The following is a 71570-nucleotide window of genomic DNA, read 5'->3' as shown; positions in this document are numbered from 1 at the left end:
TTCTGAACCCAATTCTTGGCTCCAATGGCCCCATGGGAGTTTCTACAAGTTGTTCTAGATGGGTCTTAACCTCCTCATAGATTTTCGTGCACAGTCTTAGACATAGGAATTGGAAGAGCTGGGGAGGGGCTCCCCTTGGGGGTATTGCATGAGTTCTTAGACATAATAAATTCAAAGAGCTTGGGGACTTGGGGTGTCATGGTCATCTTTTTAGTTAACCAGTAAAGGGTCATTTTGCTTATATTTTATATATATATGGTTGAAATAGTTTACTGTCAAATATTTCAACCATTCTATGATCTGCTCCTCACAAACTGAGGGCACCGTGGCGGATGTTAGCAGATTGCTGGCCAACCACAAGCGTTACCTGGTAGGTAACCACCCATACAATCAGATTGTGACACAGACTACGAATGCCGTGAATATATATATATATATTATATATATTGTGACCACCAGAGGGCACCATTGAGCCCCGACACAACTTGAGCTCAGAGCGTTTCAAGTTCAACTAAACGGTGATTTATTAACAAGAGTACCTTTCAGGCTTTAATACAGTAAACACTGTTCAAACAGCCCACCCGTCTCCTTCCCCTCATCCTCCATGAGTGTCCCCTCACTTGCCAACTCTGGCTCTACAGTGCATTTAACTTGAACCCAGCACTAGAGGGCCATAGGGACGTCACACTGAACTTGTGAGGTTCTTCTTGATAAGGGGCACCCCAACATGGTTTCCCCTCCAATCTCCAACTCTCAAGCATCCCTGCAGGTGTCCGAGTGAGAAGCCAGCCTGAGGCGTGCTGCCACCTCTCGTGCCAGGGACAGACTGCCCACAAAAACCCATCTTCTGTATGAAAACCAAATGATCAACAAAGACCTCAACGTTAACTTTTGTGGCGCTCCAAGCAATTCATTATGTCTCTGTTGTATGCCATTGAGCATGGGATTCGTAAAAGCAGTGTTACAGTTTGTGATGTGCCACCTGTTGAAATGACAAATGCAATGCATTTCATTATTAAAAATGTTTGTGATCCACCACCTGTTCAGCCACAACATTAAAACTGCCTACCTGATGTTGTGTAGGTGACAAAAGAGCTCTGACCCGTGAAGACATGAAGTCCACAAGAAGGTGTCCTGTTGTATTTGGCACCTGGCATACCAGCAGTCTGTAAGCTGCGAGGTCCTTCATCGATCTGACTCTAATTTTTCCAGCACATCCCACAGATGCTCAATTTAACAGGGCGTTTGGCAAAACGATTTCCTTATCTTAGTGCACCAATGTGCATTAAATTAGTTTGATGCAGGGCGTTTGGCAAAACGATTTCCTTATCTTAGTGCACCAATGTGCATTAAATTAGTTTGATGTATAATTTTACAGGTTTCAGACTGAAGCTGTTTTGTGGCTTTCTGCCCCCTTGCGTCTTATAAAGTGTGCTATTTTCTTGTTATTTGTAAACAGTGTGAATGAATTGAAATGAACACTAACGTGAATGGGTAGTACGGTGGCACAGTGGCAGTGCTGGCTGTAAGGAGACCAGCGTTCAGGTCCCGGTGGCTTCCCCACCGGGTGCATCAGTTTCCCCCCACTCTCCAAAGTCATCCCTGACAACTCTAAATTAGCCCTCGTGTGTGTTTGTCCTTCAAAGGATTGGCACCCTGTCTCGGGTCTGTTCCTACCTTGCGCCCTATGCTAGCTGGGATAGGCTCCAGTGGACCCCCCATTCCAAACCACACCACCAACCAGGTCTGAATTCAACAGGTTAGAAAGTGACATGACACGACTGTACTGTAACACACTCAACACTTGTAAAGCCATTCACAGCTTACGTCCAAGAAATAAAAAGAAGCCATTTGGGGATTTGGAGAGAAGTTGTTATGGTGACGTTGTGCCCCCTTTTTTATTTTTTATAAGGAGAATACATTTTTGTTCAGCTTCTGTGTGCCTCCTAATTGCTGATATCTTGGCCCAGCACAGACAGAGAAACACATGGCAGTCAGTTACATTCACACATACCCAGGAGTCAACCAGTGCCGATGAAGTGAGTGCCAAACAGACTGGCGGCACCCAGCATGAGGACATTTTCAAAAACAAACAAACAGCAAACTGAAATTTCACTGAGCATAGGAATGGAAATTGGGAAAACAAAATGGAAGGCTGCAATAAACATCTTACATATAAACGTTGTAAAAGAAGCCCGGCCACAGACAGACACCAAGGACACACGACGCTCCAATGCACACTCTTTTTATTTACAGCTCTTTTAGCACACAACACACAGTGGGCACCAACCCTCAATTGTGCTCAGTCCTTCACTTTCCTCTTTCATTTTAATTTTCTTCTGCCGCCTCCACTTCTCCTCTCCCATAAGCTCCGTCCTCTTCCACCCGACTCCGGCTCCCTGAATGGAGTGAGGCGGCCCCTTTTCTAAGGCACCTGGATGTGATCCCTGATGACCGTCCTGCAGCACTTCCTGGTGTCCATTGCTTCTGAACCATCCAGGTGCCCCCTGGCGGAGGCCACAACACCCACCAGGCCGGCTGCCATCTCGTATTCCCGGGGAGGTACCGCTCCTCTCCTGGCCCTTCCATCCTCCAGGAGTACCAACTGGGCATAAGCCCCAGCCGTCCGCCGCAACGTCTACGCGTGGAAGTGTGTCTGTGTGTCGGTTTGTCTGTCTGTCTGTCCAGCCCGGAAGTGAGAGGTGAAGTCGGGGATAGGGCTCTGCCTCCGAGGAAACACAAACTCCCTTAGCCGCTAATAAATAAGCGAGGCCAACACATCGGCAAAACAAAACCTCCGAAGAAACACAAAGTCGCTTAGTCGCTAATGCACAAATCAGGAGAGAGATGCCCAGAGTCGTTCCTTTCAGACCTCAGTATGTGCGTCTTGGGAACTGCAGGTCTGACATTGTGGTCAGCAACACAGGAGCGCCGCAGGGGACTGTACTTTCTCCGGTCCTGTTCAGCCTATATACATCTGACTTCCAACCCAACTAGGAGTCCTGCCACGTGCAAAAGTTCGCTGATGACACTGCTATCGTGGGCTGCATCAGGAGTGGGCAGGAGGAGGAGTATAGGAACCTCATCAAGGACTTTGTTAAATGGTGCGACTCAAACCACCTACAACTGAACACCAGCAAAACCAAGGAGCTGGTGGTGGATTTTAGGAGGCCCAGACCCCTCCTGGACCCAGTGATCATCAGAGGTGACTGTGTGAAGAGGGTGCAGACCTATAAATACCTGGGAGTGCAGCTGGATGATAAATTAGACTGGACTGCCAATACTGATGATCTGTGTAAGAGAGGACAGAGCCGACTATACTTCCTTAGAAGACTGGCGTCCTTCAACATCTGCAATAAGATGCTGCAGATGTTCTATCAGACGGTTGTGGCGAGCGCCCTCTTCTACGCGGTGGTGTGCTGGGGAGGCAGCATTAAGAAGAAAGACGCCTCACGCCTGGACAAACTGGTGAGGAAGGCAGGCTCTATTGTTGGCATGGAGCTGGACAGTTTGACATCTGTGGCAGAGCGACGGGCACTGAGCAGACTCCTATCAATTATGGAGAATCCACTGCATCCACTGGACAGGATCATCTCCAGAAAGAGGAGCAGCTTCAGTGACAGACTGCTGTCACCGTCCTGCTCCACTGACAGACTGAGGAGATCGTTCCTCTGCCACACTATGAGACTCTTCGATTCCACCCGGGGGGGTAAACATTAACATTATATAAAGTTATTGTCTGTTTTTACCTGCATTGTTATCAATCTTTAATTTAATATTGTTTTTTGTATCAGTAAGGTGCTGCTGGAGTAAGTGAATTTCCCCTTGGGATTAATAAAGTATCTATCTATCTATTAATTACCTGACATCTCTACATTTCAATTTTTTTTTCGGACGAGTTCAATAGTTTCTAGGACCTTGGGCTTTTGACAGCAGGGGCTTACACAGCTAGTTTGATTGATAAATGACAGGGGGACATTTATTAGGGTCTGTGTCCTCTTTGTCATTTAATGCAGCAATGCCTATAAGGTCACATTGTAATTATAGGTCACTTGGTGTAGACCGCTCACTTACTGTACCCCAGGAACGTCTGCCATTCAGGATACGGATAATATCTGCATTTTCATTGGCATTCCTTCCACAAGTAGACTGGACATCAGCATGAATCAGTGTAGCATGGCATGGCATTGAAGCAAAACTGAAATGATAAAAGAGACTTGTGTGAGACTGTAATCAATCAAAGATAAGCTACAAACGTCACCTAGCAAATGGCGACACAAGGCAGCATGGCCCCACAATAGATGTCATAAAGAAGTAACTGGTTGAGGTATTGGGACAGCTTAGCCAAACAGACGATCAACAAACGGACTGAATGGTCGGCTCTCATTGGTCACATTTCTTATGTTCTTATTATAGCTGAAAGATCAGCACGGCCATCTGTGTGAACAGAGCAGCAGACGCTTTGAACTCTTCTCATTTTACTCAGGTTTCGAACTCTGAACTGCAATCAACAACAACCATCCACATTCATTAGCTGCTCTGCCTTCTATTTAATTTCCCTTCTAAACAGAACTCCAATGGGGCTGTTTTATTTTTTTATCATTATCTTACTAATGGTTTCCTTTCCCAGCTATCAAGGCAGCATATTTGTGAAACGTGCAACGGACCTCGGAATTACAGGGAGAATGTGGTGCAGTGGAGAATCGTGGAAGGAGATGCTTTTGGTCTTCTTCCTTCCTTTCAGATCCCGCCTTTCATTCCCACTTGCACTCCGACTGAGGATGGTGGTACGGATAGATAAACAGACAAGGCTCTTCGTTTTGGATTTGGGACATTTTGTTGATCTGTACGATCGGTGTCAGAGCTTGGTCCACATTGCCAGCAGTAAGTTGAACCCGTTTCCAGTGAGAGTTGGACTCCGCCAGGGCTGCCCTTTGTCACCGATTCTGTTCATAACTTTTATGGACAGAATTTCTAGGCGCAGCCAGGTTGTTGAGCGGGTCCGGTTTGGTGGACTCAGGATTGGGTCACTGCCTTTTGCAGATGATGTTGTCCTGTTTGCTTCATCAGGCTGTGATCTTCAGCTCTCTCTGGATCGGTTCGCAGCTGAGTGTAAAGCATCTGGGATGGGAATCAGCACCTCCAAATCTGAGACCATGGTCCTCAGCCGGAAAAGGATGGAGTGCCCTCTCAGGGCTGGGAGCGAGATCCTGCCCCAAGTGGAGGAGTTCAAGTATCTCAGGATCTTGTTCACGAGTGAGGGAAGAATGGAGCATGAGATTGACAGGCAGATCGGTGCGGCGTCCACAGTGATGAGGGCTCTGCATCGGTCTGTCGTGGTGAAAAAGGAGCTGAGCCGCAAGGCAAAGCTCTCAATTTACCAGTTGATATATGTTCCTACCCTTACCTATGGTCATGAGCTATGGGTAGTGACCGAAAGAACGAGATACAAGCAGCTGAAATGAGTTTCCTCTGTAGGTTGTCTGGGCTCTCCCTTAAAGATAGGATGAGAAGCTCAGAGTAGAGCCGCTGCTCATCCGCATCGAGAGGAGTCAGATGAGGTGGCTCGGGTATCTGATCAGGATGCCTCCTGGATGCCTCCCTGGTGAGGCGTCCAACCGGGAGGAGGCCCCGGGGAAGACCCAGGACACGCTGGAGGGACTATGTCTCCCGGCTGGCCTGGGAACGCCTCGGGATTCTCCCGGAAGAGCTAGAAGAAGTGGCCGGGGAGAAGGAAGTCTGGGCATCTCTGCTCAAGCTGCTGCCCCCGCGACCCGACCTCGGATAAGCGGAAGAGGATGGATGGATGGATGGATGGATGGATGGATGGACATTTTGTTGAGGACATGCATTAGGGGTCCACAATCATGGTCCTGGAGTGCAACAGCAGCTTGCAGTTTTTCACTTATTTCTCACAAATTTCTTAATTAGTGGTGGCTTCTGAGGCCACCGAATCCCATAAACGCCAAGTCTACTCCATTGGGCCCTTAACCTGCAATTGCTCTGCCCTGGGTATGACGTTCACCTGCTTCCAGCCCTGCAAGCAGGTCCTCCAACTTACAGGGAAAACTTGGGGGCACTCCAGCCACCGTCAAAAACCTCACAATGTCCCTGTGTGGTGCTGAGGTGTCACCCGCGGTGCTTGGGTTCCAAATCCAGGTGGTCTGTCGTGTGGTGGGTGCAGTGATGTCCTGTCAGCGCCTGCTCCTAACCTATTTGCTGCTGAAGCAATGTGTGTTTTGGGCCTAATTTTAGTTAGGTCACTTGTTACGACTCAGAACCTTTAATTGCCTGGCTTATTTTTAAAATGCTGCTCTTAGGTTTTAATTGTTTCCCGATTTCTTATCGGACACCAGTTAATAACGAAACGCAAATCACCAAGAAATCACCAGGTAAGCTGGTTACATTTCCAATGGTGAGTACGCATCACAAAGGATCTGTGTTCATAAAATAAATGAGACAGGAAAGGGAAGGACCATCCAAAAAAAAACAAATCACAGTCATACGCTTACAAATTGTTTTAATTATTTTATGATTTTTATATTTCTGTAGGCACTGAATTAAGAAATGAACACTTTTTTTTTCCTATCACGTAAAATATTTTTCACAACACACATTTCTGTGTCTCTTACTGGCTCAGCAGCAAACAAAATCCCCTGGTTTTCACTGTGAGCGGAACAGGTGGTGGCTCTGGCTGATCTACTGCGCCTACTCCACAATCTTTTTCGGCCATCATATAAATGGTCTGTTTTGGGATGTCTGTGATTGTTTTCTCCATCATGTGTTATCTAGCACCTGATCAAATTATCTTACAACATTTCAATGACCATGACACACCAAGTCCCCAAGCTCTTTGAATTTATTATGTCTAAGAACTCATGCAATACCCCCAAAGGGAGACCCTCCCCAGCTCTTCCAATTCCTATGTCTAAGACTGTGCATGAAAACATATGAGGAGGCTGAGACCCTTCTAGAACAACTTCTAAAAACTCCCATGAGGCCATTGGAGCCAAGAATTGGGTTCAGAAGGAATGGCCATCTAGGAAAAGGCTACAGCTTGGTGCCAAGAACCTTGTTAGACTTCTCTTGGTGGACCCCGATAAAGTGCTGCTACCACCGCCTCAAATTAAGATTGGTTTCATGAAATGATGTGTCAAAGCTCTGCCATTTACTTTGGCCAGAAGTTTCCGGATTTGTCTGAGGCTAAATAGAATGATGGCATTTTTGCCATACTTGACATCAGCAAACCGATGGCTGATAGAGAATTTGATGGTGCGATGAACCCCCTGGAGTGAGAGGCTTGGGTATCACTCAAAAGTGCAATCTCTGAGTTTCTAGGTAACAATAAAAGATACAAATTATGATAAAGAAACTTTACAAAGATGTATTGTTTAAGTTTAGGAAACTGGGTTTCAACAGGAGTCTAAGAATTCACTTTTTGGATTCACATTTAATGACCCGTTTTATTGGTGAACTAAAAAGATTACAACATGCAAGATTATGAGGCTACGCAGGCCCTGACTTCAGGCAAAATGTTCTTGATGAAGATAAATACGATCAAGATACCAATAATTTGATTTAAATACAGTGGAACCTCGGGTCACGAACGTCTCGGACCACGTACAAATCGGGTTATGACCAAAAAGTTTGCCAAACTTTTGCATCTGTTCACGACCACACACTCGGGTGACGAACAAGCCAGTTTCCCTTCCCTTCCGGTTCGTACGCGCCGATGATTTCCGCACGTGCTCAGTCTCTCCCTGTGCATTCCCTGTGCAGCGAGCGAGAGAGAGAGAGAGAGAAAGAGAGAGAGCGAGCGCATATATATTTACATACAGCTCGTACGGTCTGGAACGGATTAATTGTATTTACATACAATCCTATGGGGGAAATTATTGGTGAACTGAAAAGATTACAACATGCAAGCTTTTGAGGCAACGCAGGCCCCGACTTCAGGGAGTTTGGATTACTTACCTGAAGAAGGGGCCCTCAAAAGCTTGCATATTGTAATTTTTTTTAATTGGCCGATAAATGGGGTCATTGTGCTTGACTTCTCATTGCATCCACTAAGACCAACATCCTACTACTACTGGATTCACGTTTGAAATGTTTCCCTGAAAATCTTGGACCAGTGAGTGAAGTGCTGGGTGAAAGGTCCCGTCAGGATAAGAAGAAGGTACCAGGGATGCTGGGAGGACGGTGGACCACTCTTGGATGATTCCTGGGGACGCACCAGAAAACGTGGAGAAAGGAATAAGCGACCAAAACTCGAGAACTTACATGTAAGTCAATGAACGTCTATTGTTGTTTTCCTTTACACAGGTTTCAAAATATGGTGTAATTTGTTGAATTTTAATGACATTTCTTTTCAATTCTGTCCTTGAATCTGACAAGATGGGGAAGATTCTAAGTATGTTTTTCTTGTCTTTCATGAATGCAAATTAAAATAACTTCTCACAATTAAATCAATTTTGAGGAGATGAAATTTGCAGGAAGCTCTACGGTGTAATTGGATGATTGAAAGCAGGGATGTCCAAGTCTAGTCCTGGTGGGCTGCAGTGGCTGCAGGTTTTCATTCTAACCATCTTCTTCATTAGTGACCATCCATCCATCCATTATCCAACCCGCTATATCCTAACTACAGGGTCACGGGGGTCTGCTGGAGTCAATCCCAGCCAACACAGGGTGCAAGGCAGGAAACAAACCCCGGGCAGGGTGCCAGCCCACCACAGGGCACACACACACACCCACACACCAAGCACACACTAGGGACAATTTAGGATCGCCAATCCACCTAACCTGCATGTCTTTGGACTGTGGGAGGAAACCCACGCAGACACGGGGAGAATATGCAAACTCCACGCAGAGAGGACCCAAGAAGTGAACCCAGACAGGTCTCCTAACTGCGAGGCAGCAGCACTAACACTGTGCCACCATGATGCCCGTGACCAGTTTCTGCTGCTAATTAAATTCTTTTGCTTTAGTTTGACTGAAGCCCCTTAGTTGTCTCTTTTTCCTTAATGAGACACAAAACGAGCCGCCACATGAGCAGCTCACCTGTGCCCATCACACAATAACTCTCTATATATAAAACCCAACATCTGTCTGTACTGTAAGTCTGCCCGCTTTTCACGAGAGAACTACTTAACAGATTTAGATCGGGTATTTTTCTAGAACTTGCTTGAACATTCCGGTTGATTTTGCGACTTCTATCATTGCGCTAAGCATCACGGTTCGTTTGCGGCGGTGATTTATTCACGAAAATCCGAGAGAGACGCAGTGGGCCGAGGACCTCCTCACTTACCCACCAGCCTTGGAGCATATCTTACCTCCACTTAGCTAGCGAATGAGAGAACTACTTAACGGATTTAGATCGGGTTTTTTTCTAGAATTTGCTTGAACGTTCCGGTTGATTTTGCGATGTCTCTCATAGTTTGCTTGCAGGAGCGATATATTCACGCTAATCCGAGATGGAGGCTGCGGACAGAGGGGAGGGGGAAGCGGAATGTCAGGAGCACTTAGCTAGCAATATCTTTTTGTTTAATGATTTTTAAAGGTTGTTCTGTTTCACTACCACGTGGGCAGAGCAACTGGGGGATTGCTAGTTGGAAAATAAAGAAAGGTGAAGGTGGTCTCAGTAAGGCTGATCTCTTAGGTCCCCAAAACATTTTGACTGTGTTCTTAGAAAAAACTGAACATCAACAGGTTTGGAAATGTCTGTTATGGCAGAATGAGAGCAGCAACAGGCCATGGAATTCAATGACAGGTTTAATTATGTGACGGGTGGCCGGGTCCCATGCCCGGCTGGGACGCCCCTGCTGCATATGTTCCGGTGGAGCAACCATGGGCAGCTCAATACCTCCCCCGGGACGCTTGGTGGCAGCCTCCCTGGCTGACGGTGATTCCCCAACCTCCTGCAGGGCTCCATGGGAGATGGAGTCCTCCACAGCCTGGTTGGAAGCTGAGGTGGCCACTAGGGGGTTCTGCCTGGTTTCCACAGCCCGGCTGGACTTATCTTCAGCCTCACCCGGAAGTGCAATCGAGACCAGGTGGTCAAGCACCTGGAACACTTCCGGAAGGGCTATAGAAGGGGCCAGCCAGCACCACTCAGTGGCCAGAGTTGGGAGGAAGAGGACGAAGCTTCAAGGGAGGAGTGGTCGTGCCAGAAGGGCGTGTTTTGGTTTTGCTTGTGTTTATTGTGGGACTGTGTTGTGGCTGGAGGGTTCACAGGGAAGACATGCCCTCCTGCTGAAGAAAGAAATTAGAACATTAGAACACTCTAGACGAGAACAGGCCATTCAGCCCAACAAAGCTCGCCAGTACTATCCACTTATTTCTTCCAAGAAAACATCAAGTCGAGTTTTGTAAGACCCTAACGTCTTACTGTCTACCACACTACTTGGTAGTTTATTCCAAGTTTCTATTGTTCTTTGTGTAAAGAAAAACTTCTTAATAAAAGTCTTGTGTTTATTTTATACTCGTGCCTCCATGTCAGTCTGTGTTGGGTCGGCGCCAGTATAGTGCCTTTGTTGCAATGAATTAACAGCAGGAATTGGTGTCTCATTAAGAAAGCGGTTGGAGTTTGAAGCCCCAGATTAGCTGGTGGTCTGTGGGCTCATTTCACGTCTCATTTCTGTTTGGCTGCCATTAATGAAGAAAAGAATCAATTCAGAGGACTGAATCCTTCAAAACAGGGCTATTAAAATGAAGGGGAAAGGAGTGAATTAGCAGTGAAAACGGATCACTGATTAGGAAAACCTGCTGCCCTCCAGGCCTGGAGTTTGACACCCCTGGCATTGAGTTAAATACCAAGTCTCACAATCAGCAAAGACTTAGGAAAGTGATTGGAACAGTGGGCATTTGGCTTGTCTGGGGGGGCAAAAAAAATCCATCCATCCCCATTTTTGTAGGGGGGTCAAATAATAACAACATAGTTTTATATAACATATAAAAGCAGAAATTGTGGCATAAATCATAACCTATTGTTCTATAAAATTAACAGAGGCAATGGAACTTGTATTATTGTTTTTTGTGAACACATATAGAACTACATCTACAAGGTAAATATCCATCCATCCATCCATCCTTTTTCCAACCCGCTGAATCCAAACACAGGGTCACGGGGGTCTGCTGGAGCCAATCCCAGCCAACATAGGGCACAAGGCAGGAACCAATCCCGGGCAGAGTGCCAACCCACCGCAGGACACACACAAACACACCAAGCACACACACTAGGGCCAATTTAGAATCGCCAATCCACCTAACCTGCATGTCTTTGGACTGTGGGAGGAAACCCACGCAGACATGGGGAGAACATGCAAACTTCACGCAGGGAGGACCCGGGAAGCGAACCCAGGTCTCCTAACTGCGAGGCAGCAGTGCTACCCACTGCGCCACCCAAGGTAAATATCAATAAAGTCAAATGTATACAACATGTGAGACCAAGAACAAAAACGTGGCTCATGGTAGTCATGGGAGGCTATAGGACATCAGTTTCCAGTGTTTAACCTGGATGTTATCTACAGGACCAGTCTGCGGTTACTCTTGGCAAATTCTGAAATCAATTCATTCATGTCTAGATTTTCTGTGATGTTTTTCTCGTGTGCCAGAATGACTACATTTCTCTTCCTTGAATGCAGCATTGTTTGTCGGAGTGGAGTGAGAATGCGGTTCAAAGTAGAGAAAGAGCTGAAGACACACCGATGATGAGTGCTGTGATGCAGACATGGCTCTGACGTGTGGGATACTAGATGCGTGTTTGTGGAAGCCGCCACCTTCTTTTTCTAGAGCTCTTTTTCCAATTAGTGTAGCCGTGTTTGGTGATTATGTCCTCGCGGTCCGAATTGGAAACACTAAATTTGCAGCAGGCAAAGCAAAAGCTGCCATCACGGACAACAGAATATTCAAGCCATGGTTGAGACTGATACCAGCTTGCACTAAAACATCTGAGTGTCTTTCTGAATGCACGCTTGGGATAATTAATTAAAATGGGCCGGGGTGGGCTATCCATATTTAAGTCAGGCAGACTGGACTGTGTATTTTGTTGAAGGCACAGGTTTGGATACCCGACACGGGCGCAGAGCTGGAGGATTGTGTAGGCTTTTCTACATCTTTTGGAGTTTCAGTTCCCGACGTGGGTGTGCTGTGCTAGCAGCGGTGTTGGGCTCAACCGTGGAGCCAGCAGCTTGCGGAGGGCCAGAGGTTGAAGATGTCTGCTTTTTAATAAGCCGCCTATGCATAGCCTTTGGTGTTACCAACCAGAAAATAAAAGAAGAATGGAATGTATACGCTGTTTTAATTAAAGAATGCGGTCAACAAGTTCAGAACGTGCGGCGAGGTGAACTGTGAGCAGCACGGTGCCTGTCTGGTGGAGGAGACACTGACGGATACGCCGCAAATTCAAACGGAAAGCAACTCAGTTTTGAACATCAAATGTTATTCTTCTCCAGAGTTTTCATTGGACAGAGCATTTCGCAGGGGGGGGGCACGGCTTGTCTCTGGGGGGCAGTGCCCACCCCCGCCCGTGGTCACGCCTCTGGATTGGAATGAACTGCCACGACCATGACTGAGGACCCCTGGTCTTCACTGTATGTAAAGAGTCAGGAAGGAAAAACCAGCTGACCCTGGGAGCCTACCATAACAATACAAAAGGCAAATCCTAATTTCCCTAAATTCAAACTAAGAAAAGGAAAAGTGCAGCTAATAGTTTATTTAATGAGAAGCGTGGCTGATCCATTGGTTAGTTAAACTGTTTGAAATGAAACCTGACCTGACACCCCGGACTGACCTCGAGAATCCGAAAAGCCAGAAAGAAGGGCCCGTCAGAGCCTCTGTCCATCTTTGTCTTTTTGTCAGCAGTTGTCATCAAGCTGAAGAGAGGTGTCGCCCTCCCGGCGTCTTCGTTGCTCTCGGGGGCGCCTCTAGCGCGAAGCGACGACCCTGCTTGGCCGGTAGCCCGCCTTCCTCGCTCGCTCGCTCGCGCCCTTTGACACACTTCACTCGAGTGGGCGGGGCCAGCAGCGCGCGCCCGCCCGCCCTCCTGCCTGCCTGCCTGCCGCTGTCTTCGTGTCGCTTTGACAGACTCACTCGCTCGCTCGCTCGCTCGCTCAGCTGCTGAAATGGCTCGCCAGCTTTCGAGGTTGTGTCCGCTGCTTCTGAGACGAGTGGTGCCGGTAGCGCCGGTCACGCATATCCGTAGCTTCCACGGCACTTTGGGTAGGTGTACTTTTTTCTTTTGCGGTAATCAGTCGAGCTGCACGTTGAACTGCTGGCGACGACGGAAATTTCCAGCTGCTGCCGTTTTGCTCTGGGGGGCTACGCGCAGTTCGAGTGCAGAGCCAGTGAGACGCGCCTGCCTGATCGTGCTAGAAAGAGACGGGTGGGGGGTGTTAGGGGGGACAGGTGTCGGAGTGCATGTGAGCCTCGATTAGGTGAAAGGGACCGCCGAGGATCGCTTAGTGCCAGTGCGTGTCTGTCTATCTGTCCCTCTGTCCGGCAGCCTCAGTGTCCAGCTGTCAATATGCCTTCGAAGATGGCGTCACGTGCGCGCTTGTCTGTCCGCTAAGCTTTCCCGTTTTTGCGAATGCGTTCATCAATCTCTGGGTCAGTGGACCCTTCACCGTGGTGCTCATCTTAAAGGCCATCGGGTTCTCAGCTGTCCGTCATTCGACATGTCTGTGGGGTCCTCTCAGTCAGTCCTGGATTCAAGTCTGGGATGGCAGCAGTGGGTCAGGAGGATCCTGTCGGCTCACATTTACGGGCACAGGGCTGCTGCTGTTTAGCTCCGTGATGTGCTGTTGCGCTCATTTCGTTAGTTTGTCGTGTTGAGATGTGAAACTCAGGAGATGAGATGAGTGTTCCGATAGATGGATGGAATTTTATTCGTTCTCTGGGGAAACTTGGCTTTTTTACAGATGTTCAATAATAAATATTATTATGTTATGAAAAGGTGGCACGGTGGCGCAGTGGGTAGCGCTGCTGCCTCGCAGTTGGGGGACCTGGGTTCGCTTCCCGGGTCCCCCCTGCGTGGAGTTTGCATGTTCTCCCCGTGTCTGCGTGGGTCTCCTCCGGGCGCTCCGGTTTCCTCCCACAGTCCAAAGACATGCTGGTTAGGTGGACTGGCGATTCTAAATTGGCCCTAGTGTGTGCTTGGTGTGTGTCCTGTGGTGGGTTGGCACCCTGCCCAGGATTGGTTCCTGCCTTGTGCCCTGTGTTGGCTGGGATTGGCTCCAGCAGACCCCCGTGACCCTGTGTTTGGATTCAGCGGGTTGGAAAATGGATGGATGGATGTTATGAAAAACAGCAAACCCTTCTCAAATATACACCAGAATGAAAGAAAACTAAAAAAGAAAACTTTTGGACTTGTCAGTTACACAGTCACAGTGAGGCATTTTACAGGCGTTTACACTCTTGGTCTGAATTTGTCAGTAGATGTGCAACAAGAACTGCCTTAATACACAATGTCTGTCCCACTTTTAATAATGACAAGCGCAACATGTCCCCTCACATCACAAAGATATCAGACAGTGGGATATGGGCACCCAGTCTGCATCAATTGGCATTACGTCATTGTCATTAATATTGATTTAAATTCTATTAAAAAAAAAAATAACACACACCTGCTGCCTTTCAAGAACTGGTAAGGAGTGACGTCAGGGGTGCACCAGCCAAGCACGAGGGAGCCCCCAAGGACCAGTGCTGGGTTCTCTGCTCTTCTCCATACTGTATACTCCTCCTTACTAGACCCTATCATCTTGTCCCATGGTTTCTCCTATCATTGCCGTGCCAATGATACCCAGTCGTACCTGTAGCTCCCTCCACAGGACAGTGTGGTATCGGCTAGAATCTCAGCATGTCTCGCTGATACTGCAAGCTGGATGAAGGAACACCATTTCCAGCTCTACCTGGCCTAGACGGTCCTTTTCTCGTCTGTCTGTTCAGCACCCTATCTCTATTCAGTTCAGCTCATTATTGCTTACCCAGTGGAATTTTATTAAAATTTCTCAAATAAATTAGCTCCACTATTATAGAAGATAAAGACACAAAAATTCTACCTCAAACTTTCCGCCAAGCATTAATTACTGCCTTTCCTAAGAAGAACAAGGACCTACTACAGTGTGCATCATACAGACCAATCTCTCCTCTGAATAACCATGTTAAGATACTCTCCAAAGTCCTAGCTAGAAGGATTGAGAAAGTGCTTCCTTCTGTAATATCACAAGACCAAACTGGATTTATTAAAGGCAGCTCATTAGCGCTTAAACCTGCCAAGTCAGTGTGCAACCTTGGGGTGGTGATTGATGACCGGCTGTCTTTAACTGACCCGGTCACAAAGATCTTTCAGATACCATTAAACAACATCTACAAGATCAGACCACATTTCACCGAGTATGCAACACAACTCCTGGTCCAGGATTTAGGTCTTGTCATGTCTGGATTACTGCAACTCTCTGCTGTCAGGATCACTGGTATGTGTCACCACACCACTGCACATGTCACCCCTCTATTCAGATCACTACATTGGCCCCCTGTAGTGACACATATTAAGTTCAAGAAGTCCTTGATGCTTGCCTTCAGAGTAATCGACAGGTCAGCACCTTTACAGTATACATGGAGACACCTATTAGGTCCTATGCTCCTCCTGGACCACACAGGTCTTCTGATGAATGCCGTTTGGCGATGCCACGTCTGCGTGGCCCAAATCTCAGTCCAGGCTCTTTTCATGTCATTGGTAGCTCCTAGCTGGTGGAATGAGCTGCCCATCTCCTTTTGAAATTCTGACTTCCTCAATGTGTCTTAAGAAGCGTCCAAAGTGTGAATTAATGCCTAATTAAAAGTGGTTTTGGTACGTTCTTAACATTATGAGCTCGTCACCTTTGTGAACTTGTCCTGTAACAGTTGTTCCCAAACTGTCACCCAGATTGACATTTACTCGATTATTCTAACCTATGCTGTAAGCTGCTTTGGATAAATGCGTCTGCTAAGCAAATCTAACTGCCTGACCTGACACGGCCTCCTCAAGTTTACAACAACAACAACATTTATTTATATAGCACATTTTCATACAAAAAGTAGCTCAAAGTGCTTTACATAACGGAGAGAAGAAAAATAAAAGACAAAATAAGAAATTAAAGTAAGACAACATTAATTAACATAGAAAGGAGTAAGGTCCGATGGCCAGGGTGGACAGAAAAAACAAAAAAAAACTCCAGAAGGCTGGAGAAAAAAATAAAATCTGTAGGGGTTCCAGGCCACGAGACCGCCCAGTCCCCTCTGGGCATTCTACCTAACATAAATGAAATAGTCCTCTTTGTAGTTCGGGTTTTTCACGGAGTCACTTGATGCTGATGGTCATACAGACTTCTGGCTTTTAATCCATCCATCATTGCTGGAACATCATGGTGCTTTGGGTAGATGGTGGTGACGCACGCCACCACCAACAGGACACCGGAAAAGGAAACAGAAGAGAGAGTAGGGGTTAGTACAGATTTTGAATGAATAGTTATTATAATGAATTGGATATACAGAGTATCAAGATTAAATTACAGTGAAGTTATGAGCAGGCCATGTTACAGTAATGTGTTTTCAGCAGTTTTTTAAAGTGCTCCACTGTATTAGCCTGGCGAATTCCTACTGGCAGGCTATTCCAGATTTTAGGTGCATAACAGCAGAAAGCCGCCTCACCACTTCTTTTAAGTTTTGCTCTTGGAATTCTAAGGAGACACTCAGTTGAGGATCTGAGGTTACGATTCGGAATATAAGGTGTCAGACATTCCGATATATAAGCCGGGGCGAGATTATTTAAAGCTTTATAAACCATAAGCAGAATTTTAAAGTCAATTCTGAATGACACAGGTAACCAGTGTAGTGACATCAAAACTGGAGAGATGTGTTCGGATTTTCTTTTCCTGGTAAGGATTCTAGCAGCTGCATTCTGCACTAGTTGCAAACGATTGATGTCTTTTTTGGGTAGACCTGAGAGGAGTGCGTTACAGTAATCTAGTCGACTAAAAACGAACGCATGAACTAATTTCTCTGCATCTTTCGATGATATAAGAGGTCTAACTTTTGCTATATTTCTTAGGTGAAAAAATGCTGTCCTAGTGATCTGATTAATATGCGATTTAAAATTCAGATAACAATCAACGGTTACCCCTAAGCTTTTTACCGCCGATTTGACTTTTAATCCTAATGCATCCAGTTTATTTCTAATAGCCTCATTGTATCCATTATTGCCAATCACTAAGATTTCGTTTTTTTCTTTATTTAATTTGAGAAAATTACTATTCATCCATTCTGAGATACAAGTTAGACATTGTGTTAGCGAATCAAGAGATTTGGGGTCATCAGGTGCTATTGATAAATACAGCTGTGTGTCATCAGCATAGCTGTGGTAGCTCACGTTGTGCCCTGAGATAATCTGACCTAATGGAAGCATGTAGATTGAGAAGAGCAGTGGACCCAGGATAGAGCCTTGTGGAACACCATATAGAATATCATGTGTCTTTGAGTTATAATTACCACAACTAACAAAGAATTTTCTCCCTGCCAGGTAGGATGCAAACCAATTTAAGACACTGCCAGAGAGGCCCACCCATTGACTAAGGCGATTCTTAAGAATATTATGATCAATGGTGTCAAATGCGGCACTCAGATCTAAGAGGATGAGAACAGATAAATGGCCTCTGTCTGCATTTACCCGCAAGTCATTTACTACTTTAACGAGTGCAGTTTCTGTGCTGTGATTTGTTCTAAAACCTGACTGAAATTTATCAAGAATAGATAGATAGATAGATAGATAGATAGATAGATAGATAGATAGATAGATAGATACTTTATTAATCCCAATGGGAAATTAGCAGGTTTATTGAGGTGCTTATTTAACTGTATAATGACTGCCTTCTCTAGAATTTTACTTAAGAAAGGCAGGTTAGAGATGGGTCTATAATTTTCAAGAGCAGAGGGATCGAGATTATTTTTCTTAAGTAGGGGTTTAACTACCGCAGTCTTAAGACAGTCTGGGAAGACCCCCGTATCTAATGACGAATTTACTATCTCAAGAACATTATCACTAAGCACGCCCGATACTTCTTTGAAAAAATTTGTTGGTATTGGGTCAAGGGCACAGGTGGAGGGTTTCATTTGAGAAATTATTTTATGTAAATCAGGTAAATCTATCCTAGTGAAAGACTTTAATTTGTTTATTATGGGGTACTGGGGTTTAGGAGGATCCTTAGTGTTGGGGAGATATACTATGTTATTTCTAATATCATTAATTTTTTGATTGAAAAATACAGCGATAGCCTCACAGGTTTTACTGGAAGTACTTAGGAGGCATTCCTTTGAGTTACCTGGGTTTAACAGATGATCAATTGTTGAAAATAAGACTCTGGGATTACTAGCATTGTTATTTATAATCTTAGAGAAATAGCAGCGCCTCTCAAGACGGACTGTGTTATTGTATTCTGTTATTTTAACTTTTAATATTTCATAGTCAATAGTTAGTTTAGTTTTCCTCCATTTACGCTCAGCTCTACGGCATGTTCTCTTTAAATCAGACACTCTTTGGGTCTTCCATGGTATAACAATGCTAGAAGATTTTTTAACTGTCTTTTCAGGTGCAACTAAGTCAACAGCAGCCCTCACTTTAGTATTAAATCTTTCCACCTTACTATTTACATTCTCCTCGCTATTATAGTTGGCACTATAAACGGACTGATTGGTTAGAATGTTTGAAAGTTTTAAAGCTGCTGATGAGTCAAAGAAGCGTTTTTTAACAATATGCTTCTCATGAGTGTTTTCTATCATTATTTCTATATTAAAGAGTAGAAGAAAATGATCTGATAGACCCGTATCAATGACCTGCTTTATATCAACTTTTAGTCCTTTAGTAATTACTAAGTCTAACGTATGACCTGCTTTATGTGTAGGCTGATTAACGAGCTGTCTCAAATCAAAAGAGTCCAGGAGGTTCATAAATTCTTTTACTTTCTGGTCACATTGATTATCTATATGAAAATTAAAGTCGCCGACTATTAAGAGTGTGTCATAGTTCGTAATTAAGATTGACATCAAGTCAGAGAATTCCTCAAAGAAAGACGCGTTGAATTTTGGAGGTCTATACACGGATAATACTAGAACGTGAGAATCTCCCTGAATAATAATGGCGAGATACTCAAAAGACTTGAATTTATCAAAACTGATATTTTTACATTTTAACCTGCTTGAGTAAATGTTTGCTAGTCCTCCACCTCTCTTTCCTTGGCGATCAGCACGAGTAAAAGTGTAATCCGGAGGCACAGATTCGATTAAAACAGCGGCGCCATCTGAGCTAAGCCACGTTTCACTTAGTGCAATAAAATCTATTTTTTTATCACTAATAAGATCGTTGATAAAAAACGTCTTGTTAGTTAAAGCTCTAACATTTAATAGAGCCATATTCAATGTTTCGGAGGAGCAGAGATGAATACTATGTGCGTTATTGATATAGGGAACAGGAATTAAGTTATTTTTATTAGCGCCGCTCTGTGTGTATTTTTTGTTTAATCTATGATCTGTTTTTACAGTTTTAATACATTGTTCATCTAAAGTAGTAACTTTAGAAGTTGTAAGTTTAGAATCGAATGGCTCTGAGGTGAAAAGAGACACAATGACACAGTCAGAGAGCACAGGTGACACACAGAACGACTCGAACACACGATTCTGAGGCGGGCTGATAGCGGCGCTAACCACCGTGTGCCCAGGCAAGGCCTGCAAACATCTAAAAAGACCATTTTCTGCATATGGATGTGCTCTTCCCACACTTCACTGAAACAAGAGCACATGTTGACTAGCATTTTGGCTTTTTTCAGTTTAGCACGTGTAAAAGGCGCTATATAGCACCCGACCAGGCACAGACTCACGCAGAGGCACGTACTTAAACAAATGCTTCTTTATTTATCTTCAGCCATGGGGCACGCCTTCCCCGTGTCCCACAGGCCCAACACAGTCCCAAAATACACTCACAATTAATACTCTCTTTGTCCACCTCAGCACCACCACTACTCCTCCTCCTCCTCCTCCTCCTCCTCCTCCTCCTCAGGCTTAGTCCTCCTCCTCCCGACTCTGGCTCTCTCGAGTGGTGGTGGCTGGCCTTTTTTATACCCCACCCGGAGGCGGTCCAGGTGCTTGATTACCTGGCCCTAATTGACCCTCTGGGTGGGGCTGACGAGTTGACCAGCTGGGCTGGAAAGTCCATGCAGCTCCACCTGGCGGCCATTCCAGCCCCCAACCAGGCTGTGGAGGACTCCATCTCGCATGGAGCCTTGCGCCAGGCTGGGGAATCATCGTCCACCAGGGAGGCTGCCACCAAGCATCCCGGGGGAGGTACTGAGCTGCCCATGGTGGCTCCCCCGCAATAGATGCAGCAGGGGCGTCCCTGCCGGGCATGGGACCCGGCTGTCCTTCACACACGGTCCCCCTCATGTCAGGTTTATTGTCACATGCACTCGGTACTCTGACACCACCCTTTGCAGTGCTTTACACTCTTGACGTGAGCGGGTGGTGCGCCAAGACACCCCTGAGGATGGACTCTACTCTGCACTTGTAGAAGTTCTTAAGGTCAGATAGAGAAACCTGAGCCGTCCCAAGGCATCGGAGTAGGTGACAATCAAGACGCATCACAATGGCTTTTGAACAACGCGTATTAATCTGCTGTCTTTGTGTTTTTTTTTTTGATTACTATGGCTACCTTAACAGGAGCAAACGATGCCAGATTTTCAATATCTCTTCGCTGATGTGTGTTGTATACCCTTAGTAGGGAAAAGCTTGAACCGAAAGTGCAAACATGCAATTCCTAAAAAGGTGACACAACAGTCCGGCTTAATTTTAATGTGGGTGACGACCATCGCTAAACTGGACAGTTCAGGTGAGACACACACACACACACACACACACACACACACACACAGCCCAGGGTACAGAGGACACTGCAGAGCCAATCGGTCCTCCCCTCAGCCAGGGCATGGATACCATTTCCAGTACTACAAGAAGCCATATTTAACTAGACGAGTAATTACATTAGGAAATTAGAAAGATTTCTTTATCACCGTCTTTTAAAGTACATTACATTACTAAGGCAGGTTGTTACTCATCTGTCACAGTACCTGACGAGGCTTAATGAACAGAAACCACTGTGGCGATCCATCTGCCGATCCTCTATGCATTGTGCTATGCCAGGGCTGCAGGGGAGGCTCCATCTAACCCGTTTAACGTGCCAACATGAAAACAGTTCTAAAATCACAAGGGGCAGAGTATTGAAAAGGCAGACACATGACATGTGTGAAAACATTCCATATCATTGGTTGAAGGAGTAAACAGCAATGGTGGGCTGTGCCCGCTACACCTGGGAGACGCTTTAACGCTGGACACCCCTCATGTGGCATGTGCCAGTCAGCTCTGCTGTTTTGCCACTGCACTTCCACTTCTACATCTTTATTTCTGAGACACTCAAAAATCTACCACCTGGCTTTTTATTATTACAGCTGGCATACCCCTTTCTCTGAGGTGCCCAGACTTGGTACCATGAGGGGGGCTAAAGTGCTAGGGGGGTCACCTTCTCAAGAGGACAGTCCTGCCCTCTCAGTTTTGGATGAAAACTTAACTTATGGCCACCTAACTGTACTAACTGTTAATTTACACCAAAAGCAGCGTAAGCCCCCCATCTGTGCGGGCGGGTCACACCAGCTCTGTTTAATATTTGAGTTCCACATGCAGCTTCTGAACGATCTTTTCTTGATATTTTTTTATTTAACATTCATTACTGATGTTGTATTTCCGTTTGGAGTCCGTGTTGTTTGTTTAGTAAAGTAAGTCGATTGAGTTTCCTACTTACAGCAGTTATGAATATTCCAGGGATTGACACATTTATGTTGCATTAACATTAACGTTCTGCTGGGAGACTTCAATGCTCACGTGGGCAATGACAGTGAGACCTGGAAGGGCGTGATTGGGAGGAATGGCCCCCCTGATCTGAACCCGAGCGGTGTTTTGTTATTGGACTTCTGTGCTCGTCACGGATTGTCCATAACGAACACCATGTTTAAGCATAGGGGTGTTCATATGTGCACTCGGCACCAGGACACCCTAGGCCTCAGTTCGATGATCGACTTTGTGGTCGTGTCGTCGGACTTGCGGCCACATGTCTTGGACACTCGGGTGAAGAGAGGGGCGGAGCTGTCAACTGATCACCACCTGGTGGTGAGTTGGCTTCGATGGTGGGGGAGGATGCCGGTCAGGCGTGGTAGGCCCAAACGTGTTGTGAGGGTCTGCTGGGAACGTCTGGCAGAGCCCCCTGTCAGAAGTAGCTTCAACTCCCACCTCCGGCAGAACTTCGACCACATCCCAAGGGAGATGGGGGACATTGAGTCCGAATGGGCCATGTTCCATGCCTCTATTGTTGAGGCAGCTGACCGGAGCTGTGGCCGTAAGGTGGTCGGTGCCTGTCGTGGCGGCAATCCCCGAACCCGCTGGTGGACACCGGCGGTGAAGGATGCCGTCAAGCTGAAGAAGGAGTCCTACAGGACCCTTTTGTCCTGTGGGACCCCGGAGGCAGCTGATAGGTACCGGCAGGCCAAGCGGAATGCGGCTTTGGTGGTTGCTGAGGCAAAAACTCGGGCGTGGGAGGAGTTTGGGGAGGCCATGGAGAATGACTTTCGGACGGCTTCGAGGAGATTCTGGTCCACCATCTGGCGTTTCAGGAAGGGGAAGCAGTGCAGTGTCAACACTGTATATGGTGGGGATGGTGCGCTGCTGACCTCGACTCGGGACGTTGTGGGTCGGTGGGGGGAATACTTCGAAGACCTCCTCAATCCCATTAACATGCCTTCCAATGAGGAAGCAGAGCCTGGGGACTCAGAGGTGGGCTCCCCCATCTCTGGGACTGAGGTCACCGAGGTGGTCAAAAAACTCCTTGGTGGCAGGGCCCCGGGGGTGGATGAGATACGCCCGGAGTTCCTCAAGGCTCTGGATGTTGTAGGACTGTCTTGGCTGACACGCCTCTGCAACATCGCATGGACATCAGGGACAGTGCCTCTGGATTGGCAGACCGGGGTGGTGGTCCCCCTCTTTAAGAAGGGGGATCGGAGGGTGTGTTCCAACTACAGAGGGATCACACTCCTCAGCCTCCCTGGAAAAGTCTATTCAGGGGTCCTGGAGAGGAGGGTCCGTCGGATAGTCGAGCCTCGGATTCAGGAGGAACAGTGTGGTTTTCGTCCTGGTCGCGGAACAGTGGACCAGTTCTATACCCTTAGCAGGGTCCTGGAGGGTGCATGGGAGTTTGCCCAACCAGTCTACATGTGTTTTGTGGACTTAGAAAAGGCATTCGACCGTGTCCCTCGGGGAATCCTGTGGGGGGTACTCCGAGAGTATGGGGTACCGGCCCCCCTGATAAGGGCTGTTCAGTCCCTGTACGATCAGTGCCAGAGCTTGGTCCGCATTGCCGGCAGTAAGTCGAACCCGTTTCCAGTGAGAGTTGGACTCCGCCAGGGCTGCCCTTTGTCACCGATTCTGTTCATAACTTTTATGGACAGAATTTCTAGGCGCAGCCAGGGTGTTGAGGGGGTCCGGTTTGGTGGGCTCAGGATTGGGTCACTGCTTTTTGCAGATGATGTTGTCCTGTTTGCTTCATCAGGCCGTGATCTTCAGCTCTCTCTGGATCGGTTCGCAGCCGAGTGTGAAGCGGCTGGGATGAGAATCAGCACCTCCAAATCCGAGACCATGGTCCTCAACCGGAAAAGGGTGGAGTGCCCTCTCAGGGTTGGTAGCGAGATCCTGCCCCAAGTGGAGGAGTTCAAGTATCTCGGGGTCTTGTTCACGAGTGAGGGAAGAATGGAGCGTGAGATCGACAGGCGGATCGGTGCGGCATCCGCAGTAATGCGGGCGTTGCATCGGTCTGTCGTGGTGAAAAAGGAGCTGAGCCGCAAGGCGAAGCTCTCAATTTACCAGTCGATCTATGTTCCTACCCTCACCTATGGTCATGAGCTATGGGTAGTGACCGAAAGAACGAGATCGCGAATACAAGCGGCTGAAATGAGTTTCCTCCGCAGGGTGTCTGGGCTTTCCCTTAAAGATAGGGTGAGAAGCTCAGTCATCCGGGAGGGGCTCAGAGTAGAGCCGCTACTCCTCCGCATCGAGAGGAGTCAGATGAGGTGGCTCGGGCATCTGATCAGGATGCCTCCTGGACGCCTCCCTGGTGAGGTGTTCCAGGCACGTCCAACCGGGAGGAGGCCCCGGGGAAGACCCAGGACACGCTGGAGGGACTATGTCTCTCGACTGGCCTGGGAACGCCTTGGGATTCTCCCGGAAGAGCTAGAAGAAGTGGCCGGGGAGAGGGAAGTCTGGGCATCTCTGCTCAAGCTGCTGCCCCCGCGACCCGACCTCGGATAAGCGGGAGACAATGGATGGATGGATGGACATTTATAAATCTTCCCACTTCAGAATTGTTTTAAGGAAGCAGTCGAAGATACATTTAAGTTTGTTTATTAAAATGCCATTGAAATATCAATGAGTTCAATAAAAACACACATGTGACTCATTTCACACCCGCTTTGATTTGGGAGTGTCTGTCGTCACGTCACTGTCCTCAGTCACGGTCCTGGAAGTCCACTGTGGCTGCAGGTGTTTACTCCCACCAGTTTCCTAAACAGAACGCAGTCCATGCAGATAATGAAACTTGGTATTGAACTGTTTGGCTTGTCCTTGCTTGTCTTCATCCACATCTGCGTGGCCCAAATCTCAATCCAGGCTCATGTCATGTCATGGCTATCTCCTAGCTGGGGGAACGAGCTGCCCAGGTTCCTTTTGAAATTCAGACTTCCTCAATTGACACAGATGTATAGGAAGTCACTGCACACTGGAAAGATTCTGAAGGACTGGAAAATGGCAAATATCATCACGTTATATAAAAAGGGTGACAGGGCAGAGCCAATCAACTACAGGCCATTAAGCTTAACGGGCATCACAGGAACATTAATGGAAGGAGTTATAAAGGAGAAGATTGAGCAACACCTGGCAAGGATAGGACAGTCAGCGTGGGGTCAGAAGAGGGAGGTCGTGTTTTACTAACAGGCTGGAATTCTATGAGGAGGCAACAAAAGGATACGACCAAAGTGGAGCAGATGAGATTATTGTTGTGGACTTTCAGAGAGCATTTGATAAGGTGCCACATGAGAGGGTGGGCATCAAACTAAAAGAAGTGGCAGTTCAGGGTGTGGAGTGTAGATGAGGGCAGAATTGGCTCAGACACAGGAAGCAGAGGGTGATGATGTGAGGCACCTCCTCAGAATTGGCTGATGTTAAGAGTGGTGACCAGCAGGGGGCAGTGCTGGGGCCGCTGCTATTTTTAATCTTTATAAATGATTTAGATAGGAATATAAACAACAAGGTGGTGAAGTTTGCAGATAATACCAAGATAGGTGGATCAGCAGATAATTTGGAATCCATTAAATCATCACAGAGGGACTTGGACAGCACACAGGCTTGGGCAGATTTGTGGCAGATGAAATTTAATGTCAGTAAATGTAAAGAATTACACATAGGAAGTAAAAATGTGAGGTTTGAATACACAATGGGCGGTCAGAACATTGAGAGTCCACCTTATGAGAAGGATTTAGGAGTCGTAGTGGACTCTAGGCCATCGACTTCCAGACAGTGTTGAGAGGCCATTAAGAAAACTAACAGACTGTCAGGTTATATAGCGCCTTGACATGTGGAGTACAAGTCACAGGAGGTTCTACTCCAGCTTTATAACACACTGGTGAGGCCTCATCTGGAGTCCTGGGTGTATCTCTTTTACTTTCTCGTATATGAAGTATAGGGAAAGTATTGTAATCATCCAAAAATTGAATGTCGAGATTTTGATGAATCTCAATGTTATAGATCTCCCCGAGTCCAAAGATACCATTTTGGTAATTATGTCTGTGTGTGTAAACACGATAACTTGAGTACTTCACTTAGGTCAGCCAAATTTCGCACACAAGTATTAGGTACAAAACATAGATTTTTTTATCAACTTGTGGGCTATTTTTGCTAACCAGAAGTGGTACTTTACCTTTTATTCATAGAAATGTTAGGAAAAAGTCCAGAGAAGAGCAACTGGACTGATTCACGGCTACAAGGGATGAGTTATGAGGAAAGATTAAAAGAGCTGAGCCTCTACAGGAGATTTAAAGCAGACATGATTTGAAGTGTTTAACATTATAAAGGGAATTAGTCCAGTGGATCGAGACGGTGACTTGAAAATGAGTTCATCAAGAACACGCGGGGGGACACAGCTGGAAACTTGTGAAGGTGAAACATCAGGAAATTTTTCTTTACACAAAGAACGATAGACACTTGGAATAAGCTACCAAGTAGTGTGGTAGACAGTAGGACTTTAGGGACTTTCAAAACTCGAGTTGATGTTTTTGTAGAAGAAATAAGTGGAGAGGACTGGCGAGCTTCATTGGGCTGAATGGCCTGTTCTCATCTAGAATGTTCTAATGTGCCTAAGAAGCATCTGAAGTGTGAATTTCTGCCTAATTCAAAGTGTCTTTGGTACGTTCTTAACATCACTTGTATTTTGCTTTGAGCTCGTCACCTTTGTGAACTTGTCCTGTGACACTTGTTCCCACACTGTCTCCCAGATTGACGCTTACTTGATTATGCTAACTTCTGCTGAAAGCTCCTTTTGATAAATGCATCTGCTAAGCAAATGTAACTGCCTGACCTGATATGGCCCCCTCTTGTCCTGGGGGGCCGCAGTGGCTGCAGGTTTTTATTCCTACCAGTTTCCTAATTAGAAAGCAGTCCATGCTGGTAATGACACGTGGTATTGAACTGTTTGTCTTGTTAATGCTTGCGTTCATCCAAGAGCAGGTTGAATTGCACTGTAGAGTTTCCGTCTGTGAGAATGTTATCCAAGTGTTTGTGGACCTGAATAGATTTAAACTTGATGGTCCTTCCAGTTTCCCTCTCATTCATTTTTGTATCACAGATCCTTCAAGGTAAGCACGTGAGCTGGAGAGCGGCTGGTTTATTGGTTCTTTGCGTCTCGTTATTAACTGATGTCCATGTGACAATGCCAGCCCCCTCCAGACTCCCTCTTCCCACATGGAAGTCTGTTGAACCAACACCGTCGATAGTTATCGCCGAGATGAGTGGACATATCTCACCCTAAGCCAGGGGATGGTGGAAAGTGCCCGAGTGCTTTTATTAAAAAACAATCAAAAGTAAAACCAAAAGTGTCCACTGTGCACGGTGCACAAATAACTCTATAAAACCAGTAAAAAGGGGGAATAAAATCCATCATAAATAAATCCGTTAAAGTAGAGATTACAAATGCAGGGTCTCTCGTCATGCCCACCTCCTTCTGTCTTCCCGGCTCACCCATCACTCGCATTGCTGGTGGAGACTCAGCAGCCACAAACTCCTTTCTGCTGCCTCCCATCTTGGCCACCTCCACATTGTGCAGCCAGACCATCCGAGGTCAGCTCACCTCCCGTCTTCCTTCACACTCACACGGTCGCCCCTCAGATCCATTGGGAGGTCTTCTGTCCTGCTCGGCCCACTCCACACAATTATTCAGTGGGGTGAACAGCAGCCCCTACAGCGCCTCGGCCTGCACTCCCTCACGGGGCCCCAGCTTGTGCTGCCTTCTCCATGCAGGTGTCCTGATCGTCTGCCCTTCAAGGCCTTTCACGTCTTTTAACCTCCATCTTCTGATTCGCTCTTTCATATCTTTCTCTCTCCTTTCCCCTTGTGCCGGCCCATACTTATATGTCTCCGTGGGCGCAGCGCCGTAATCACATGCCGCAGGATACGATGAGAACGATCGCCCCAATTACCTCATTAACTCCCCGCGGTCATGCAGTCGCGCCCACGGAGACGGACACGGCTTTCTGGTTTTAAACACTGGCCAGGTTTTTTTTGAAGCCGTGGATCCGATATCCAACAGTCTGATTAGTAAAACAGGCAGGAATTAAAATGGAGATGCAGCTGCTAAAATCTGAAACAGGCAATCAAGGGTTCTGAATGGTAACAGGGCAGAGAACTAACATTGAGCCCAAAATATGTTTTCTTTAGTAGTAAATAAATGAGTTCTAATAAAGAAATTGGTTAAAGTGAAAACCTGCAGCCATAGCAGACCTCCAGGACTGTAACTGAGGACCCCCAATCTACAAAGGAACTCCAATTTGTCTTTGAGGAATGTAGTGAGAAGTCAAGCAAAATGACACCTTCTATTGGCTAACTAAAAAGATTACAATATGCAAGCTTTGGAGGCAACTCAGGCCCCTTCTTCAGGCGAGACTGGAGTTCCCCGTGTTTTATATAGACACACCAGGACAGGCAGAGCATTGGAAAACCTTTAAGTGAGACATCTTAAATATAAAAAGTTAATAGACCTCTTCAGGCTAAGATTCATTAAGGAAGAGAGGAGAGCAAAGTATGGTCAAGATCTTTGGATAAGATGACTGTCCAACAAAGTCTTTTGAAGATTCTGATGAGTTTTTTCACACAATGTGGGACTGTAAACAGGTTGTCTGGGTCAGTCTGAGAGATGCAAGCAATCCTCATACTTGGCCATAAGACCCATGTCTCTATTCAATCCATGTTGTAATGTGTTCAGTTTTAGCACGAGTTTAACTTTCCCATTCTTTTCTCTCTTGCTGTGCTGTTCTGAAGTTGCCCATAAGCCCTGTGACTTTAAAGAACCCCCTCCCAGTGTCCATGGCTGATGACATGAGCTGCTACAGGATCATCTGTGTCACCATGCTTGATGTGGCACCTGTGGAAATTCATTCTCTGGCGGAGTGTTTGTCCAGTTTCTCCCACATAGAGTGAGTGCAATGTCAGGACATTTCATACAGAGAATTAGGGAGACCAGATTAGATGATCTGCAGGAAGATGGACCCTTTATGTGATGTTCTAGTCGACAGTGTGGTGTAACTACACATCTGTATTATTAATGTGAGCACGTGTTGGACATCTATTCTGTAAGCAGGGAAATGTGTCATTTTCTGTTGGTTCACTTAAGGAGCTTCAGACAATTAGTGGCTGCAGGTTTTGTGGTGGTCTGTATGCCAGGAGGGAAGGTTTTTCAGCATTTGGCCATTGTTTAGCATTGGCTGAAGTTCTTTTATAATTTGTCAAAGTGCTTCAAGATGTGTGTTGCAGGTGACAACAAGGGGAATGCGGTTCTTGTTGTCTTTGTTTTTATATTCCAGAAGGTGGTCTCTGGGTATGGCAGTAGCTGTTCTTCTTTGAGTGTTTGTTGTTTTGAGGGTATAGCCTTCTCTGATGAGATCTTGTCTAAGCTCCTGCAGTTGTTTATCCCGGTCTGTCAGGTCCGAGCAGATACGGTCGTATCGTATTGCTTGGCTGAAAATAATGGAGCAGCTTATATGCTTGGGGTGGAAGCTGTCACTTCTCAGGGTGGCCTGTCTGTCTGTTGGTTTGTGATAAAGTCTTTCAGTTGAATGGTGGTGTCAAGGAAGCTGACCTCTGGTTTTGAGTAATTCAGCTTCAGCTTTATGTTGGGGTGGAGAGAATTACATTCATTATGAAAATGGAGGAGGTCCTCCTCACTGGCAGTCCAGACTATGAAGATGTCATCTATGGAGCGGAGACACAACGTTGGTTTTAAGACGCATGTTGACATGAAATCTTCCTCCAATTTTGCCATAAAGAGGGTAGCATAGTGAGGTGCAAACCGGCAGCCCATCGCAGTCCCCATTTGTTGCAAGTAGAAGTCTTGTCCTAAAGAGAATAAATTACGTGTCAGAGTGAATTTTATCATCTGTATAACTGACTCTGTGGGTAAGTCATGTTGTGAGGTACGTTTCACATGCCAATATGCCATCATCATTGGTGTTTGTGTAAAGGGCCTCAACATCCATTGTACCCAGTAAGGTTCTCTCAGGTAAGGGGCCTATAACAAAAGTCAGTGGTGTCCTGGATGTAGCTGGTGGGATTGTGGGCGAGGGGTAATAACAGGGCAGAGAGAATTCAACACCAACTATCATTATCAGCAAGTCCTAATTAGGACACTGACTGGAATGAAAACCCATAAGCCACTACGGCCCTCCAGGACCGAGATTGAGGACCCCTGGTCTGTCGTGACATAAAGTGATGGTAAAGTTTCACTTGGGTAGTAACAACAAGTCCATTTCAAGTGAAACCTCATGGCCCTCTCATAATTTCAGATGGCACCCTACAGAATTGTCCCTGGCACTGGCCCTTGTTTGTCACTACAGAGGACTTTCTCTCACAGATAGTGAACGCTGGCAGGGGCATCAGGCCCATTCGGCTAAAGGCCGTCTTGCACAACGCATGGTGGAGAGGGTGGAGGTGTAACGTCTGTGTCAACACACTCACACACACACAGAGGTGCAGACAGTTCAGGTTGGTGTGTTGTATTTGCACAAAGTCCCATTGTTTGATTGCGTGTGGTTGATTTTTGGTTTTGTTTTCCTTCATTTTGCCAGAGTTTATGGAGGTGCTCAGATGCACAAACCACTCAGATGTGTAGAATCCCAGAGAGCACCAGCATAGGATGCCCCTTCAGCCGGGAGTGTTAGTGTTTCAGAAGCACACGCTTGTGCCCGTCTCCCCACCCAGTATTTGCATCATGGCTTGTTTTGACGCACGTTTTCCCCTTTCCTGCTTGCTGAGTCTCATCGTTAGACACTTCTGTCTTTTCCTTTGCTGATAGGCTGATGGCACTGAGACACGTCTAATCAACTGTTTGTAAAGCACCTTGTGCCAGTGAATGTGGCCGGTAAAGCTTGACACTTATGCCTGCTGAGTTTGTGCCAAGTCTTCCCAAGTGCCTGAGATTTCCGTGCTAATGATGTGCTACTTTATTTTATTTATTTTCAGATTTCAGATCGCTCACCAGGTATGATGAATCCGTGGTCACCACCGATTGGCAGAAGAAACTTACACCAGAGCAGTACTATGTGACACGGGAGAAGGGCACAGAGCTGGTAAGCAGAGTCTGAATTTGCCACGTCTCCCGGGCACCTCTAGGTCTTGACGCTAAAGCCACACTTTTCTTTGCAGCCCTTCAGTGGTGTCTACTTGAACCATACGGAAGTGGGGATGTACCACTGTGTTTGCTGCGATGCACCTCTCTTCAGGTACGCTTTATTCTTCCTGTCCGCCGGTGAGTAGCTGATGATGTTCTAGATCCTTCTGTACACCCTGGAAGCGTGTCACTCTGCAATGCTTTTTGGAGCAACACTTCATGGGTGCACACACTGGCCAATAGAATGCCAATATCCCTAAGAAGAAACCTGCTGGGTTCTTTTAATTTTGTTTTATTTCCTCATAGATCAGAAGCAAAATACAATTCTGGCACTGGCTGGCCCTCATTTTATGAAGCGGATAGATCCTGCAATGGCGATGAAAGCAACACAAACATTGTGCGGAGACCCGACAACTCTTTGGGCTCCACGGGAACAGAAGTGATCTGCCGGCAGGTACGGTTTGCACTACGCTGGCCCGGCATGTCCCATTGTTAGATTGGGGATCACTGGGTGCCATTTCCAAGGATTCAGATTTGCATATACGTGCCTGTCATGTTGAAGTATGCCACACCATTCCTGCTCTAGTGGCCCTGCTGAGTCAGAGCTGCGCCAGCACTGCTATTTTGAAATCGCACAAATCACCAGGAGCACATCAGATTTACCACAGAGTTCTTAAGGAGGCCAAAAAGTGTAGATAGAAACCCTTGGCATATGTGAATAGAAAGTTGCTGCACACTGGGGAGATTCTGAAGGACTGAAAAATGGCAAATATTATCACGTTATATAAAATGGCTCTGCCCAGTCACCCTGTCAACTACAGGCCAGTAAGCTTAATGGGTGTCACAGGTACATTAATGGAAGGAATTATTAAGGAGAAGACAGAGCAACACCTGGCAAGGACAGGACAGTCAGCATGGGGTCAGATGAGGGAGGTCGTGTTTTACTAACAGGCTGGAATTTTATGACGAGGAAACAAAAGGATACGACCAGAGGGGAGCAGATGAGATTATTGATCTGGACTTTCAGAGAGCATTTGATAAGGTGCCACATGAGACAACAAAGAGAAGTGGCAGTCCAGGGTGTCAATGGGTGCAGAATTGGCTCAGACACAGGAAGCAGAGGGTGATGGTGAGAGGAACGTCATCAGAATTGGGTGATGTTAAGAGTGGTGACCAGCAGGGGGCAGTGCTGGGGCCGCTGCTGTTTTTAATATTTATAAATGATTTCGTTAGGAATATAAGGAACAAGCTGGTTAAGTTTGCAGATGATACCAAGATAGGTGGATTAGCAGATCATTTGGAATCCATTATATCATCACAGAAAGATGTGGACAGCAGACAGGCTTGGACAGATGAAATTTAATGTCAGTAAATGTAAAGTGTGACTCATTTAAAGTAAAAATGTGAGGTTTGAATACACAATGGGGGGTCTGAAAATCGAGAGTCAGCCTTATGAGAAGGATTTAGGAGTCATAGAGGAATCTAAGCTATCGACTTCCAGACAGTGTTCAGAAGCCATTAAGAAGGAGAACAGAATGTCAGGTTATATAGCGCCTTGATGTGTGGAATACAAGTCACAGCTTTACAACACACTGGTGAGGCCTCATCTGGAGTCCTGGGTGCAGTTTGGGTCTCCAGGCTACAAAAAGGACATAACAGCACAAGAGAAGGTCCAGAGAAGAGCGACAGGGCTGATTCAGGGCTACAGGGAATGAGTTATGATGAAAGATTCAAAGCCTTAAGGAGATGAAGAGGAGACCTTACTGAAGTGTTTAAAATGATGAAGGGAATTAGTCCAGTGGATCGAGACGGTGACTTTAAAATCATCAAGAACATGGGGACACAGCTGGAAACTTTTTAAAAATAAATTTCACACAAACATTAGTTTTTCTTTACACAAAGAATGATAAACATTTGGAATAAGAGACCAAGTCGTGTGGTGGACAGTAAGACTTTAGATAGATAGATAGATAGATAGATAGATAGATAGATAGATAGATAGATAGATAGATAGATAGATAGATAGATACTTTATTAATCCCATTAGGGACTTTTAAAACTCGACTTGATGTTCTTTCAGAAGAACTTAGTGGATAGGACTGGCGAGCTTCATTGGGCTCAATGGCCTGTTCTCATCCAGAGTGTTGTGATGTTCTAATGTGCCGTACCAACAGCTCCAAAGCTCCCCGACTCCTGTACCACTGCCACTCCTGAGAGCTTGAGACGTGTGCCAGTGCTGCAGTAGCCCCTCTATCTATACTGTACTCTGTACACTCCGCTCTACGCTTGGTCAGGGAGTGAATGTGCACCGCTACAGATAATTGGTGGTCCATGTCAGTGGGAGGCTGGACTGGTCAGGAACTAGAGAAGAAAGGGCAGACCAGACTCTTATTAATTAGGAGACGGAGCTCCTTTATTGTGGGTAGGGACACCTGATACATGTTCCATAGCTCTGATAGCCAGTCTAGTCTGTGGGGTGCTGGGCCATCACAACAGAGGAAAAATTTCTGTGGCTAATTTTAGCATCAGATCACAGCAAATCCCATTCTTGGACAAAACCAGTCAAGTAAAACGAAAAACTAGTTAATAAAGTTCAAAAACACAAACAAAAATGGAACAAGAACAGCGCTTCTGTAAAAGACTGCTCCTTGTAACTTGCCCAAGTATTTGGTGTTCTTACAAGCTGAGCATGTGCAGCTTTTATAAGCATACTGTCTACAGCACCCTAGTTCCACCAGGAAACTTCATTCCTCACCAGAGGAGAGCAAAGACAGCTGGTCAGGTCACATCAGGTCAGGTTGGGGGGGCGGACACTGGCACAATGCACCGCCGTACCCACCACACAACAACACAGCTCAGGGTCCTGGTTAGCAACCTCACAGGCAGACATGCAGTCCAGTCTTACCTTCCAGAAATGATCCCCTATCTGCCACAGCCAGGTGTTATATGGCCATCCCCTTGGCCTGGTCCAGCCACTCGGGTCAACAATGAGCTAGATCACCCTCGGGTAATCGCTCCACATGGCCATAGTGCCCTAACTGACGCTCCCTCACAATGCAGGTAATGTGCCTCATTTGGGACTCCATGAGCAACACAAAGTCACACCAGCAGTACCCAAAGATTCTTCAAAGAGTCACAGTACTGAAGGAGTCCAGTCTTCATTTCAGGTCACTGGGTAGCGTCCATGTCTCACAAACAGGCAGCACCAGGACTCTAAAGACTTGGACCTTCATCCTTTAGTAGAGATATCAGGACCACCACACACCCCTTTCCAGCAACCTCATGACCCCCCAGTGCTCTCCCAATCCGTCTACTGACTTCATAGGAATAGTCACCAGAGTCACATGAATGTCACTACTGAGGTAAGTAAACCTCTCAAGAAGGTTGACACTCTCTCTGCATACAGACACACAGCTGATGGCCGTGCCCAGGAGGTCATTAAAGGCCTGGCTCTTGGTGTTTATCAGGACCCTCACAAGCCCAGACACTCCGACCCCCTCATTCAGTCTTTTGAAGACAGCTGGGAGTTTGTAAGTATAAGGAGTGGCCTACCGGTTCCAAATCAGACATGACAGCTTTGGTTTTCTCCATAACAGACGTTCAAACACAGGGTTCATCATAAATGTACTTCATGACCGATGCCTGTGGGACAACCTTAGGAAACCCAAAGAAGTGATGATATGTTTTATTTATAAAGCTCCTTTCACGTGCTCAAGTAGACTTATCAGGCTGAGTTCAACACTTGCTCTTGTTGGAGCTTCTAGTGTACTGTCGTGGCCTTAAGTTCTGAGACTGACCCAAGTGTTGGTGTTCACAAAGTTGTCTGCTTGAGTGTTTTTAGACCTTTGTGTCAGATGTTTCTGTGGTAGACTGAAGTAGAATGGCAAGCAGTTCAGAGGTTTCAAAGGGTTTGATTGACAATGACATGAAGTTTATGCAAAGAGTCCATATCTGCAGTGTTTGCCCTTCTTTCTTTATGAAGGCCTCTGTAATTCGCCCTGGCAGGCTGTCTGGCAATCAACTTCTGGGCCCAATCCTGACTGATGGCAGCCGCCCATTCTTGCAGAATCAGAATTGGTGGGTTTTTGTTTGTCCACCTGCCTTCTCAATGTCATTAAGGTCGGGGGAGTCTCCTGGCCATGGATCCCAAATGTCGATGTTTTGTTTCCCCAAGCCACTTAGTTCTCACTTCTGCCTTATGGCCCGGTGCTCCATCATGTTGTGCACCAAACTGTTCTTGGAAGGTTGGCAGAAGTTGTTCTCGGTTGATGTTTTAGTCCCATTCTTTATTCATGGCTGTGCTCTTAGGCCACATTGTGAGTGAGAAGCAACCCCACGTGACATGAATTATCTCAGGATGCTTTACTGTTGGCCTGACACAGGACTGATGGTAGCACCGCTCACCTTTTCTTTTTTCTGGATGCCCCAAACAATCAGAAAGGAGATTCATCAGAGACAGTGACTTTCCCCCAGCAGTCCAATCCCAAAATATCAGTCTGTCCCTGATGTTTTTCTTTGCTGCCTTTCTTGACTGCCACCAGGCCATCCTCTAAAAGTCTCACTCCCACCTGCCTGCTGCCATTCATTCCTGAGTGAGCTCTGCCCTGGTGGTGCCCACAGCTAAATCACCTTTAGGAGACGCTCCTGGCGCTCACTGGACTCTCTTGGGCGCCCTGACGCCTTCTTCACTTCTCTATTGTAACTCAATCAGCCTGACAGAGTGACCTCCAGCCTCGTTGACACTGTCACCTGTGTGAACGAGAGGATCACTGAAGTGACGTCAGCAGATCCTTCTGACATGCAGTGGTTTTTCATGGCAGAGAGGGACTTTACAATTCATCTGATAACTCGTCAGAACATTCCGGAGTCGATGCAAATTGCCATCCTAAAAACTGAGGCAGCAGACGTTGTGAAAATTCAGATTTGTGTCCTTCTCCAAATTTTGGGCCACGACCGTACATCCACCTCTGAGCACATGAAGTTTGAAAGGAGGCTCTTCAAGACCCCAGTAGTAGAGTCAGAGAGATAAGCCCCCAGATTAGCAGGCCCCTCCATGTTCTCTTATCTGCGGGCCACAGGACCTGATTGTGCCCAGATCAGAGCTCCGCTGTCCCGTGACTGTGGTGCAGCGCAGAGCCGTGAATTGACTGGTATTCCTAAAAGTTTTGCGGGTAGATGTGCCGTGGTTACAGTCCAGAGGAGTTAAATATGCCACAGTGGGGCTACATTCTTGATCTTTACCAGCTTTACTTTAGCAGTTTAGGAGGCAACCTGAGCCATAGGTAGGGTGGCTGGAGAAGATGTGACATGTGAGGCCGAGTCTTCACAGAACCGACACAGGAGGAGTTTGAGACGGGTGACTGCATTTGTGAAGGTGAAAAAATCAAAAGGAAAGTGCCAACCAGTAGGCAGATGCATTAAAGGTGAATGGGCAGGGAACACAAAGAGGGACTCTAAGCCCCTCCTTATCTTTTCAAAAGCTCTGGAAGCTTACAAATGAACATCCAGTTGGAACGTGTCATGGCAGCTAAACACACACAAATGAGGGCCTGCAAGGAGTGAAACACAGAGCCTTTAGAGGAGAGTCGCTCCACTGGAAGATTTCCCTTCTTATTGTTATACAGCACTGAAGCCATCGGGTTTCGTTTGGCTCGTCTGACACTCGTCATGTTTAATGGGAAAAAGTGAGCTGTGGGCCAAACTTACTGCAGATATAAAAAGAGATGGCATAAAACGTAGGAGCCAAGTATTCATTCACCCTCATCAGATCAGTATGTGGTGGATAGCAGGCATGACAGCCTTGAGTCCGCGTGTTCAGGTCTCCCTCTATCAGGCAGGCAGTCATTCACTAACCCGCTGTGTACTAAGCAGGGTGGCGGGGGGTGCCCAGCCAGCATAGGGCACAAGGCAGGAACAGACACTGAACAGGGTAAACACCCACCATGCACCATGGCCAGTCCACCTGACCTGCATGTCTTTGGACTGTGGGATGAAACCAGAGCACCAGGAGAAACCCAGGCAGACACCACACAGGGAGGGTCCGGGACTCGAACCTCGGTCTTCTTACTGCAAGGCAGCTGCACTAGCCCCCCCCCATTCTCTATCAGCTGTGCCAGGGGTCCTGTTGAAGGTGGGTGAACAGGCCTTTTAAAGTTAATTGGACTTGGGGGGGGGGGGGGGGACCCCCCAGTACATTCGCATTGTCGTCTTGAAGCCATTCCTGCGTATGTCTGTGCTTGTTGTCCACTCCCAAGGGTCCCATCAGGTTTTGTTCCCGGATTTCCTCATAATTTGCAGCCCCTCATAAGCCTCCCAGGTATTTTTTTTTTAAGGTGCTGTGAAACGTGGCACTTGATCTGACGGCCAGTAAGCTCCACTGTGGTCTCATCAGACTAGAGACCCTTCTACCAGCTGACTTCACAGCCTCCCGTGTGCCTCCTGGCAAGATGTCCACTTTCCCATAAAGCCACGACTGGCACAGTTGTTGTCCGCACAATGTCACCCACTGTAACTTGTGACTCCTTCAGAGTTGTCAGAGGTCTCTTGGTGGCCTCCCCACTCACTTGTCTCCACGTCCTGACTTGGGCTTTTTTGTAGAGATGCTTGGAGTGTCCTGAGGGTCTTCGTTGTGTAGGTCAGGCCACCATACTGACCCCAAATTGGCCCTTCCAGATACAATCAAGTGAAATCCCAGGATGGTGACCTCCATTGAACTAATGATGGGACTTGTGAAACCAGTCGGCTGCCCCAGTGAGGTGTTATATGAAAGGGGGTGAATACTTAATGCCATCAGTTATTTTGTGTTTTATATTTAGAATTCATTTAGACCCCTGAGCGGCACAGTGGCGTAGTGGGTAACGCTGCTGCCTTGCAGTTAGGAGTGCGTGGAGTTTGCATGTTCTCCCCGTGTCTACGTGGGTTTCCTCCCACAGTACAAAGACATGCAGATTAGGTGCATTAGTGGTCGTAAATTGTCCCTGGTGTGTGCTTGGTGTGTGTGTGTGTGGGGGGCTGGCGCCCTGCCCGGGGTTTATTTCCTGCCTTGCGCCCTGTGTTGGCTGGGATTGGCTCCAGCAGACCCCCGTGACCTTGTAGTCAGGATATAACGGGTTGGATAATGAATGGATGGATGGAATTTAGACCCCTGTTTAGGGGTCTTTCTCTGTTGACATGTCATCCATTGTGAATCAGTGTTGCATAACAATAAAATGTGAGAACATCCAAAGGGGTGAACACTCTGTAGCAGTGCTACACCTTAATGGACTCCAATTCCCAGCCTGCCCCAAGGATGTCCCTCTGATTGGACATCTGCAATGGGACAAGAAGGGCCAACGGGAACTTTAAAAGACAGCCGGCTAAGCAGAGAAAGGAGCACCGTTTGCCTGTGTGGATGAATATCACGTGGTGGTCCTGCACTACTGTTGTATTTGTCTGGTGGTCGTCTTCGTCAGGGGGGAGCGCTGCCACTCATCTCAACACGAAACGCTTCAGAAACGATAGGACAAATGATATGGTGAGCTCTGCAGTGCGCAGGATCTGCCATGAAGCTTCATTTGTGTCTGTTACATGGGAGTGACTCGGGACATCGGCGCGTGTGTGTTGTTGTGCGTTGTCGGGGAAGGGAAGGGCCGTCTGATTATCTGTAGTTCATATTTACTTTCCGTTTAATATATTAATATTATTATTATTCATTCATTTAGTGGATTTCATGTCTCTGTCTGTGAGTGAGTGAGTGAGTGCGGGTCGGGCCGAGGCTGGCTGCATTCTCAGAGTCCCCACCATAAAGAAATAAATAAATCGCCGTCCCTGAATCTGAGCAGCACCGGACCGCTACCACTTTTTAGAGGGTCTGTAGAGTGCTGTGCTGCAATACACGACGGTACCTGACATCTTGACGCACACACGCGGTCCAGAAACGAACAGGGCACAGATAGGACCCACTGTGGCACCAGCAGGGAGGCAGAGGCAGCCTTCACTCCCAGTGGGGTCTGCCCTGTGCTACACTACCCTCCCCTCTCTGCCATCCTCCATTCACCCAGCCACCCGTCACATGTGCTCTGTAATACAGTCTGTGCTTTCAGGGGTCTCACCGTTCTGTGCGGTGAGGGTGAGGTGATATCTGACTGGAGTTGAGCTTGGGCAGGGGTGATGGGGTGCCAAACGGCGGGACGTTCAGCAGTCATCTTGGCATTTGGCACGGCTCTGTCTCTTTATCAAATGTCATCGCTTCATTAGTGCCACGTCTTTTCATTTTTTATTGCCTGGAAAGCTTTCTGAAGTTTGAGGGAGCAAGTGTCCAGAGGCTAACGGTCTTTCTTTCTTTCTTTCTTTCTTTCTTTCTTTCTTTCTTTCTTTCTTTCTCTGCAGTGTGATGCCCACTTAGGCCACGTCTTCGAGGACGGCCCCCAGCCCACAGGACTTCGTTTTTGCATCAACAGTGTCGCCCTGACATTCAAGGCTGTTTCAAAGTGACTGGCGTGATGGCGGGCGGTGTGACCACCGAGTGGACGTTGTTTAGGACCCGGGCTGGCGGCACAATTTCTGCTCAGTTTTTGTCATTTTTTCTTTTTCTTTTTTTTTCCTTTCTCTCTCTTACGGTGTTTTAAAATTTACAGTAAATTTGCCACCCTTTAAGTTGCTGTGCTTTAACTATGGCCAGAAGTGAAGTATGTGACCTGGGTGGGGTGGAGGGGTGTCAGGGGGGCTACAGCCCAGTGCACAGACGCATGGCCTTCTTCTTTATAAACATAATCAAAAGCACTTCAGATGACTGGGTGATGGAAGTCGCTGCATTCGGGCCCCCGCGTGTGGGTGGGTGGGCTCCTCCAAACCCGACTTCTGGACCCCATCCTGTGCCACGCTTCTGCCCAGAAATGCTCGGGTGCTGAGTGGAGTTAGCTTAGAAGTGGTTGCCCCTCATACCCTCTAATGGGCATCGGAGTTTTGGTGACTCGTATGAAACTGGCAGATAAACAACACCAACACCATTTATTTCTGTCACACATTTTCATACAAGTGCTGTCACTCAAAGAGATTTACAATTTGAAGGAATAAAAAATATAAAAATAAAATTAGGCAACGCTAAGGAACAAAGAATAAAGTAAAGTCTGATGGCCAGGAGGACAAAAAATAAACTCCAGAGGGCTGAAGAAAAAAAAAAAAAAAACAAAATCTGCTGGGGTTCTGAGGCCACGAGACCACCAAGCCCCAACGGGGTATAAATGACGATGACACACTGAGGACACAGCAGAGTCACAGAGCTTGACTGGTTTGCATTTCGTCCCCCATAGACCGCCATGCTGTTTCCCCCATGCCCCCACTCCGCTGTGCCCACACACATTGACTCTTGATGCAGTGCTTTCCACGCCACCAATGGCATCAAATCTGCACTTCTCAGCTGGAAGTCGTGTCTCCCAGTAAGCCCTCCAGTTTTCTGCCCACTCGATCGGCTGCTCTTCCTGGTGTCATGTTTGCCACCCGATCAGCTGCTCATCTTTGTCAAAGGAGGCACAGGCGGTGGGTCTGTAATGGCGATGCTTACTGACAGTGTGACCTGACCGGGTCACCACCTCAGTAGAACGGACATGCTGGGTCCTGCCAGAGGTGACCGTGCTTACCTCTGGCTTTCCATGTGGTGCAGTCGGCTCTGGTGGGCAATGTTGTATTTGCCAGCCCTCTTGTGGTCCCTTTGTGACATTATGCCCGGGCACAGATGTTTTATACATATAGGTGTCGTGTGCCATGCTGGCACGTTGTCTTTTATTAGCGGTAAGTCGGTTTTTAGGTTTGTATTCCTTCATTTCCCAGTGTGCATGTTGATGGTCCCGACACGCACAGCAGTCATGTGTCCAGAATCCAGTGGTGCAGGCGGTCCCTTCAAGGTCCCCCTCTCTAGGCCTGTGCCGACAGATGATGTCACACTTGCTCCGATTTGGATTCGGACCCCTTCACTTGTTCACATTGGGTTCTGTCACAGTCTTGTGTTAAAATCAAGTCACTTCGTTAACATCAAGCAGCTCTCCAAACTCCAGAATGTCAAAGTGAAAACAGGACTTGAAAGAGATTTGCAAATGTATTCAAAAACTGAAAGACCCCCATTGGCACAAGACCCTTTGGTGGGACTCGGGTGTTTCCTGTTCTGTTGATGATTGTTGAGATGCCCACCTGTGCTCGATTGGATTGATTAGGAGAGGCACAGCCGCCATCACACCTGCACTTCAGAACAGGTCATCCTCCCGAAGCTAACCGGGGGAGACCACCGACAACGTCGAAGGAAAAGCTTGAATTGCTTCTGGAAGGGGTGTTGGTGGGGCCAGCAGGGGGGCACTTACCCCTGTGGTCTGTGTGTGGATCCTAACACTTCAGATGAGGACCTGACTCTCGGTGGTCCTAAATGACGTAAAGAGCAGGGGTGTCCTGATGTCCACCCTAAACTGCCCTCGTGACGGACGGTGGTGGGCCTTTCCTGAGTGGGAGGATTGGGGGAGCAGACATGCACAGGACACTACCAACCCCCACAGACCGCTTCAGGGCAGCCCCCCTGGGTTGCTGTGGCTCCACAGATTCCCACAGAGCATGCTGGAAGTTGGAGTTCGCTGCAACCTTGTTGGGTTCTATGGGGGCCACCAGGGAGAGCTGCAGAGGCCTACTTTGGGTTTCCACCACACCTGGAAGTATCGATGAGCCCCCTGAAGTGCAGCATAAAGGGAGGCAGAGTCAGGAGGAAGAGGATGAAGATGAAGAGGAGTGGACGGATGAAAAGAAAGGACGGTGTTGCATTGTGCTGTGGTGCTTAGGAACTGTGGGGAGTGAAAGAAAAAGTGCTTACCCACTATAATAAAGTGTGCTGTGTGCCAAGACTTGTGTCTGTCTGTCTGTGCCAGGGCTGGGCAGCTGGAGCGCCCTCTGGTGGCCACGGCCTGACCACCCCCTACCTCTAATTGGCTATCTCTGTCACCACCTAAAATCTAAAGTGTGGCGAGCCTACTGGTGCACAAAATGGCTGCAGTGGCATCATCCCAGTGGGTGGCACACATCGGTGGTCGCTGAAGTGGCCCCCCACTCACTGAAGTGCTATGTAAATGTAAAGAATTCTTATCACTTCACCTCTCTGCAGAAGGTCCAACAGGTGAACACCAAGCGATGAACTCAAAGGAGTTACCTGCAGAGTCAGGCTTGTGCTGAAGCTCTACAGCCCTGAGGGTCCTCACAAGCTCAGTGGGCTTCCATTATTCTTAAATGGGAGTCTCACCTTTGGGGCTAAGGGCCTCGGTAAGAGATGAGGTCACCCAAAACCCAATGTTCACTCCAGCAAACCTGTGGAGATGGAAGAAACTTCCAGAAGGACAACCATCAGTGCAACACGATGGAGCGGGCCAGGCAGGAGCAGCTTGTTCTCGGTAAGTGACACGCGGAAGTCTGGTTGGCATTGGCACCTGAAGGACCTTCAGTCTGTGAGAAATACGACTCTCTGGTCTGATGAAAGTGACATCAAGGTCACATCTGCAGGCTTCAGAGGGGCCACACAGGACCAGGGCAAAGCTGATCTCCTTGGTGGGCACCTGGACGGGACACAGGACGGCTCTGGAAACGTCCTTGAGTGGCCCAGGACCTGAGCCCAGTCAAAGACCTCCGGAGAGACCTGAACGTAGCTGCCCACCGGGGGTCTCCAGAGCTGGAGAGGAGCCCCTTCTTGCACCCAACCAACTGCATGCTTTTTGAAGACAGACATTTATTGTGAAATTGGTGTCTGCAATACATTCCAAAAAAGTTGGGACAGCACAGTCTGGGACTCATAATGAGGTGACAACTTGAAAGAAGAAGGTGATGTGTGGCAGGTCAGGCGGCCATGTCCTAGCAGATAAGGAGCCTCCTAAAATTGGTGGGATTTTGGGTGTTTTACCCCCAACAGTGCAGAAGGTAAAATTAAAGGTCAAGGCTGAAATCCAGCTGTGAATATGTGTGTCATGTCTGGCTCCTCAGATGTCACCGTCTAATGGATATCAGGATGTGGGCGCAAAAGCTCCTTGGTAAACCTTTGTCACCCGACACCAGTCACAGAGCAGAAGCCACACATCACCGGCGCCCAGAGGTGCCACCAGCTTCTCCAGGCTCGGTCTCGTCTGAGATGGAACGCAGGGCAGCAGAATCATCAAGTCAACAGTTCACAACATTTATGGAATAAACAGACGCCATGTTCTCCGGGCCAAAGACGAAATGGACCAGTCCTATGCCAGCATCTGTTGTGGTAGGGGGAGTGTGTCAGTGCCCATGGCATCTGTGAGAGCACCACTAGACTGGCACAAACCGTGGAGCAGCAGATGGCATCTTTTCCAGGGACATCCCATATTTTCAACTCCAAATGACATTCTGCCCAAATCACTTGTGCCCAGCTGCCATCCTGCCCTGTGGAAAATACGACACTGAAGTCCCCACATGACAACTGCATTGTGAAGAACACCAAGCAAGATGCCAGCTCGTCACACCAAACATAGCAAAGCCATCGACAGAAGCTCACCAGACGAGAGGGTCTTCAAATACTCTTCATAAAAAGGGGCACTGAGGGAGTCAGCAGTTCTCATGGAGGTGGGCAGCTTACCCCACCAGCTAGAAATGACACCTATGGAGTCTGGCCTGGGACGATGAATGGGAGAAAACAGTGCTGGCTCAACTTAACCCATGGGGGTCTTCAGTGCCCAAATGGCTGACAAGTGTTACGCCTCAGTGGGGGACTCGTGCCTGGCCTCACATGACTGGGGGGGGATGTGAGCATTTTCATGACATCCAGTAAGGTGCTGTTGAAGTGTTTTCGATGGAGTGCAGGGTGGAGAGAATTTCCCAGTCGATCCCACTTGTGTGTGTCGGTGGTCTCTAAACGACTCCAACATTTTGGAAATTAAGATTGCGGACAAAAAACAAACCGTGGCTTGGAAGAAACCGCGCTGAGCAGGAACAGAAGTTCTGGGCGTTGGGCGCCTCCACCCTACAAACTGCACGAGGCACTTCTGTGGGCTCCCTCTGTGCTGTGGACCCACCAGGGGTCTTGCTCAGCTGCTCGGGTTCTTCCGTAAAGCACCACCAAGGGGACAGTTCTGAACCAAAGGACACAGGCCGGACATTTGGGACGTGCCGTCCTCCTCCTCCTCCTCACTGAGCGGGCCTTAGTGAAGTGGCACGAGCTGCGACGTGCCAAAGGGAGAGGGCAGCCTGCGCAGGGTGGGCGTGTTCCTCCGGAATCCGTAAAGCCCGTTGTAGCCGAAGACGGGGCGCAATGATGCCAGGAAGTGACCGTGTCCGTCACGCACCTCCGACGAGTAACCTGCAAAACACAAGCGCAAAGGACGGTGAGCTGGCTTAGCGGCAGGCGGGTCCCATTCGTCTTGAAGTCACTTCAGGGTCTCCGAGCTCACTTCACCTTCAGCCGTCTGCTCATCTCGTTAGGCCGTCAGGGTCCACCTCAGCTCACGGTGGTCTTCTCCTATTCAGTCTGTTTTTTAAATATCAGTGATTTCGTCTCGGTGTCCTTATTAGTATGATTACCAGACCACTTCATCCAAAGCGACTTACAAATGAGGTCAACATAGCGGAGTAGCCATCAGTATGGCAGGACAAGGTGACAGAGCACCAAGCTTGACACACCTCCTCTGTTACTCAAACATAGCAAAGCCGTCATCAGCTTCGACAGAAGCCCACCAGATGAGGGGGTCTTCAAATCCGCTTAATAAAAACGGGCACTGAGGGAGTCAGCAGTTCTCATGGAGGTGGGCGGCTCATCCCACCAGCTAGAAACAACACATAAAGGGTCTGGACTAGGACAGGTGACATCACCTGCAGCCCTGAGGGGGCAAGAAGGACCTTCACAAGGGTCTCCATGTATGAAGGTGCTGAGCCACTCTGTACGTGGCCATCAAGGACTTCAAGTTAAAATGTTCCACTACGCTGGTCCCTAAATGGCACCTTACTGGTCCCTTCTGAAGCCGTTGACCAAGAACCAGTTTGTCATCCTGTGTCATGCAGGGTGCCTCCTCTGCCTGGGGTTTCACGTTTCGGGTCCCTTTTGTTCATTTTGGATTCTCTGCGTTATGTGGTTGATGGTGGGTGGTCCTCTAAGAGGCGGGGCCACCTGGCAATCGCTAAAAGCAGAGGGTCACCCACACTACATCCGGAGTTGGCGAGTGGCATTTGTGTTTCTGCTGGCCTTTGCTACTTTGATTCTTTGGATCTTTGGACCACTTGCTGTGTTGCTTGACTTTGCCACTGGATTGTCATTTGGGACTTGGATTACCCTGGCGCTGGTAGCTCCTTTGTGCCATGTGTGCTCTGTGGAGCTTCATGTGCTGACACAGCATTTCTGTGATAAAAAAGGGCCTTTATAAAAGAAACAATTTGTTATGTCTAGCCAGGGGTTTCCATGGGATTTCTCCCTCTAGAGGGCATTTTTCAGAATGCTTTTTTAGAACAACAGAACAATCTGGACAAAAACAGAGCATCCAGACCCCCAAAGTGTGCCAGTCCTGGCCACTTAGTTCTTCTAAAAAAATATCAAGTTGAGTTGTGAAAGTCCCTAAAGTCCGACTGTCCACCACACTCCTTGGTCGCTTATTCCAAGTGTCTGTCATTGTTTGTGTGAAGAAAAACTTCCTGATGTTTGTGTGAAATTCACCTTCACAAGTGTCCAGCTGTGTCCCCATGTTCTCGATGAACTCATTTTAAAGTCCCCGTCTCGACCCACTGGCCTAATACCCTTCATCATTTTAAACACGGGGTGGCATGGTGGCGCAGTGGGTAGCGCTGCTGCCTTGCAGTTAGGAGACCCATCTGGGTTCGCTTCCCGGGTCCTTCCTGCGTGGAGTTTGCACATCTGTCTGTGTGGGTTTCCTCCCACAGTCCAAAGACATGCAGGTTAGGTGGATTGGCGATCCTAAATTGTCCCCAGTGTGTGCTTGGTGTGTGGGTGTGTGTGTGCCCAGTGGTGGGTTGGCACCTGCCCAGGGTTTGTTTCCTGCCTTGCACTCTGTGCTGGCTGTGATTGGCTCCAGCAGACCCCCGTGACCCTGTGTTAGGATGTAGCAGGTTGGAAAATGGATAGATGGATGGATGGATTTTAAACACTCCAGTCAGGTCTCCTCTTCATCACTGTAAAGGCTCAGCTCTTTGAATCTTCATCTCTCATCCCCTGTAGCCCTGAGTCAGCCTAGTTGCTCTTCTCTGGACCTTCTCTAGTGCTGCTATGTCTTTATGGAGACCCAAACTGCACCCAGGACTCCAGATGAGGCCTCACCAGTGTGTTATAAAGCTTGAGCAGAACCTCCTGAGACTTGTGCTCCACATTCCAAGGCGCTATATAACCTGACATTCTGTTAATGGCTTCTGAACACTGTCTGGCGGTTAATGGCATTGAGTCCACTACGACTCCTAAATCCTCCTCATAAGGTGGACTTTCCAGTTTCAGACCCCGATCGTGTATTCCAGCATCCCTTTTGTTTTGACTTGGAGTCCCAAAAGTAATAATCAGGATAGAACTGAAGGTGCATAGGTGATTGGACCATTGGAGTCACATGACTAGAATATAACAACAGTTCTCAGTGTTTTATAAGAGTGTGGATGCAAAGACTAAAAGTGTTAAATTTAACTTTGGTGCGGCAAATTTTGAGCAGATGTGGCAAAATAAGGAGGATGGACTGGGAGAAGCTGTTGAGTGATGAGACAGTCGAGGAGCAGTGGAGCAGGTTCAAAAATGTCTGACATGTCATGCAGGACAGGAACATACCTACATCTGGAATTCATAGGAAAATAAAAAATAACTGTGCAGTGGGTTAATAAAGGGTTAAAAAAAGAAGAGCTGCAAAGGAAAAAACAGAGGAATAAAACGAATAAGACGAATAACTGCAAAGTGAACCATGGGGTGTATGAGAACAGGAGGGCAACCAATAAGAAGAAGATCAGGGAGGCTAAAAGACACTTGGAGAGGAATAGCAGATGAGGAGACAGACGACCATAAGAGACTCTTAATAGTAAGAGAAGAGTCAAGGAAGAGGTGAAGAGCATCAGGAATAGTAAAGGAGGATTAAAAGATACAGACAGGGAGATAGCAGATGAGCTAATGAGGTCCTCACAAGTGGATAACCTCAGAGCAGTAACAGGGACTACTAAGGAGGTGCTGAGGGATTTAGAAACTGTAGAGAGAGACAAGCAGCTGAGATTAAAGAGGCTGACATCACACAAATCACCAGGAGCAGATCAGATGTACCACCGATTTCTTAAGGAGGCCAGCGAGTTCAGATAGAAACCCTGACACAGATTTATAGGAAGTCACTGAGCACTGGAGAGACTCTGAAGGACTGGAAAATGACAAATATCATCACGTTATATAAAAAGGGTGACAGGGCAGAGCCAATCAACTACAGGCCAGTAAGCTTAACGGACATCACAGGAACATTAATGGAAGGAATTATTAAGGAGAAGATGGGGCAACACCTGGCAAGGACAGGACAGTCAGCGTGGGCTCAGAAGAGGGAGGTCGTGTTTTACTAACAGGCTGGAATTCTATGAGGAGGAAACACAAGGATACGACCAGAGAGGAGAAGATGAGATGATTGATGTGGTCTTTCAGAGAGCATTTGATAAGGTGCCACATGAGAGGGTGGGCATCAAACTAAAAGAAGTGGCAGTTCAGGGTGATGTTTTCAGATGGGTACAGAATTGACACAGAGACAGGAAGCAGAGGGTGATGGTACCTGGGAAATAATCAGAACTGGGTGAAATTAAGAGTGGCATCCAGCAGGGGGCAGTGGTGTGACTGCTTTTAATATGTAGAAATAAATATAAGGAACAAGCTGGTGAAGTGTGCAGGTGATACCAAGATAGGTGGATTAGCAGGTAATAAAGAATTCATTGAATCATCACAGTGGCACTTGGACAGCAGACAGGCTTGGGCAGATTTGTGGACGATGACATTTAATGTCACTAAATGTAAAGAATGACATGTAGTTAGTTCAAATGTTGCGGTGGGTTGGCACCCTGCCCAGGATTGGTTCCTGCCTTGTGCCCTGTGTTGGCTGGGATTGGCTCCAGCAGACCCCCGTGACCCTGTGTTCGGATTCAGCGGGTTGGAAAATGGATGGATGGATGGATAGTTCAAATGTGAGGTTTGAATACACAATGGGGGGGGGGTCAGAAAATCAAGAGTCCACCTTATGAGAAGGATCTAATTGTCAGTCAGTGTTCAGAAGCCATTAACAGAATGTCAGGTTATATAGCGCCTTGATGTGTGCAGTACAAGTCCCAGGAGATTCTGCTCAAGCTTTATAACACACTGAGGCCTCATCTGGAGTCCTGGGTGCAGATATTATTATTATTTATTGTGAAATTTTGCCGCCCCCTAAAAGTGCCGCCCCCACTACGCTGCGCCACTGAGTGAAGTTTTGGTCTCCATAAGGACATAGCAGCACTAGAGAAGGTCCAGAGAAGAGTGACTCGGCTGATTCAGAGCTACAGGGGATGAGTGATGAAGAAAGAGCTGAGCCTTAAGGAGATGAAGAGGAGACCTGACTGAATTGTGCAAAATGATGAAGAGAATCAGTTCAGTGGATCTTTAAAATGAGTTCATCAAGAACACGAGGACACGGCTGGAAACTTGTGAAGGGTGAATTTCACACAAACATCAGGAAGAGAAACACAGACATTTGGACTTAAGTGACCCAGTAGTGTGGTGGACTGCAGGACTTTAAGGACCCTCAATACTCGACTTGATGTTATTTTAGAGGAGTTAAGTGGGCTGGACTGGTGAGCTCTGGTGGGCTGAATGTCCTCTTCTCGTCCCGATTGTTCTAATATTTGCAGATGAAGTTTGTTTAATTGGGCTTTGAGGAGGTTCCTTATAGGTGGGCAAGACAGAAATCTGTAATGTCTGGTGGGCCTCCTTGCAGGACACAGCATGTTATTATAGTTGTGTTAAAATTAGAAACCGATTAGGACTTCACACATCTGTTCTCATCTCTTCGTGACCAGTTATGGACCCTGCTATGGGTCCAAATAAAAACAAAAGTCCTTTCTTGAACTTTCACATGGAAAGTTCTTTAGAGAACCAAACCTTGCAGTCCTGTGGCATCCCTCTCAAGAGCGGCCCTGGCACCTTGAGTGTACAGAGAATCAAGGGGTGACGTGTGCCCACCTCAGCTGGCTGAACTCCAGACGTGCTGCTGCATTTTGAGCCATCTGCAGCAGCTTGGTGACCCGTGGTGTGCCAACCCTGCCAGCTGTTGATTAAAGTAGCACAGTAGTGAGAAGGCTGGCAGAGGTTGGGCTGCGTATTCCATCAGATGTTTTTAGCTCTTCCTCTCATGTCATGCATTCGTCTAAAGTTTGTTAAAAAATAAAAAGTCGTTCACAACAAGACCCCCGAGGAGTCGTCACGAAAAAGAAACGACTTGCGGGGTTTGGGCACAATGAGCGCGAAGAGACGGGGCTGCAGCGGCCCCTGGAGGCCAATGACTAGAAACACAGGGGAGCGCAGCACCGCACACGAGTGACAGTAATGGCTGAAGGACTCGCCGTCTGTCTCTCTGTCAGGCGGACTGTCATTTGTCGCTCTGGCAACGCGCCAGCCACGGGGAAGCCGACGCACCGGTTTGGCCAGCATTGCTGCCCCTGATAAGTGGGCAAACGAGCCACGAGAAACAAGAGGGCAGCCTGGCAAGGGCAACGTGCCAATGTTCAGGGACTGAGGGAGGGAGACAGAGAAGAGACCACCATACCTGTGCCCCCTTCTGCGTTCCTCTTCCTCAGGTAGAGACAAGCAGCTCCGTGATGATTAAACCGGTCAGCCAGGGGTCCCAGGATTGACGTGCCGCCTTTGGACTGCAAGAAGAGAAAGACGAAGAAGAAAAAAAGGATTAATGTTGCCCCAGTTCGGAGTGTTCATAAGAAACGTGAAGATTTATGTCATGAGGTAGAAGAATCGCTCCAAATACTTGAAATGTGTGCTTCAATTGAGAAGTTTCAAGTCTAAATAGAAATGTGTCACTTGTCACCTTCTAATGAAGGTCCATCGAGGGCTAGTAAAGGGTCAAACCCCAAAAATCACCTCATATTCATAATCAGTGACCCTGAAATCATCTAAAACGACACCCCACATGCCTAGGCTTGAAATTTGCCATTTTGAACCTTTTCAGTGGCTCTTAGAGGGCTAAGACCACCGGTTACGGACCAAATGTCAAAAATAGGATCATAAATGCAGTGATGGACTGGCATCCTGCCCAGACTTTGTTCCTGCCTTGTACCCACTGCTAACTGGGAAAGTCACCATTCCTCCACCACCACCACCACTGTGCCCCTGGTCTGGATTGAGCAGGTTAGAAGCCAACAGGACATGACGTGATGTGACCGTAAACGTGACCAGCAACCTCAAGATGGCATAAACGACACTCCACACGTCTATATTGATGAGCCCCTTTTTCAGGTTTTGTTAAAAGGAGTAACTTTGACCCCTCTTACCTTATTATGGGGTGAACCCCTGGGGTCTGCTGATGCACAACTTCAAGTTCTTCTGGTCATTTGCGCTGAAGACACCTGCTGGTTTGTTCTTTATCATAAGGTTGGCATTTCCTGCACAAAATATGGCTTTCAGATCTAGAGGGCCAAAAATAGGGGGATCCCCAAAAACTCAACATTGTGCAGAACTGGACATTAAGATGAATTGAACAGTATGTCATGTGTGGGGGTCTTCTCATCCCGGTTAGTCAGAAGGCACAAGACAAACAAAAACTGGTGGTGATGTGAAGTCATCCAGAAGGAACTCAATCATCACAACGTGCCAAACAATGGCATCCAGCCCGGTTTTCACCCCCGCACCACAACGAGTGTTGCCAAGGCAGATCAAAGGCTCCCCGCCACCCTGAACTGGACAAACAGGTTAGAAGATAAGTAGATAATGGAATAGTAGCCTCTAGTGACCAACCTGAGGACAATGAAATCATGAAAGCTCTCCACCTGAAATGCTACCGGCCATCTCAAGTGTCACATCTACACTTGGTAAAGAAAGGCCTCTCCTCCAAAATGGTCGACAGATAAACGATCGCCTTGGAAACGTCAAATGCAGCCATCCATCTTGAACCCCATTGCCTCATTGAAGATCGCGCACTCAAGGTGCCAGGGTGGTTCTTCAGAGTGATGCCATAGGGCACCCAGTTTTGGTTCCCAAAAGATCCATCCACATGAAGGTTCTAGAACCTTTCTTTTTGTTTTTGCTTGGATCTGAATGGAGGAGAGCAGAGCAGTCCTGATTTTAACAGGACCCTCACAGGCTCAGGGCTGGTCTTCTTGGTCTGCTGGATCCTACCCCTGGCACAATAAAGGGTTCAAAGTCTGGAGGACCAAAGAACCCCTCACAGAACTGAGAGCTCTTTGTCAAGCGAGAGGCACCACACCACCCAGTATGGTGCCAATAAAGCAGCAGGATTTTAGGAGCCTATCCTGGCATCTGTGGGCACACTGCTGGATGCCATTTTAAAGATGCCAGCATGCTATTCGTTGGCTTTGCCTTTCTGTTGTACTCAGCTTTAGTTGTACTTGTGAGTTTGGCGCTCCTTGAAAGTCGTTACAAATCTGACCAAACTTCGTAAAAAAAGCAGAGGAAGGGGGTCTCCCTTGGAGTGATGGGCACACTGTTATTCATATGTGGGGGTCAGAGCACGATGTGGTCATTTACTGCTGGCACTAAAACAGAAAGATGGCAGCACTGGCTGCCCACTGCTCCACTTCAGGCCCTGTGTAGATACTTATATTTATAATATTCTGTATATTAAACCTTCTTCTCCCCAAATCTGGACGCGGTTGAGCACTTCTATGGGTTCTGCACCCACCTCTTTAAAAAATAAAGAAAACCAAAGCCCACCGGCCGCACTTCTGACCGGACACGGCCCTCACATGAAAGTTCGGGGCGACCACTTGTACCCATCGGCCCAGTCGTCGATCACTCGGTGGCCGCCGCCGCCGCCTCTTACCTGGCCGGTCCTCCTGAGCACAGTCGGCACGGGTTTGCTGCTGAAGTAGCCGATCGCGTGTCGGTCCGCCTGCGCGTTGTACGGGGGGATGACGGAGCCCAGCTTGGGCAGCGAGCGGCTGAAGTCCTCGGCGATGCTCCCCACGGCCACGCAGTCCAGGATGAAGGTCTGCTCGCGCAGTTTTAGGCGGGCCGGGTCAGGCACGGGGGCGAAGCGACTTCTCGCGGCCATTGCGCCACACTGAACAGAAGCGCGCCGGGAAGCGAAACAAAACGCCAGGCTGGTTGTCATAGAAGTGTGAGCTCGTTGTCAGCTCCAGGCACTAACCGCCAGGGGGCGCTTTTGTCCTCTCGCCTCGAGTTGATTTAAATCGCCGAGGCCTCCGCTGGAAAGTTCAGCTTGTCGCTCGCTCGTCTCCAGGTCTGTCATTCGATGAAGCGACAGTTTTCGCTTTTTAGCCGAGGAAATCTGCGAGCAGCGGGGACCCGCAGCCATTCAGAGTTGAGGGAGTCGGCGCGCGCACGCGCACAAACAGCGCCGCGCAGGACGAGGGTGCAGTGTAAGTGCAGTGCAGTGCCAGTGACGGGCGGCAGGTGTCGGGCTGGCGCCTCTCATGACCCACAGACGCGCGGGGGTCCCGACTGGGCCTTTAGCTACGGCCTCCGCTTCTGGGCTCCAAAGACCTGGGTTCAAATTTGAGGCCAATGACGAGCATGTGAACTTAAAAAACTGGAGGTGACTTTAGCAGTGTCGTCGTGGAGGCTGCAGTCTCTGCACTTAAGAAAACATTCCTGACCTGAGGAGATGCGAGAGAAACGTTTGGAGAACTTCAGACCTCCAAAATCTGACAAAACAATCAGAAGCTATTGAGGACAGGCAGGAGCTGAAGAAACAGCCATTGAAGAACATGAATGGGCTGCACACAGAGACCACCACACATCTGTGGATCCCCACCAGAACGTCTGCCGTTCTCCTAGTGACTTCTAGTGGCTGGAGCAGAGGGGGCTTTCCTGAACATAAGCTCAATAAGACTGACCGGAGGTCCGCCATGAGACGGGATCACCTCAGGGGTATCGCTGCCATTAATCCGTCACCTCTAATGACGTCGTTGATGGGTTGCAGCAGAGTCGAGGGGTGGAGGTTTAGACTTGCGATGTGCGCTGAAATGACAAACGTCCAGCAGCTTGTAGCTGGAAATGGTCGAGTGGGCTGTGGAAATGGCTGGGATCAGTCGTTAGTCCCACTTTACTCGATTTATTATTGGCATAATTGTACAACCGTTTATTAGTACTTCTGTTACACGGTTTTGTGAAAAAGTAAGTGCCCCCCCTGGAAAGTGTGGACTTCTTCAACAAATTGGCAGACCTTCATGCCAGCACATAAAGGTGACCAACAGTAAAAACATAAGGACAATGTGCCTTTTCAATCATTTATACAAGAATGGGGGAAAATAAGTCCACCCCTGGCCTCAGAAGGTGTTCTTGCCCCTTTTAGCAGAAATGGCTTCTCGTGGTGTTTATCAGAACTGCCCAGCAGCCTCTGGCGTCAGCGCCACACCTCCCTGCCCAGTTCCTTCAGTTGAAGGATGTTTGTGGTTTCTCTGGCATGTCCTTCTCATTTCCACATTTTAATGGCATTCAAATCAAGGCGCTGACCAAGGCCAGTCCATCACCCTCCATGTCTTCCTCTTGAGCCATTCCTTGGAGGATGTGCTAGTGTGCTTGGCATCGTCGTCATCATGTTGACAGGTTCAACTTCGACTTCTAAGCAGATGAGCTCACGTGCTCCTCAAGCACACTTGGATACGACACCAAAGTCACACCTGACTTGATGACTCGGAGACAGCAAAGCCACCCAAACCAGGACGTGTCCAACCAGTAGGCGTCACAGCTGCCATGAGGGTCTTCTTGGTCAGTCATGTCTGATGTGAAGGACTTCATCTTTGACTCATTTGTTCCAGAAGGCCCGGTCTTTGCTAAGATCCTCAATGACTATTTGTCGTCTTGCTCTGATGGTCTTTATGGACAACAATGACAGGTCAGTTTTATGTCATTTCTTTTTGACTGGAGATGCATGGACTTTGACACCAAGAAGAGTATCCAGCAGATCCCACTGTGAAATTTTGGGATTCTTGGAGACTTCTTTGAGTATCAGGTGGTCAGTTCTTGGGCTGATTGTGTTGGGCCAGCCATTTCTGGACAAATCAGCAGATCTTTTAAAATCTCCAGCACTTGTTGAGGATTCCCCTCACATTGGTGGGGCTGAGTTCACATAATTTGGTGATCTTCTGAAATCCCCTGCCAGACTCCTAGTCATCCACAGAGTTCTTTCCATGGGCCACAGGGAGCTCTTCAGATCTGGGACATGATGACACCACAGCAAGACCATCGAGATGTCAGGTCCACCTGCAAGACCCCCTAAGGAGGTCCTAATCACTGCCACCTCATCTGGAACACCTGCTTACAATTGATGGATGAAGGAGGTGGTCTTACCTTTTCCATGTGACAAATGTGTGATTTGTGAGGTCACCTTGTCAATCTGATGTGTCATCTGTATCTGCAGGCACCGTTTCCAGGATGTGTCTGTTCAAAGATGTGAAAAGAGCCACAGTAAGTTCTCCCTTTTGTATTTACACTTTCTGTTATCTGAATTATTTCGACAAATGTGGTGACAGCTCCAACTAAAGCCATGTGGCCTTCCCTGAAGAGTAGCGCTCAGGTAGATCATGTCATGCCCATGGCAGGCCAAGGCTAAGATGGCAGCTCCAGAGCCCCAGAGCTTGGTCAGCACCACACACATGTAACTGGGTGCTCTTCACTCACATGGCACGAACTACATGAACATCTTCACCAGCCAGGCCAAAGGAGGACTCCAACAGCTCAGCTGACCAGTCTCTTTTTCTTCACAGCCTCCAGGTGCCCACTGTGCCCTCCACATTGAGATGCTCCTCAGGCTACCTCTGTGTGGCAAATCTGGGTCACAGCACCAATGTACCCAGGCTCAGTCCTAGTCATGAGTTGTCCCCACTGGTCACCTGGCATGTAAAGTCATGCCTTGAGGGCGTGAAGTGGAAGGACTTGATGAGAGTACTTGGCATGGGTGACAGAATTGCTCTTCGTGGCCCCTTCTGCCCTGTCATGCTGGTGGTGTATGAAGTTGAGCTCCACAAGTCCACATTGGGTTTGGTCCTCGTGCTTCTATGACAGAAGAAAATGTGCCAACTCACTTAGGCTGAGCTTCTGGGTGGCTTGTCAAGAAGGAGAGAGCTGGAGTGGCACCAAAGGTCCAGAAGTGGCTGCCACCACTAAAGATGTGTTGCCACTGGTGTCTTCTACATCTTTGTCACTGTTGTCTATGGGTGAGGATGGTGCAAACGATGACATATTTGATGTTGCAGGTGGCACATGGGATTGACGGGCATCTTCTCAAGGAGTCAGGAAGATACCTTACCTGGATGAGAGACCCCAAGTGGACAGAAAGGCATTCTGGCCGAGAGAGGGAAGGATGTGGCACCCGGACATGGACATCCCAGCCAGTGAAGAGGAGGATGGCTCCTTACCCAGACAAATGGACAGGCATCCCAGCTGGACTTGTGCACCTTCTCTGGTTGGAATAAAAGAGGACAGCAAAGGGGGGTCTGGGGTGCCACAAGAGGGCGCTGACTGCAGGGAGATGTGACATTTCTGTGTGACCCGTAAGTACTTCTAATGGGCAAAAGCCCTGGCACCGGAAGTACTCCTGGGTCCTCAATAAAAGGGGCTGCACTGCCTTGTCTAGGTGAGCCGGAGCTGGGGGACGGAGAGCAACATGTGACTGGAGGAGCGAGAGACGGAGACAGAGAGAGAGAGGGAGAGAGAGAGAAAGAAAGAGAAAGAAAGAAAGAAAGAGTTAAAGAAAGAAAGAAAAGAAAGAAAGGGAGGGGGGAAATTGAAAAGGAAAGAAAGAAAGACAGAAAGAGAGAGAGGGGAAAAAAGAAAAAAAGAAAGAAAGAAAGAAAGAAAGAAAGAAAGAAAGAAAGAAAGAAAGAAAGAAAGAAAGAAAGAAAAAGGGAGAGAGAAGCAAAAAGAAAGAAAGAGTGAGTAAAAGAAAGAAAGAAAGAAAGAAAGAAAGAAAGAAAGAAAGAAAAAGGGAGAGAGAAGCAAAAAGAAAGAAAGAGTGAGTAAAAGAAAGAAAGAAAGAAAGAAAGAAAGAAAGAAAGAAAACGAGAGAGTGAGAAAGAATGAAAGAAAGAAAGAAATAAAGAGGGAGTGAAAGAAAGAAAGAAAGAAAGAGCTGTGTTTCTGTGCTTACGTATACTGAGGTGTTGGGGCCTAAACCCTCTTCATTTGAACCCGGGACTCTCTTGTGTGTTCGTGTTTGGTGCTCTCTGGTGACCCCTAACCCTTCACAATGTTTTTATGACTTTCAAAGAAAACAGGAAATTTGGAGGACCCTCAGATCTGCACACATGTTGTGCCAATGGAGTGAACTCAGGAAGCTGGAGGACGGCACTTGGGGGCCCAGAGAAGCGTTTGTGCCAACGTGTAGAGGAAGATTCTGGACAAAAATAAATAAAAGTAAAGGGACATGTGACCTTAAATCTATCTGTCACACATAAACTCACAAACCACTGGCCCTTGAACCTTCATCTTGGTCTTGACTGAGACCTTACAATGTGACACATGCAGTGGTAACAAAAATTAGAGTTGATGGCCACCTCACCAACGTAGTCGAGCTCCAGCTCAGGCACACACAATGGCGGACAGGAAAAGATCAGCGGTGACATCTTCTGTGGATCACGTGACAAACGACTGACTCCGCAGTACGAACGGTGCAGCGCCGCAGCCACAAACAACTCCGTGAAGCACATTGTAGGGACAACTGTGGGCTACAGACGGGGGCGTCACGCGTCTGGTGGCAGGAGACAGACCAGCATTTGGTGCCAGTATCTTTAGGACAGCACATGTGACATGAAGTTAGCCCAAAAATGAGAAATGTCACTTACACTCATGAAAAATAGCACCAATGAATACAATAACATACCGAGTGTGTCGGCTGATTCAGTTCACAAGTGTGCTTGTGTGTTTTAGTGTGTCGACACGAGTACACACGTTACAACTCTCCTTGAGCATCTAGCTAGCTGTTATATAGCGCCTTTCAAATCTGTCTACCTATATAGTGCCTTTCATGATCTACAGTTGAACTTTTCAAAAATATGTAGCATATTATGTATTGTATTATATATTATTATATTATACTGCCTTTCATTTTCTATTATATAGTGCCTTTCACTCTCTGTGAACGTATGCTTCACTCCTATCACTCTGTTATTATAAGATCTGAGGCACACAAATCTAACGAGCTCAGCAGTCCTGTTCACTTTGTGTCTGTGATGTACTGTAGTGCCGTCAGTATCCACCAGTATGGAATATACAGTAACACCGTTCGCCTTGTTCTTCTTAAGTAGTGCTCTTCACTGCCGATTGTGTTGTGACTTTCCTATCTATCTATCTATCTATTGTGCCTTTCCCTTTCCATATGTTATATAGCGCCTTGCACTGTCTATGAATATGTGCCTTTTATGAAACAACTCTGATGTGAAGAGGCCGCTCAGTCTAATGAGCTCACCAATCCTATCTCTTATATAGCGCCTTTCACTATCTGTGTCGCTTGTCCACGTAAGCAGGCACATTGATGCCAAGCCAGGTCTGCCACAAGCAGCATTACATCATAACGGCGCAGGCCCCCCATAATGCCATGCAGCCTCACCACAGCCATCACTCAGGAGGACCCTAGGCTGCCCACGGTTGACCCAGTGTGCCCTGCACGGGATGCCATAACTGACTGCCACCTGCCAGTGTGGAGTGCATTTTGGAAGGAGCCCACGATGACTAAAGTGCTGGATTTGTCCATTTCAGTGAATCCACCGGACTCGGCGTTGCCACACAGACACACACACACACACACAAACACACACACACATATGCAGGAATCCTCGGTCGTCTGCTCCTTATCTGCAGGTCATCCTAAATTTATTCCCAGGCTTATCCTCCCACAAGATGGCTGGTTATGTTGACCGGTCAGCTTGCGTTGGGCCCAGTTGGCATAAACACACTTCCACATACCAAGGGCTCCACTTGGCACCACGACTCTCAATTTAAGAAATACGTGTTCTGTAACTGTGAACAAGTCAAGGGGCAGCCCTGAACAAGGACCCCACGGAGGGGGTGCCTGTCCTGCACACTCACACCTGCACACAGAAGCCAACTTGAAGTCCCTGCTAGTGCCACTTGGTCACATCCCAAATGCATTTTGGTGGGCTTAGCGTGTTCTGCCCATGTCCATGTGTCCCACCCTGAAGACAGGGAGGTTCAGACACCAGAACATGAGACAAGGCCAGGCCAGTCCCACCAGCTCACCTCGTCCATCATGTTGGCTTGGATTGTCCTGCACCTCAGTAAGGTCGGATGTAAGTTGTGTCCCCAAATGGTGCCCGGTCTGCAGCCCAGTGGCATTGAGGAGGACGCCACTGACTGAGGTTCAGAAAATGAATGAATGAGTCAGAATTAAGGGCAGAGACTCAAGTAACCTAATCATAATTAGAATAGGGTGGGGGGGGGGGCGTGGGGTGCAAATGTGACTGAGAGGTCGCACACGCTTCTCCGCAGGTCCCCCCATTGTCTCCCCATCGGTGGCGGAGCGGACTGAGCACTTGGCACGGCAGCGGAGCCTCGCCGGCGATCTCCACTGCGGTCCAAAGGCATGACGGACACCTGCCAGGGGCTCGCGGGACACTCCGGGGTCCCAGCAGCTGCGCTCAACACCCGCCACCCGTCCTGAGCGACTGCTCGCCGCCACACCTTCACAAGCCTGTCCTTCGCAAAACGCCTCAAGCGGCCATTCATGCGCCTCACTGCGCCGAGTCGCCACGTAACTCGTTTGTCCAGCAATCTGCGAGGCGGGCAAAGTTTCCTGACTGAGAAAAGCGCCAAGTGTTCCGATTCCCAGGGCTCTTCTGTGCTCTGCAGCTTGCCTTGGCACTCGGGCCAAAAGCCCCCCTCACCGCCCCCGCACGCCTGCCGACACGGACACGGGCAGCCCACCGCCTCCAAATCCGAGCCAAATTAGCGATGGCCGCGCTTTGTGTTTGTTCAGAGCGTGCGAAGAGCAGGAGGAGGAGGAGGAGGTGACGGACAGGCGTCTGTGGGGGGCGCTGTGGCGTTTAAAGATGGTCGCTCATGCCAACCCGCCCTCAGTTTCACTTTGGATTTGCTGCGTTGGAAGAACTTTGGGTCGGTTTAACTGTCGATCTGTAACAGGCCGGTGACATCTGCTCTCGAGGGGGACAAAACTCGGCTTCATCTCCGCATTTAAAGTTATTCTACCTGAGTGTGTGAGTGTGTGTGTGTGTGTCTGCCACCACCTCATGTGCAGTGCTGCCTAGCATGTCAAGACTTCCCTATCTGGTATATAGTGCCCTTCACAATCTCTAAATATGTAATATGGTGAGCCGCACTTTCTGGGTCTTACATAATGCTTTTCAATATCTCTCTATTATATAGCGACCGGTATTTCTGTTTAATAGTGCCTTTCACTATCTGTCTATCCATCCATCTATATTTGCCTTTTATTTTCTATGTCTTATAAAGTTCCTCTCATTACATATTGTATTGTGACATTTCTATTATATAGCAACTTTCACTGTTTATGAACCTGTTATATAGTGCCTTCTAGTGACAATTGTAATGCAATGAGAGCACCAATCACATACGCAGACAAATAGGGAAGGATAGTGAAAGGCGCTATAAAATACTAAGATACTTACAGGCACGATATAGACATAGATAGCAAAATGCACTAAATGTTAAATAGAAAAGAAAATGCACTATATAATACATGGGAAAGTCACAATATTACAGGTAGTGAAAGGCGCTATATAACAGACAGAAAGAAAAAGGCGCTATATAAATATATAGTGAAAGTCATAAAGAAAAAGGAGTGTTAGTCTTTGGGGACTTGTCTGTCATTTTAGCATGTCATTGAAACGGCAATTGAAATTGTTCTGCTGTTGTTTTTCTGATTATTTCAATAAAATCTCTTTAAAAATGAAAAATATCTATCTATCTATCTAATCCTGCCAACTACACTACATCTATTATATAGTGCCTTTCCCATCTATCTATCTATCTATCTATCTATCTATCTATCTATCTATCTATCTATCTATCTATCTATTATATAGTGCCTTTCCCATCTATCTATCTATCTATCTATCTATCTATCTATCTATCTATCTATCTATCTATCTATCTATTATATAGTGCCTTTCACTTCTATCTATCTATCTATCTATCTATCTATCTATCTATTATATAGTGCCTTTCGCATCTATCTATCTATCTATTATATAGTGCCTTTCACTTCTATCTATCTATCTATCTATCTATCTATCTATCTATCTATCTATCTATCTATTATATAGTGCCTTTCCCATCTATCTATCTATCTATCTATCTATCTATCTATCTATCTATCTATCTATCTATCTATCTATCTATCTATCTATATAGTTCCTTTCATATCTATCTATCTATCTATCTATCTATCTATTATATAGTGCCTTTCACTTCTATCTATCTATCTATCTATCTATCTATCTATCTATCTATCTATCTATCTATCTATTATATAGTGCCTTTCCCATCTATCTATCTATCTATCTATCTATCTATCTATCTATCTATCTATCTATCTATCTATCTATCTATCTATCTATATAGTTCCTTTCATATCTATCTATCTATCTATCTATCTATCTATCTATCTATCTATCTATCTATCTATCTATCTATCTATTATACAGTGACTTTCCCATCTATCTATCTATCTATCTATCTATCTATCTATCTATCTATCTATCTATCTATCTATCTATCTATCTATCTATCTATTATATAGTGCCTTTCACTTCTATCTATCTATCTATCTATCTATCTATCTATCTATCTATCTATCTATCTATCTATCTATCTATTATATAGTGCCTTTCCCATCTATCTATCTATCTATCTATCTATCTATCTATCTATCTATCTATCTATCTATCTATCTATTATATAGTGCCTTTCCCATCTATCTATCTATCTATCTATCTATCTATCTATCTATCTATCTATCTATCTATCTATCTATCTATCTATCTATATAGTTCCTTTCATATCTATCTATCTATCTATCTATCTATCTATCTATCTATCTATCTATCTATCTATCATATAGTGCCTTTCATCTATCTATCTATCTATCTATCTATCTATCTATCTATCTATCTATCTATCTATCTATCTATCTTATATAGTGCCTTTCACTATCTACCTATCTATCTATCTATCTATCTATCTATCTATCTATCTATCTATCTATCTATCTATCTATCTATCTATCATATAGTGCCTTTCATCTATCTATCTATCTATCTATCTATCTATCTATCTATCTATCTATCTATCTATCTATCTATCTATCTATCTATCTTATATAGTGCCTTTCACTATCTATCTATCTATCTATCTATCTATCTATCTATCTATCTATCTATCTATCTATCTATTTTATATTTCCTGTCTATCTCTCCTCGCATCCCAGACTGTGTGACAAGTCACATTTCTTCAGCCCCCCCACCCACCCCCCGATTCCCCACCTCACCATTTCTCCAGTCCCTCGACAGCCAACTCGCGTCACCACATCGTGTCCCCGCACGGCAGCTCCAGCCCGTCCCCAGTGCTAATCGGCCGTGACCACGTCCAGGGAGTGAACGTGTCATTTATAATGTCGCGCTTTGTGTCGCCTCTCTCAGGGCCGCATGTGCTGGCATTCCCATGGATGCCGGGCTCTCCAGCAGGCAGCGCCGCCTGTCACGTCTGTAAATTCGTCGCCAAGAGGTGGCGGTCACGCTCGGGCCTTCAAAGGCTTCAATGGGAGCTGGTAGGAGAGAAAAGGCGATTGGGAGAGTGGCGTGCAGGTACCAGTGCGGTGCGTGTGGTGGGCTTTCTGATGGGGCCGCACGCCATTGTCCGGGCTGGGCGCTCACTCGGCGGGGTCTCGCGGTCATTTTTCACGTTTTAAGCCGAATGACACTCAGGACGTAAATCTGCTGTCGCTGTCCGTCCGGGAGTTGAACTTGCTCCGGTCTTGCATGTCCTCGCTAGATGGCGCTCTACGGCCATCTGCACCCCGACTTTCCGGTTTCGGTGGCTGATTTCCTGGCTGTGATTCCCCGGTTCAGTGCTGAGACCCCCTTTTGGCCACAGGGTTTTATCCCAACAATTCTACAAACAGCGAGTTGCTTAAGGGGGGGCAGGTCGAGGTTCGGGGGTCTATCTTTGCTTTTTCTTTTTCTGTCGTCCTCATACAACTTGCAGGACGGCTTGATATGTCCGGCCATCCATCTTCATGCCTACTATCCTGTAAGCCTTGGGCACAAGGCAGCCATGACAGCTGGACAGGAGGCCAGGCCGTCGCGTGGCAGGGTGGACACACACACACACACACTGCTCAACAAACCCGCTTCAGAAAGTTCACTTGTGACACCAAACAGCGAAGAGCAGATGTTGGGGAGGTTTGTGAGTCGCTTTACTAAATTGTCCCACCACTTGTGTGAAAAGCGATGGTGGAGTGGGGTTCTCGTCGACAGCCCCAGCACTCCCAGTAAAGCCAGCTTGACTGACCTGGGGGTCCCACTGGCCACAGACTGGAGCTCCTGGCTGAAATGAGTTGGAAAAGGTGATTAAGGAACCAAGAAGCTGTGAGTGAAGACAGGAAGGACAGATGATGAACTGACTACGCCATGTGGAAGGAGAGTGGAGCTTGAGATGGCATGGGGTTGTCATACCCCCCCCCCCCCCATACCCCAGACACATCTCAAAGCTCCAGTCCCCAACTGGTTTCCAGGTAATGTCCCAGTATACAAGTCCAGTGTTCTTCCCTCCCATTGTCTTCCTTGCTCTGCTCCTCACCAGACCCTGGACTCTCCCAAAGTCGCCTTCTAGCTAAGGTGGTCCCAGACAAGGCTGGAATGGGATTCAAATTTAGGTCAGGAATCTTTCAGCCCCCCAGAGCACATCAAGCCATGGTGTGTTCTCTGCAATCTCCTCAGTTCTACTGTTGGTGTGAAGACCACCAAGACCCTGAGGTGGTCCTCTGTGACAGAAGTCCTCAGCCTGTGTGTTAGAAGCTTTGTCACCCACAAGGACAGCAGGAACATGTAGCCAAAGCCAATGAAACTGTGGGACATGGCAGCAGGTGGCACACGTTTTACAATTTGTGCTCCTCAGCTGCACAGGGTCTCATCAGAATGCCAGGGCTTATCCTCCACTGTTGGTCACCCAATACAAGTCACCAGTGGGCGGGTGGGCTAAACCAACGTTGTCAGATGAGTGGCACCCCATTACTGATAATAATAAGAACTGCACTTGAGTCGAACATCTCAAGCACAAACCCAAAGAGCTTTGAAGCTCACAAGATAAGAGAATGCGACCCCCCAAATGAAGTCACCCCTCGTATGACATGAACATAAAAGGAACGCCCCCCCCCCCAAAATATGCCAATCTGACAAAGTGGTACTGCGCCTGTCACACATCAAAGAGACCGCAGTGACATGTCCATGTAAATACTGGGTGACATCTTCTGAAAGGGACTTTGGGGGCTTGTGTCGATTTTTATGGGGTGCCTTCTGATTGGTTTGAGTATAAAATGTGTGTGTGTGTGTCGACCAATTGGCCGACTTTAAAAGACTCCAACAGTTGTGAGCGTCACATGTGAGCTGACTTCGGAATTCTGCAAGCTGGGCTCCACAATCCAAGATGTCACCTGTCCCTCAGCTCTGTCACTTGCTTTTTTTTTGTCACACTTTCCTATTGGCGTGTTATTGAGAAACGCAATGAAATGTCCTCACAGCCCCCTTGTGCCTCGCCTCCTTACATGGTGTGATCTCTGAAGAAAACCAAATCGTCACATGTCACACAAACTGTATGGCAGTAACGGACTCAAAGTGACAAATGACAAATGTCTGCCTGCTCCACAAGGCTCACGTGGACAAAGCAGGCCACACCTTGAGGATTTGGCGTCTTTCAGATCTCCAGCACCTTCAGTACCACCCAGGGGTCACCTTAGAGACATGCTGGTGGGTGAGCCTGTGGGGTCCTGATGTTGGACTACCTGTGGGGCAGATCACCAGATTGGGAGACTCGAGGACTGTGTGGGCAACACTGGACCACCACATGGGACTCTTAGAGGTCCCAGACCACCAGTAAAGAATCTGAGATATTCGCCTATTGGAGATCATCCATCCATCCATTATCCAACCTGCTATGTCCTAACTACAGGGTCACGGGGGTCTGCTGGAGCCAATCCCAGCCAACACAGGGCACAAGGCAGGAAACAAACCCCAGGCAGGGCGCCAGCCCACCGCAGGGCACACACATCCACACACCAAGCACAATTTAGAATCACCAGTCCACCTAACCTGCATGTCTTTGGACTGTGGGAGGAATCCCACGCAGACATGGGGAGAACATGCAAACTCCACGCAGGGAGGACCCGGGAAGCGCACCCAGACGAGTCTCCTAACTGTGAGGCAGCAGCGCTACCCACTGCACCACCGTGCCGCCCTATTGAAGATCAGCAACCCCAAAACAACATCAAATGACGCCCCGCATGCCGAGGTTAGCCAGTCAGTCTTTGTCCCACCCGCTTGGTCCTGAAGGGGGGTCATGAGGGTCTGTTGGAGCCCATCCCAGTGAGCACAGGGCACAAGGCAGGAACAAACCCTGGAGAGGGTGCCAGTCCATCGCGGGGCAGACACGCACACCCGCCAATCACACACCAGGGCCAATTCACCTCACTGGCACTGGAGCCCCCCCGAGCAATCCCACAATTCCCTTTTTTTAAAGTTTTGAATAGAGGAGTAACTTTGACCCCTTGTGCCCCATTAGCGGGTGACCCCTGAGGTCCTTGTGATTATTTTTACATTTCCTTCTTTATCATATGGGGTGTCATTTCCTGTGGTCCAAACAAATGAAGGGGCTTTTTGTAGGACCCCCCCCCCCCCCACATAAGCAGAAATGTATCCGAGAGTCTCGTAGCGATGAGTCCGGAGGCTGCTGTGGTCTGATGGCCTATGTGAGGGGCTCTTCTGAGCGCAGTGTCATTTCGGGGGGAGCTTTTTAACATGAAGGAACGCGTGGATGAATTCTTCAACTTCAAAGGGGCCCACATGAGTTAAGGCCGCGATTTAAGGTGAGGCACGTAGAAGAACTTCAGTTCACGTGAGCCCATTGAGACTCCAGGGGGCAGTGTAGTTGTGAGGGCTGGTGGGCCGTGTCCTTCAGGTAAGGAGGATGAGAGCTTCAAGGGTCAGGAGGGTCTGCTCGCTCCTCAAGACCCCAGAGAGCAGCAACACGTCATGATATTCAAGAACGGCTTTAATTAACAGCAAGAACTGGCTTCTCATTAAGAAACTGGTTGGAGTTTGAAATCCCAGTTTAGCGGGTCATCTGATGGCTCATCTTACGTCTCATTCCTGTTTAGCTGCCATTTAATGAAGAAACAAATCGATTCAGAGGAACGAATCCTCAAAAACAGGGCTGCAGCCACTGCGACCCACCAGGACCCGAGTTGGACAACCCCTGGTCTTAGACACTCGGATGTGAGCTGTCAACTGGTCGCCACCTGATTGTGAGTTGGATCAGATGGCAAGGAAGATGCCAGGCAGACCAGACAGACACAAACGTATGGTGAGGGTGTGCTTGGCATGTTTGGTGTACCCCCTGGTCTGGCGGACCCCCAAATGAGTTTCTCTTGAATTCCAAGGATGCTCAACCTCAATGGGCCACAATCCATGACTCCATTGCTGAGACAGCTACACTAAGCTGTGGCCGTAAGGTCATTGGTGCCAGTCACGGTGGCAGTCACGTGGCTTGAGGCTGGACAGCAGTGGAGACTGAAGAAGGAGACCCTGCTGCTTCCAAACCTCCTCCATTTCCTGATAATGGAGCTCCTGAGAACACTCAAAGGTTTACAGATGGCTTTGATCCCCGTGTGCTGCTCTGTGTCTCGCCACAATTGGGGGTCTTCCTTTGGACTACATGGTTTGGTTGTTTTTTTGTCCTAATATGCTGTGTGAATGGTGGGAGCTTCGGTACACGTACAGGGCCAGAGCCGAGGGTCCGAATACGTCTAGAAACTGAAGAGACAGTTCAGACCTTCCTGCAACGTGTTGTCACTTTGTCATTGTGGGTCATTAAGTGGAGACTGAAACAGCAAATGCGCCCACTTCAAGTGAAACCTACAAGGTGCTATTCTTTCTTTCTTTCTTTCTTTCTTTCTTTCTTTCTTTCTTTCTTTCTTTCTTTCTTTCTTTCTTTCGTTAAAAGGGTGTTGCGCCAATGAGGCACTTTGTACACTTCAGTAAACTGGATGTTTCTTCTCGGATTTGAAGTGTCACTCGATGTATTGAGTTGGATTGTTCTTTGTTATTCTTATACTGACTGAAAAGGTTTATTGATTTTTGGTTAACAAAGTTGTCTTCACAAGTCTTTCTTTCTTTCTTTCTTTCTTTCTTTCTTTCTTTCTTTCTTTCTTTCTTTCTTTCTTTCTTTCTCTCCATTTTAACTTTTAACAATTCACCTCAAGTCCCTTCAAACCACAATCTGCCAAACAACAACAACAACAAAAGTCGTGGGTTTAACTTGAGCTCCGACTTCATTGGCTGACCAGCATTAAGTTTGTTTCACCGACGAAATGAAAAGGACAAGGGAAAAAAAAAAAAAAAAACAGGAAAGGGGGCATCCCTCAAGTGTCAGACATGCCCCCGGCCCCCGTGAAATTTCGGCCAGATAAATGGGCAGACAACAAGAGGGCCGCGATGAAAGGTGCCCTCCTGTTTGTTCGCTCGCACAGACCCCCCCCCCCCCCCCCCCAAAAAAAAAGCCCAGCATTGTCCCGGCCCGGTCGCCGTCTCAAGCTGCAGAGCGGCCTCCTGTCTAATGGCCATTTCAGTGCGAGCCGCACAAGTGCGCGGATTCCCACGGCTCGTCCTCCGCACTGCAGCTTGCCGCGGCACCCAGCGCCCCGGCTCTTCAGGCGTTATTTATTTGGCTTTCTTCATTCACAAAGTGACCCCCACCAGCTCGACACAAACAAATGTGCAAAGGGGCTTCTCACGCAGAGTTCAGCACCAGTAAGCCACTCAGGTACCAGCGCCGTTCGCACAGCGGTGACTGACAGACGCAGGAGACTCGGCGGCGCGCACAAGCGAGCAGGAGGAAGCGCGCGGCCGATTTCAGGGGCGTTCGTGCTCAGCACGGTGGTATTCCGGCATTCAACACACCAGTAAATCCATGGATTCGTGAACACGCGTTTTATTTAGAAGCTGAAAGCAGCCGAACGAGCTCCACCGGTCCTGGCTGCAGCATTTCGCCCAAAATAACACTGAGCCGCGGTTTGCTCTGAAGGTTAAAGAAAATCACCTTTCACCTACGCCCGATTTTCAGGTCCAGATTGTATCAATTATCTCATAAAGTGACTTTATAAAACATTATTAATAACAAAATTATTAATGGATCGGGAGTACTGAATGGACATCCGTGGGGCATACACGGTGGCATTTGATTCCTGTGATTGCCCTGAACATGAATGGGGGGCGGGTGGGGGGGGGGGGGGGGGGGGGGGCTTACGCCTGAGCTGCTGCGTGGGCACGGAAACGGACCGAACGGTCAGCAGTACGTCTGCTCAACGCCATTTTAGACCATCACGTCTGTTAGTCGGTCGTACCACGCAGTTCACGCGCAGTGCTCGCCGTTTAAGTCAAGTGAAACGATAAATGGGAGCGCGCATCCCAACAACGCAGCCGAGGCTCAATTATTTAATTAATGTATTCGTTAGGCATTCCTTCTCACTAAACTGCCCATCGATGTTTTTATAACAAAATAGTGCAGAATCCAACAAATGAGTTACTTTAGATATGTTAAAAAATGAAAAATAGGACAGCAAAATAGAGAAAGAATCGACCGCCAGGCACATTTATACTTTTATTATAGGGTTTATATTTATTTGACAATTAACGTTTTTTAATCTTTTATAATGTAAAATAAATATAATTTGTGATCGGCGTAGTTTATGCTTTTAATTATTTAATTTCCTTTACTTTTACATTTGCAACACCGAGGGTTAGACGGGCGAGACATCCCTGCATTGATTCCTGCCTTATATCTGATGCTGCCGAGAGCGGCTCCACTCCCCGTGACCTTCACTTTGACTCAAGCGGGTTGGGTGGGCACACGTGTGGAATATGGAGGTCGTGAACTTGGAGGACATCACCTGTTCTTTCCTCGGTGAAGTAAACCTATTGTATTATGATGGTACTGAGATGTCACCTTTTATAGAATAATATCTATCTAATCCTGCCTACTATACCAAAATCTATCTATCTATCTATCTATCTATCTATCTATCTATCTATCTATCTATCTATCTATCATATAGTGCCTTTCATATCTATCTATCTATCTATCTATCTATCTATCTATCTATCTATCTATCTATCTATCTATCTATCATATAGTGCCTTTCATATCTATCTATCTATCTATCTATCTATCTATCTATCTATCTATCTATCTATCTATCTATCTATCTATCATATAGTGCCTTTCATATCTATCTATCTATCTATCTATCTATCTATCTATCTATCTATCTATCTATCTATCTATCTATCTATCTATCTATCTATCTAATCCTTTATGTCGCTGTGATTGTTTGCAGTGAGTCTTTTCAGACCTGGCTGTCACCGTCCATTCATGGATGTTTCTGACGTATGTCACAGATTTAACTAAGTAAATGTTTTGCTCTGAAGATGCGCTTTTGTCCCCTTGATTTTTCAGAGTGTCCGGTGACATTTCAGTGCACACTGTTAACCCCGTTATCTGTCAAATAAAGACATCTTAACGGGAGCTGATTTCTTTCGATCCTAGTTTTGTTAAACTTGACTTGAATGTTATTTGATTGTAATAAAATCAATCAATAAAATGCTTTTAAAAAGACATCTTAAATCTTCAGTGCTGTACAGCTTGTCATAAAGAGCCCCGCGGTTGCAAACAGAGTCCAGAGCTCACGTTTAGGGGCCGCTTAGAAGGGAAGTGACAACTGAAGGAGAAAGACGGGAAAATCTTTAAGAAAGATGGAAGATTTGGGGCAGCCTCGGTGAGGACCACCAAGACATGTTTGAGGACAGGAGGCCACCCGGCCCTACACTGTAGACTTGTTCTTGCTTCGTGGGCGCCACTCGTGACAAACGCTGTTATTTTTAAGATATGTCCTTACAAGCGAGCGACTTTTATTCGGGCAAAATTAACGGCACCAGCAGAGCCATTTAGCAAGGCGACTAAACTCTTCCTCTTCTCTTACCCGCTTGTGTCGTTTACACTGGCTCAGCTTTATATTCGATATGAGTTTGGTAATGTATTGGTAGAGGAGCTTTAAGTCATAGCTTTTTTCGATCATCCCAATTAATTATAAACGCCTAGGGTTTATTTTTTTAATACCGGAAACTTTACGCAAACAGTAACTCAACATACTCACAAAACAAAACATTGTAATGATTTAAACAATTGATGCCAATAACCTCCACATAGGCGAGCATTAGTTGATTACATCAAAACGGCTCTGACATGTCGGCCCAGCGCGACGATTCACGAGTACCTCCGATGAAGGCGTCGCTCTGTTCGGTTCTACTTGTGTGGGGTGGCAAAAGGGGCAGCGCCATCTACAGGTGAGGCTGAGCAGGAGCAGATCTGTGCATGCGGGCGACTCGAGCGGCGCGGACTTCACATGCGGACGAGCGCAAAGAGAGTGGCAAGGCTTCTGAAAAAAATCACCTAATAATAATAATAAGAAGAAGAAGAAGAAGAAGAAGAAGAAGAAGAAGAAGAGGAGAACGTGTGGATTCGTTGCTTTTTTATTTCTGCTTTCTATTGTGTTTTCTTTTTTCTTCTAATTTGACTGAAGTCATTTGTTGTATAAGTTCGTCTTCATTGTATGCAATTTATGTTCTTCAATAACAATAACAACAACAATCAATCAATCATCATCATCATCACCATGACTGAAGAAACAGACTGCTTGTTGAGAATGCATTAAGTGACCATTGTGTCCATTACTGTCGCTGGTGTCACCCCACATACACAACAGCCTACAGCACTGACACAGAAACCAACACACAGAGAGAAAACTGCAGAAAGAGCGAAGCCATTTGAAATACACGTCACGTAGTGCATGGGGGGGATTCCTTAACACAAACACAGGCCCCTGAAACATCAACACGGATACACACCCCACCAGACTGACTGATGATGTCTTGGCGTGGACCCGACAGAAGCAACGGGAATATAGCAGAAAAAATAAAAATAAAATAAATAATACATTTTATTTATATAGTACCTTTCAGAAAGATAGATAGATAGATAGATAGATAGATAGATAGATAGATAGATAGATAGATAGATAGATGTGAAAGGCACTATATAATTAATAATAATAATAATAATAATAATAATAATGCAGGTGAAGATGAAACATTCTGAGCCCAGGGTGGCGTTTGTAACAATTTGCACAGATGGTCAGTCCAAAGTTCGGGTCTCCGAGGTTTTCCATTTTGACAAAACTGTGTGACCCCTAAAGGGATCAGCGCGGCCATCTGTGGATGACATTCTCTCTCGGTGAGCGACATTCTCTTCGGCTGATGGGGACAATTACAACCAAACGTGATTCGTCAGAGCGCCCTTTCTGGGTCCCTCACGATCCATCCATCCTGTAGGTTCAAGTCAGAAGTTTTCCTTCTCGAGACTTCTGTTAGTTGGCCGATTTTTCAAGATGACTCCATTGATTTCCAAAGGACCCTCGCTGCAGACGACCACACACGTGGGCTCAGGTCGGCTTTTCTTGAATTTCTCCAACTAGACCTTTGCGAATTGGATTCTGTCCGCATATCAGCAACCTTTGGAGAGCCCACAGACGACATTTTACGCACTCGGCTGCACGAGAAGCCCCCACGGCACGGCATGAGTGGCCCGAGGAGACCCCGGTGGGATTCTGACCGGTTAACACGCCGTGTGTTTTTGCTCCACTCGTTTCCTGGTATCTCACGGTGGGTTCCTCCACATGTTCACATTTCTGCTGTCCATCACCTCTAACACAACCCAGTAAAGCGCCATTGGGAGTCCAACACCGATGATTAGTTCTATCAAATGTGTTAAATTCTTCATTTTAACAGGTAGACATTCTGTTAGATAGATGAATAAAAACACAATTATTAAATCTGATTTACCCATCAGCACTGGCGAAATGGCAGAGTGGCAGATTTACATTTAAAGCTTTTAAAGAATGTGACGTGACGTGTTCAATGTGACTATGGGGGGCTACTGTAGTGATTTCCATCTCAGCCTCAGGTACGACAAACGAGTAAAAGCGTGTCGCGGCTCATGGATGAC

General features: G+C 47.3%; 2 protein-coding genes and 1 long non-coding RNA gene across 3 annotated transcripts; 1 reads left to right on the top strand and 2 right to left on the bottom strand.

The window, feature by feature from the left end:
- Nucleotides 1-13027: 13027 nt before the first annotated feature.
- Nucleotides 13028-39676, top strand: msrb2 (methionine sulfoxide reductase B2). The gene is made up of 5 exons (XM_028804435.2): nt 13028-13215; nt 30895-31001; nt 31078-31154; nt 31349-31496; nt 39410-39676. Exons 1-5 carry the CDS (start codon nt 13119-13121, stop codon nt 39512-39514), a joined length of 534 nt encoding a protein of 177 aa, XP_028660268.2. The 5' UTR covers nt 13028-13118; the 3' UTR covers nt 39515-39676.
- Nucleotides 39677-42756: 3080 nt separating this feature from the next.
- On the bottom strand, nt 42757-43529 carry LOC127528444 (uncharacterized). Its single transcript, XR_007935340.1, has 2 exons — nt 43486-43529; nt 42757-43442 (listed from the first exon to the last, which is right to left on the bottom strand). It is a non-coding gene; the product is annotated as an uncharacterized LOC127528444 (long non-coding RNA).
- Nucleotides 43530-44150: 621 nt separating this feature from the next.
- Nucleotides 44151-52534, bottom strand: LOC114653847 (uncharacterized protein C17orf98-like). Its single transcript, XM_028804412.2, has 3 exons — nt 52045-52534; nt 49798-49900; nt 44151-44360 (listed from the first exon to the last, which is right to left on the bottom strand). Exons 1-3 carry the CDS (start codon nt 52333-52335, stop codon nt 44203-44205), a joined length of 552 nt encoding a protein of 183 aa, XP_028660245.2. The 5' UTR covers nt 52336-52534; the 3' UTR covers nt 44151-44202.
- Between the last annotated feature and the right edge of the window lie 19036 nt (nt 52535-71570).

This window comes from Erpetoichthys calabaricus, chromosome 6, assembly GCF_900747795.2.
Source record: "Erpetoichthys calabaricus chromosome 6, fErpCal1.3, whole genome shotgun sequence".
NCBI lineage: Eukaryota > Metazoa > Chordata > Cladistia > Polypteriformes > Polypteridae > Erpetoichthys > Erpetoichthys calabaricus.
The sequence above is the reverse complement of the archived record's forward strand: the minus strand, read 5'-3'. Positions and strand labels throughout refer to the sequence as shown.

Excerpts from the sequence above, each read along its gene's own strand:
- msrb2 (XM_028804435.2), top strand. The coding sequence starts at position 13,119 with ATGGCTCGCCAGCTTTCGAGGTTGTGTCCGCTGCTTCTGAGACGAGTG. Across the intron at positions 13,216-30,894 it reads TAGCTTCCACGGCACTTTGG|ATTTCAGATCGCTCACCAGG; the intron begins GTAGGTGTACTT and ends ATTTATTTTCAG. Across the intron at positions 31,497-39,409 it reads CAGAAGTGATCTGCCGGCAG|TGTGATGCCCACTTAGGCCA; the intron begins GTACGGTTTGCA and ends CTTTCTCTGCAG.
- LOC114653847 (XM_028804412.2), bottom strand. The coding sequence starts at position 52,335 with ATGACAACCAGCCTGGCGTTTTGTTTCGCTTCCCGGCGCGCTTCTGTT. Across the intron at positions 49,901-52,044 it reads TGCTCAGGAGGACCGGCCAG|TCCAAAGGCGGCACGTCAAT; the intron begins GTAAGAGGCGGC and ends CTCTTCTTGCAG. Across the intron at positions 44,361-49,797 it reads GAACGCAGAAGGGGGCACAG|GTTACTCGTCGGAGGTGCGT; the intron begins GTATGGTGGTCT and ends TGTGTTTTGCAG.